The 72,089-nt window shown below is 42.7% G+C and overlaps 2 protein-coding genes across 2 annotated transcripts; both read left to right on the forward strand.

Annotated features, from left to right (window-relative positions):
- The first annotated feature begins 45,655 nt into the window (after window positions 1-45,655).
- LOC116642066 (cytochrome c oxidase subunit NDUFA4-like) lies at window positions 45,656-46,096 on the forward strand. The gene has a single exon (XM_032420169.1). It carries the CDS (start codon window positions 45,691-45,693, stop codon window positions 45,937-45,939), a length of 249 nt encoding a protein of 82 aa, XP_032276060.1. The 5' UTR covers window positions 45,656-45,690; the 3' UTR covers window positions 45,940-46,096.
- Window positions 46,097-63,023: 16,927 nt separating this feature from the next.
- Window positions 63,024-64,187, forward strand: LOC116641837 (replication factor C subunit 3-like). The gene is given in 2 exon segments (XM_032419794.1): window positions 63,024-63,166; window positions 63,168-64,187. Coding segments are annotated over 2 exon segments (1,065 nt in total). The 3' UTR covers window positions 64,090-64,187.
- Window positions 64,188-72,089: the final 7,902 nt, after the last annotated feature.

Consider the following 72,089-nt stretch of genomic DNA (forward strand, 5'->3'; position numbering starts at 1 on the left):
AAACCAAAAGACGGAGGCAACCCAAATGTCCATTAACAGGTGAGTGGATGAACAAAATGTGGTGTATATATACAATGGAATATTATTCAACCTTAAAAAGAAATGATATTCTGACACCTGCTACATACATTTAAAAATGTTCAAGATGGTTAAGTGTTAATGTGCATTTTTACCACAATTTAAAAAAAGAGAGTCCAGGGCACAAGCCCTTTCAAGTCTCTGCTTGTGTCACATTTTCTAATACCTCTTTCACAGAGCACATTGCTTCGTCCAGATTCAAGAGGCAGCGAATACGTTCTGCCTCTTAATGCGAGGAGTCAGGTTGTGATGGGTTATACACCCCAGGCTGGGGAATTATGGGGGCTGTCTTTTCAAACCATCAACCACCCTGCTATGAATTCATGGAAGGGGTGGGGGTCAGGGCAGGGCAGTGAGGAATATGAGCTTTGCTTTGAAGAATGGTGGGCTTTCAACAGAGAGGGATGGGTTGGAGCAAAAGACAGCCAGGTGCACAGGCAGAGCTCAAGGAGCCACCTAGAAAAGAGATGGTCTCTAGACTGGAAAAGGAACAACTTCGGGCTTTCAACATCAGCACGAGGACATACAAACTCTCCGGAAAAGTAGCATTTCCCAAACTGCATGCCATCTGATTTTATGAAGTATTTAAAAAAGGGTTTTGTGATCAACCACCTTTGGGTATGTGTAGTGATTAAAGCGGTTTATTCACTGCAGGACTTTGCAAAGACTGTATTATTATAATGTGCTTCTGCATCTTTCCAAGGAAGGTGATGCAGTGGAAGGCATCTCCCAGACACATTGGCATGTGTTCCATTGAACACCATTGAGAGAATCCACAGCAGAATCTAGGCATCTGTGTGCCAGAGAATAAATGAGTGTTGTAATACGATACAAGTTTTTATAAGAGTTCCCTGAGGGCAGTCACTTCTCTGTGTCATCTACCACTGTAAGCCCAGGGCCTGCAATAGTGCCTAGTACATAGTAGGTGCTCATGAAAGAGGTCATAGAATGGTGATGAAAATCATCTCTAGGATTATGTCAATGTCAGTGCCTACTACATTCATCTTTCTCTCAAGTTCGAGAGCAGCTGAAGAACCATTCCAGCATAATGTTATCGTCCTGCCATGGAGATGTGTTTTCCGCCTTCTCAGGCTAGTATTTAAGTGACTGGTGTCAGAGTAGCTTGCAGACTTATTGCTGAGCAGGACCTGAAGTGCAAATTTCCTGCTTGGGTCCCTCTGATTAGACTACCTTGAAATGGCATTACAATGTCTAGGGCCAGGGGAGCAATTCTCATTTTGGAGATTAGGAAACTTGATAAGGAACAGTATGAACAGCAGGGAAATATTGATAATTATTACCAAAGTGATACTTTGTACAGGCCAAGGCATCAAAAATGAAATTTCAAACTCCTGAATCAGAAAGAGTTTGTTTTCAGCTAAAACCTGAGCCTGACAAGGACTTGAGCCGGCGGTCTGGTGCTTTTGACCTCATTCACCCTGGGGGCACTGCTGCCTAGAAATCTCTCCTCTCACTCCCCAAGTGGCCGAGGACCAAGGGAGGATAATGCCAGTGTCTAGGATTTCCAGAAGCTTTCAGGAAGAATGCGATTCCTCAAGGTCATACTTCCTGCAAACTCCAGCATCAAGCTCAAGGGACAATTTCCTTTAGAAGAGAGGTTTCTAAACTCACTGGGCCAGAGACCTTTTTGAAAATCTGATGGGAGTGGTGGATACTCCTTTTAGAAAAATCAACATATACATGACATGCTGCATTCTATTTTAGGGGATTTTTGGACCTCGCTCATAACCCATCCCCAACTAGGACAAGACCTCTGGTTTAGGTATCAAATTGCTGTCACCTTCGACTTGGTTTGTAGGTGATAGAGAGTAGGTGGCTTTCTCTTGACTGCTGGTAGCCAGCTGATTTCTTCCACCCTTTTGGTTTAGTTTTTTTTTTTTTTTTTTTAAGATTTTATTTATTTATTTGACAGGGAGAGACAAGCCACAGCGAGAGAGGGAAAGCAAGCAGGGGGAATGGGAGAGGGAGAAGCAGGCTTCCTGCGGAGCAGGGAGCCTGATGCAGGGCTCTGGCCCAGAACCCTGGGATCATGACCTAAGCCGAAGGCAGACGCCTAAAGACTGAGCCACACAGGCGCCCCTTGATTTAGTTTTATTTACTCAATATGTAAAACATTAACATGATCTCAAAAATCACAACTATATAAAAAAGTGTTCTCAGAGAAGTATCCTTCCCTCTAGTTGGGTGAGACTTGGCAGATGATGTCATTGCCACCCCAAATCAAGATATAGACTATGTTCATGACTCTAGCAGGTCCCTTCATGTTCCTCTCCAGCTGGCCTTCTTCCTCACACAGCCAGGGCAACTTCTGATCCGACCTCTGTCGTGATAGGCTGGTTTTGCCTGAATTCCATAGAAGTGCCCTTCACCACAGTGTGAAGTTGACTGCCACCCATACTGATCTTTCTGTCCTGCCCCTGGGGAGCAGTCCTCCCAGTGGAACCTCTGAGTGTCTTCTGTCATTTGGTATATTCATACTATCTAACCAAGACAAAACCCACTGACAACAGGTACCGTATATTCTCCATCAACTAACACATCTACACAGCTGATTGACTGAGCAAGTGCCTACTTATTGATCACTCGGTGGATGAAAGTGTGTGCTGGAGCCAGGCCTCCCAGGGGCCACCATAGGCTCCCCAACCAGCCTACCAAGAGCTGAGCTATGTTACTTATTTGTTCCTATAGGGCACCAGGACTCAGAGTGGAGTTAGGAATGCAGGCCAGTGAGAGGGGACTTCATGTTGGAAGAGTGGTCCCCAGCTATGCAATAGATTCAGGGCTGCAGCCTGAGCATAACCAGGAAGGGGCCTGGAGGGGCAGGGCTCTGCTTCAGAAAAGTCTGGAGAGCTGCAGGACTGGGGGCAGCCATGCGGAGGGAGTGCAGGGACCACCAGGCACATAGATTCAGCGTCTGGAGAAACGAAAGCTAGAGCATCTCTCATTGCATACACAGGCACAGCAGAAGGCAGAGTGGGGCCCAGGGCTCTTTGGTGTGAGCCTGGGCAAAAATAGCACTCCTTGGAGCATGGTGCTAGACGCCAGCACCCCATCCCTTCCTGCATCTTCCAGAGCAAAGGTGACCCGCATGTGTCCTACCCTTCACCCACTGTTGACAAGACTTTGGAGAATTCTTCTCTTGGGCTGCTGAGCGTCCCCTTGAGAAAATTCTCATCGTCTTGACATCTATGGGGTGGAGTCCTCCAGTGAAAAACCTGAGTCACTTTTTAGTAAGTACCAACTCAGAGCCAACTTGCTTCTCTATAAGCTTACCATCTGAACATTTCATCCTGTAAATGTTCGTGTCCTGCTGAAAGATAAATCCCCTTTAAAAATGTGTATATAACCATAATACTATTACCATACATAAAAATGTAGAACAAAAATGTCAATATCAACAAATATCCAGTTACTGTTCAAATTTCCAGTTGCCATATACATGTCATAATCTTTCTTTCTTTCTTTCTTTTTTTTGTGCAGTTTCTTTGAATTAGGAATGAAAATGTATCTGCATGTTGCAATGGGTTAATATGCATCCAAAGTCTCTAATCTATAGGTTTTGCTCTGTCTGTCTGTTTCTCCCTCCTTTGCAATGCAAAGGTCCTATTTCCTTCAGGACGTCTACCTTTCTAGACTCTGAGTAGGTAAAAAGTGGGCCCAGCTCTTCTGCCCCCACTTTAACTGGTGCCTTTCAGGGCATTTCTTCTTGGAGGGTGAAGTAGAGGAGGGGAAATCCCACTAAATAAAGTCTTGACAGCTTGCCCATGCGGGATGGTGATTATACCAGCAGGACAGAGTGGATGAGCTTTGCACTTAGATATAATGAGGCGGGATGTGATGGCGATCTGGCTGCGACATCTGTCACCCCATTGATCGCCAGGGTTGATTCGGCTGATCTGGCTGGCTAGGCGGGTGTCCCCTTCCTCCTCACTGTTCCATGTGCGTCCCTCCCAAAGCTGCACACTCGGTCGAAGAGGACGACCTTCCCCGATAGAGAAGGACCGTTCTTCTGTCAAAGGTATACGAATAGCTGCGCTCGCCTGCTAGAACCTCCAAACAAGCTCTCAAGATATAATGAGGCGATCCACCCCGGCTTTCTCAAAGGTCCAAGTGCACAGAGTCTGTGGGCCAGGGGATGCCACTTAGAGGACAGTCTTACATGTCAATTTATTTAGTAATTCTTTTTTTAATTTAAATTCAAGTTAGTTAACATATAGTATATTATTAGGTTCAGGGTAGAGTTTAGTGATTCATCAGCTGCATACAACACCCAGCGCTCATTACATCAAGTGCCCTCCTTCATGCCTATCACCCAGTTACCCCATCCCCCCACCCACCTCCCCTCCAGCAACCCTCAGTTTGTTCCCTAGAGTTAAGAGTCTCTTATGGTTTGCCTCTCCCTCTATTTTTATCTTATTTTATTTTTCCTTCCCTTCCTTTATGTTCATGTTTTGTTTCTTAAATTCCACATATGAGTGAAATCATATGGTATTTGTCTTTCTCTGACTGACTTATTTTGCTTAGCATAATACACTCCAGTTCCATCCACATCATTGCAAATGGCAAGATTTCATTCTTTTTGATGGCCAAGTAATATTCCTGTGTGTGTGTGTGTGTGTGTGTGTGTGTGTGTGTGTGTAGATCTCTAATTATATATATATACCACATCTTCTTTATCTAGCCATCAATGGACATCTGGGCTCTTTCCATAGTTTGGCAATTGTGGACATTGCTGTTATAAGCATTGGGGTGCATGTGTCCCTTCGAATCACTACTTTTGTATCTTTTGGATAAATACCTAGTGGTGCAATTGCTGGGTCATAAGGTAGCTCTATTTTTAACTTTTTGAGGAAATTTCATACTGTTTTCCAGAGTGGCTGCACTAGTTTGCATTCCCAACAGTGCAAGAAAGTTTTCCTCTCCCCACATCCTCACCAACATCTGTTGTTATCTGAGTTCTTAATCTTAGCCATTCTGACAGGTGTGAGGTGGTATCTCATTGAGGTTTTGATTTGTATTCCCTGATGATGAGTGATGTTGAGCATTTTTTCATGTGTCTGTTGGGCATTTGTATGTCTTCTTTGGAGAAATGTCTGTTCATGTTTTCTTGACTGTGTTTTTTTGTTGTTTTGTTTTGTTTTGTTTTTGTTTTGTTTTTTGTTTCTTTGTTTTTGTTTGGGTGTTGAGTTTGATAAGTTCTTTATAGGTTTTGGATACTAGCCTTTTATCTGATAAGACATTTGCAAATATCTTCTCCCATTCCATAGGTTGCCTTTTAGTTTTGTTGATTATTTCCTTTGCTGTGCAAAAGCTTTTTATCCTGATGAAGTCCTAGTAGTTCATTTTTGCTTTTATTTCCTTTGCCTCTGGACACGTGTCCAGCAAAAAGTTGTGGCAGCCAAGGTCAAAGAGGTTGCTGCCTTTGTTCTCCTCCAGGATTTTGATGGAGTCCTGTCTCACATTGAGGTCTTTCATCCACTTTGAATTTATTTTTATGTATGGTGTAAAAAAATGGTCCAGTCCCATTCTTTTGCATGTAGTTGTCCAGTTTTCCCAATACCCTTTATTGAAGAGATTGTCTTTTTTCCATTGGATATTCTTTCCTGCTTTGTCAAATATTAGTTGACCATATATTTAGTAATTCTTAACAGCGTTACATAGGAAATGAAAAGACAAAGCAAAATAAAGGCATGTTATACATATTAAGTAATAGAAGAGTCTACCTCTCCTCTGCTGACTCTCCACAGCCTGCAGCATCCCTCATCTTCCCACTCCCCTCTTTCATGGTCTATTTGTGAATCACGGGAGAATTCATTAGGAGGATGGCAGGACATTCTACCTGGTGAGTGCTCACACACACAGGGACTGCCTTGTCCAGCCTGTCTTGAAGGGTTTTTATGTCAGATTTAAGTAAGTTTGAAATAAGTGCCAGGCCAGGAGACTTGGATCGGCTCTGCAGAATGAGCCAGTCTTCTTACAGATTTGGGGGCAGGTAAGGATAAATCCACCAAGAGACAGGAACAGACAGCACACACACAGGAGGAATATAAATAGTCACCACTTACAGGGAAGAGTGACCCTTCCAGTTCTCGAGAAATACAAATAAAATCATGAGGAAATACTCTACACAGAATTTAGTTCCTGTAATCGGTGGCTGGGTCAAAGATGTTCATAGTTGTATTGTTTTATCATAGAACAAAAATCATATACAATCAAACATCTTAAGTTCAGTTAAATTATGGAAACTATTAAGTAAATTATGGCATTTTTTACTCTGTAGAATATTACCCAACTATGATAAATAATAAATAAGAACACTTTAACACAAGGCAATGTGTTAAATGTATTTCAAAATAGTGTTAAGGAGGGAGAACAGAAGTTTATGTAAACAAAATGTCATAGATGACATACATGGATACCTGAAGCTAGGATAAAACTAGAAATACAAGTCTGGATGTTGGGTCAATGGGAATATGAGCAAATATCTTCTACTTTCAAGGGTAGTGAAGAAGCAAAAGAAAATTTCTTGAGCACTTTCTATTTGTCAATTTACCAGTAAGCCCCATTTAATCCTCCCAAAACTATGGGTTAGGATTTTATAATGTTTCCTTTCATCTTATAATTATATATTATTAATAATAATCATGACACTAATTATTATGGATTGAATTATGTCCCACCCAAATGTGTATGTTGAAATTGTAACTCACAAAACCTCAAAATGTGACCTTATTTGGCAATAGGATCATTGCAGATGTAATTAGTTAACTTAAGGTCATATTAGAGTGAGGTGGTCCCCTAATCCAATATGACTGTTTTCCTTATAAAAAGGGGAAATTCAGACACAGGCATGCGCACAGGAAGAAGACACTCCTTACAGTGCCATCCTTGCAGAAAGCCTGGGAGGGGCACTCTCAACCCTGCTAGGGATAAGGAGCCTGAGGCATGCAGCTGATTGGCGGTAGAGGTATGATTTGAATGTGGCTCCAGAAACTGTGTAGGGATTTAAATGTTTCTGAATCTTGAAAGATGATAAGCTTATAATGTCTGATTATGGTTTTAGAAGCAACCCCTTCAGCGAGCTCTATCCTTCCTCCTGATTGGGTTTCTTAGAAAGGGATGACCCGGGAGGACTGAGGGCTGCCTCCATGGAGCAGGGGGTGTGGTAAGTCCAGGGCTTTCTTGGATCCTGGCACTGCCTGTAATTCTCTCTCATCTTCATATCACTGAAACTCCCAGGCCTGTCTGTCCCACTGAGAATGGCCTGACATAGACAGACAGGTCAGTGTAGGGAAGTTTGTGTCTGTCAAGACCCTGGTGAGTCATGACCCCTTCGGATTTCTTCTATTTTTTCTGCTCACCTTACCCCAGTGTCCTAGAAGCCCTTCTTCAGAGGACAGCTCTTAGGTCACTGGAGCTGCAATCACCACAGGATAGTTTGTGGATCATGTATTCAGTGCATCTCTGTTATGCTAGTCTAGACCACAGTCCCAGGCCAAGACAGTGTTCTGAACAATGGATTTGCCACAGAAGGAGAGGGGACCCAGAACACCGCCTCTCTGTGTCCTCCGTATTTATAAATGGTAAAATCAGGTAAAAAACAATGATGAAGGCCACCCTGGAGAGGGTGAAAGAGGGGAGATCCACCACAAGGCAGCATCAGCCAGTGGCAAGGGAAGAGGGTGTGAGAAGCAGTGGTGCCTGTCAGCCCACCCTGTCCCCTCTGTTGCCTCCATCTAAAAGAGCTGCTGTCTGATCACCTCCCCAAAAACCTTGCTTGGATATGCCAACCTCCTGAGAGCCTCCAATGGTTACCTCTGTAAAATGGCAATGCCTGGATTTTTTATTTTTATCATCAAAATCCTCTGTGGCCTCCACTTAGTTCAGCATTCTCTTCCATGGTTCTTTCTTACACACTGAGTTGTCCCACTGTTTCCAATGTCCATGTGACATATCCTCCACCATGCTTTTGCTCATCTACTTCCTCTGCTCAGGAAATTAACAAGAATAGGGTATCAGTTAGCTATTGTTGCTGAACAAAATGTCCTAAACTCAGTGGCTCAACACAGCAATCACATACTATTACTCATAGGTCTCTTCCATGTGTCTACCGTTCAGCTAGCTAATCCAGGCTGGGGTTTGCCAGCCATTCTGCTCCAGATTGGCTTGGCGAAGGTGTTGCTTCTTGGTGCAGGTATGTGGGCTGCCAAGTGTAGCCCTGTCCCATGTGTGTTCACTCTGGCTGAAGGGGCAGCAGCAACTCAGGGGAACTCCTCTCAAGTCAGTGGCAGAAACACGAGAGGGAAAGTAGAAATGCAGAAGGAATCTTCGTCCTAGGCTCCAGACTGGAAAACTATCCCTTCTTTCAGGTTCTTGGTCAAACCAAGTTTCATGCTCAAGCACAAAGTCAAGTGGCAAATGTTTCCCATCCCCCTCACCTAGGCAAGGGTGTGGATATGGAGTGGGGGGAGATTTAGGGCAAACAATGCAATCTGCCACAAGTGGTAAGATGGTAATAATAGCAGCAAAACAGTAGGACTGCAGGCAGTAAGATGTTTATAAGTACTTACCACATATCGGCCCCTGGAATCACTGGGTTATGTAAATTGTTAATCCTCACTGCTGTCCTACAAGAGAGGAATTCCTGTTTCCATAGAACAGTAGACTAGGCAACAGGTTGCCTCATGGTTCCTAAACTCTCTGAAAGACACATAGTTATTAAATGACAAGGTCTGGATCTGAACCCAAGATTTGGCAAGTCCAGCCTGCCTGTGGCAAAATCTTACTTCCCTTCAAAAATCTCTCTCAAATGTTGACTTCTCCATGAGCCATTTCTTAATCCAGCATTGTGTTATGCCTGCACACTACATTACATGATATTGCAGGTATAGATTTTCATCTTAAACTGTGCTCTCTCCCTGTGGGGTGTTTTAATGGAACTTAGTCTAATAGAATTTCCCGATAGGCAGATGGGTGATACGCCAAACTCTACACACAAAAACACAATACTGAAAGTCCAAGAGAGATTTAGTTGCTTTTCACATTGGATGTTCTTTGTCCAATGAAGAAATCCTTTTGCATGATTAGAACACATCCACCATTTTCATTATCCCGATGTTAAAGGGCTGGGGATTGCTAAGTATGAAGTGCTTATCTAAGGTCACTGAGCAATCATCACAAGTACCAAACAATGCTGATGTTCAGCCAAGGGGGCTCTCCTGGACTCCTGGCCACCCAAAATAGAAAATACTTTCTCACAAGCGGGAGTACTGCCGCCTGTTGTTTAAGTGAGTTCTAAGTCACACCTTTGGGAGAGGACTAGCACAGCCAAAATGTATTAGGCCCACCTAGTGATCCTGAACATTCTATTTGGACAAGTTGCATACTTTTTGAACTTACGCTCTTGAAAAATTCTTTTAGAAATGTCAAGGTGACTGGTGTATTAAAAAAATGAACCAGAGCAAACAAGGATGACATTCTTTTAATTCTTTTCCTGCTAGGTCATTTTCTCCTTAACATCTAGCTCTGTGTGCCATCATCTTCCATAATAGACCGTCAGCCTACTCAGAGGTCCGCACTTGAGGGAAATTGTAAAGCGGGTGCGGTTTTTTAATCACTTGACCCAGATGCCCCTTCACCTTTTCTCACCGAGCCTCCAGCTGATGCTCAGACTTAAAGACTTAGAAAATCATGCTGGCAGCTTACCTGTGCTGCACCTGCTAAAGAACACAAATCACTAATGGTGGCCTCCTACACTGGCCACTGGGGTGGCGTCGTTGAGCTCCTCTTCATTACATCTCACCAACAACTGCCAGTTTGGCCTCACTCCGTGTCCGTGTGTTGCCAGATTTGCAGTGTGTTTGCTAACTAAGAAATGCCACTTTGAGGAATCTGGTTTGGGTGAATTTTTTTTCAGGGAAAGTGTCTATGCATCACATCGATGAAGCTGGTGATCTGAGTGTTTTGTCATTAGGTTGAATCATGTACACTTGCCACTGTTCGACTGTTTTTGGTCTACAGAAATAATTACTCTGTATGGTTTAACTTAAAGGATTGCTTGCTTCCATGACTCAGAGATAAAAGGGGAGAGAGAGAGAGAGAGAGAGAGAGAGAGAGAGAGATAGGCATAGCTGACTTTTGAGAAAATATGTTTTCTGGAACAGTTCCTAAATCCAATTTCTGTCTTTTGAATGCCATTTCCCTCTCATGCATAGCAAGATCAGTCATTTCTTCAGAAAACTATTTGCTCCCTAGCTATTATAAAATCATAGTTAAGAAAGAAATTAAAATAAAAGAAGACTGATAAAAAATCAGAATGCAAACTAGTCATCATTTCTCAAACCCTGAACATGAAGTAGAATTTTTAGAAGTGGCAATATAGATGTCTAAGGAGAAACAATTATTGTTTAATTAAGAAAACCTGTTGCATGGAAATTCCACCTTCCTACATATTTATAGGACAAATTGAAGTCTGGGGTGTATTCTTGGGTGCCTTCAAATTCAAATGAGAATTTAAAAATTTTCCATTTTCATTTTCCTGATAACACAGAACACACAAGCTGGCTTTTCTCCACAACCTCAGAGCCTCACCAGTCATTAGGTCTCTATCACCGAGTATGGCCGGGAGCCAGGCTGTGTGGGGGACAGGCTTTTACGGAGTCAGTGGGAGAGAAATGGCTAGATCTCAACCATACTGGCTCATCAATCCCAAAGGGCTGACAGTAGCCGAGACATATTTGTGGCATGTTTGTGTTTGTTGTTGTTGTTGTTTTAGCTGGTAGCTTTCTCAGACTATGGCTTTGTATGTGTCAACTGGCCACAGATCCCAAGTAATAAGTAATATACAGACTATGAGCAAAAAACTGTCATTATATGGTATTTTTTGCTTTTGAGTACTGCATTCTTCAGTATATTGTTAGAATTGATTGATCCATCGAAATAAATTAAATAAATTAAATTCCTAAAAGAAAAATAAAGTTGAAAGTGGCAATGATGATGTAACAAAAGGTGATCCATTGTTCTTAACTGCAAATGAGAAAGGAAAGCAAATAGCAAATACATCTTTCTACTCTTAAATTCAACATGGACAACTCATTTCACCCAAAACACCATCTATCGTGGTAAATTCATGTGGGTAATTTGAATGTATTCCTCTTAAAGTTTTGTTCATAATAAATGTATAAATTTGGCTGTCATCCATTGTTTAGAAGCTATATTCCTTATATGTTTATTCCTGTCTTATTCTTGTGCAAGTGTATGTAGTATAATAAAACAAATTCCATGAAATTTTTTTCTTTACAAAGGGTTAGTGCTTTTTCCAGGTTTGGTAAGCACTATTGCAGAATTACAGCCCTGAACTTAGCTCTGGTTTTCCCGGCTGGGTCCTAACACTGAGGAAAGAGCCAGATGGGGGCAATTGGTCCGTGTCACAGAGGAGGACAAGGCCAGGATCCCTCCCCCAGCAGTAACAAACAGGAGCCCATGTGGGGACACAGGAAGCAGCAAAAAAGGAACGCAGGCAGACTCTCTGGTCTCTGCACGGGCAGAGGAACAGGTTCACGGCCAGCACTGCCTTCGCTGATGGGCACCAGCATGTGCAGTTGGGGCTCCTGCAGGTTGGGTTTCTGCAAGCTCAGGAAGTGTATTCATGAGTTTCAGGCTTCCAAAATTGGGCAGTTAGGCGCTGTCCCCTGTATGGGCCACCTGCTACCTGTCTGGGATGGTCTACAGAAATAAATGCTCCATCTGGATTATCCGGGAGAGGTCAGAGGCCTTACTTTCTGGATGGCCCCTCAGCGCCAACCTATTCTGACCTATAGCACTTAGAAACATCTTCTTTGAAAAACGGAGCAGCTTTTGTCCTTGACTGTGCAGGGAGTCCACGTTGGAGCCATGGTCCACATTTAGTGGGCCATGCTTTTGGCCTGACACAGCCAGGGATGGAACCTTTTTTGCAGGAAAATATAAATTGCAGAATTTCTTGGTGGGTCAGACCAAACCCTCAAGTACAAGTTCTGGATAAAGTAATGTGTCACATCAGGGGTTGGCAAACTGTGACCCGCGGGCCAATTCTAGCCCACTGCCTGTTTTTGTAAAAAAGAAGTTTTATTGGTACATAGCCACAGCCATTTGTCTTCATTTTATCTGTGCCTACCTTCCTGCTATCATCACAATTGATTAGTTGCTACAGAGATCTATGGCCTGCTTAGCCTAAACTATTTTCTTTCCAACCCTTTACAGAAAATGTTTGCTGGCCCTTGCATTACAGGAATGAAAGGAAAATAACCCCTTTCCAGGAGACCCTGGGAGGGTCCCCACACAATCGCAGTACAGGGTGCATTCCATTCCTGCCCTGGCTCTCAGAGTCAAAAGCTCTTTGAACTCTCCTTGCAAAATAACTTCAGACGTCGCAAAAGGAATGAGAGCAACCAAGTGGCTGCTTTTTCCTAGAGGTTATGAGGTGGTCAGCTATGTGGGCTATGGGGCTGGTAGGCCAAGCTCAAATGCCTCCTGCATCCGTCACCGGCTGAGTGAACCCAGGCAGTTAGTTTCTTGACCCTCCTGTTCTGTGCCTTGGTTTCCTTCTGTGTAGGATGAGGACAAGAAAAATGCCTATCTCATTGGGCTTTCACAGAGAGGAAATAAGAAGTTCAGAGTAAAGTGCTTAGAACCTGGCCTGACACATATTAAGTGTTCAGTAGACATGAGGATTCCTGAGTTGGAGGGACCTCGGAGGGGGCACTGTCATTATCGTCTATTGGAAGAGGAAGTCGAGATCCAGAGATAAGGTGACCCTATCCATCTGTGAGATAGGAACTTTCTTATTCCCATTTTACAGATGGGGAAAACAGACAGATGAAACAACTGGGGTGTTCTGGAACTCCAGTTTGTCCAGCACCTTGTCCAGCCCATGGAAGGCCCCAGTGCACACCCCTCACTGCCACTCCACACAGCTCCACGTATGGATCCACTTGGGAGAAATGCAGCACTTTGGGGTCCTAGGACAGAGGAGTTCTGGAGGAATTCACCTGGAAAATGCCTCTGGAACAAATTCTCCAACTGAATTAACTAGTATAATAAGCCAGAGCTTCTCTGGCTGCCCTTCTTCTCTTGGGTCTGTATTGCAATGGGTCCATCTAGCGGTCAAAGGCAAGAATTTCCAACCATCAAGCTTCTGGAAAGCAGCACAGCTAGAGAGCCTTCTAGTCTGTGTCCAGTCTTGCTGACCGCCATCTCACCAGGTCAAGAGACAGACAAACTTGCCAGACACTGGCCTTGGGGCTACCTGGGGGTGGACGTGTTTGAGAATGTACTAAGGAAGAAGGACCTTTGCAGTGCAGGACCAGTGCTCCCTCCTCAGATAGGTACTCATACTTTCAGAGCCTCTGTATCCCTGTTCAACCAGAGGCAATTTTGCCCCCAAGGAGACATTTGACCATGTCTGGAGATGTCTTTGGCTGTCATGATCGGGAGATGCTAGGGGCATCCTGTGGGTAGAGGCCAGGGATGATGCTTACACCTGCAGTGCTCAGGACAGCCCCCACTACAAAGAACAATCCAACCCTAGATGCCAATAGTATCATCTGCTGTTAAGAAACCCAACTGGGCCCTCCTCATAAATGGGACTGGCATGTGGGTAGGCAGGAGGATTGAGTGAGGCTGTGTGTGCTCAGAGTCTTTGCATGTGCTATTCCTTCTGCCCAGATGCTCTTCCATCTTCCCTACTCTCTTATCTTATATTCTCCCTTCAAATCTCAGCTCAAGGGCACATGTGCAGGGAGGTTCATCTGGTCACCTCTGCCTCTTTGTTTCTTTTTGGTCTCCCCACAAGCAGACCCGAGACAAGGATTTAGGGGAAGATGTTTATTGAAGAGGTGATCCTGGGACACACCTGGCGGGGATAGGGAAGAGACAGCAGTGGTGGGGTGGGGGGCAGTGAAGGGCAAATTAAGGAGCAGTTACTACCTGAGCAGCTGAGGCTTTATCTCTGGGGAGGGGAGTACAGGCTCCTATCAAGTGAGCCTCAGAACTGTCCCCTCCAGGAGGAGGAAGCTGGGGTATTGGTCCTCCACCTTCCATCTCTCATGGGGGCAGGGCTGATTCTGTGCTCTGCCCCACACTGTAGCCCCCTGTCTGTGTGCTGACGAGGAGTGACAGATGCAGACTAGGCCTTGCCTGGTCTATAGGCAGTCAAGCTTGCACATTCTCACCCTGGTCCTCAAAAGCTGATGGTTCACTTCTCTCAGCTGAAGCTCTAGAGACCAGCAACCTGTGTCCTGGCACAGTTGAGCACACAACAGGGTTTGGGAGCTGTGACATCCCCATGGAGGCAATTCTAACTCCTTGCTCTCTGTGGCCACATTGTTAGGACTCTGGAAATCTAAAATTGTTACATCACATCGCCAGCTAGACTGGCCTTAGTTTGCTTAGTAAGAAAAGCAATATTTTTTGTTGAATTTCACATTTTCTACCAAGTAATGAATTAACCTTTTTGAAATCACAAAGGGGATCACAGTAGAAAAATGAAGCCATAGCCTGTCCGAGCTAGTTACAGCACACAAGCCATCAGAGAGGCGGAGGGGGAAACCGGGTAAAGAAATGGAACATAGAATATATAAGCATTCAGTACTGATTGCAAACACGGGAGAACCAGCTAGTCATAAAATGGGTCAGCTCACCATCTCAGTGTGGGCAGATTCTGTTGTGCATGGAATTAGTTCTGACTTAACAAGCTGGATTCTAGGAGACTTGAGTCTACCCTCGTCCTGTTGCTATGGGGGACACCTTCCAACTTTTAGCCACAGAGGGCTAACTGAATACCATCTGTACACAAGTGGCTGAGACAAGGCGAGAGGCTTACAGCTCTCTATTTTCGGTGACACAAACACACTTCGGATTAATTAGGTAAACAGAGTAAATGACGAGGTAGGTTGGTTGAGGGTGCAGAAAACACACTGATGTCAGGTGGGATGACTAATGTCTCTGAGATCATTTGTTCAGGTTTTCCCCATTTTGTGAAAAGTGGACAACCCGATAAATAATAATTAAGCGGCTACTGCGGCCATGCCCCCAGGGCTGAACGTCTTGACTTCAGCAGGAGGGACGGACATCTGGCACATGGGCTACACCGCCCTTGCCCACCTCTCCTCTCCTCTGCACCATGGGAAAGTGCATTTTCTAGGATCCCTTGCCTTGAGCACACTGGCAGAGACTGGCTGATGGAGAAGGCAAGTCTCCCTGTCTCTTCCTGCATCGTGTCGCATCTCCAGCAGTGACCCTCTCAGCCATGGCTTCTGCTCCTACGAAAGGCAGTCCCTCTCTCTGTGCTCCCTGCTGTGCCCAGCCAACAACATGGGCCCCGATAGCACTACATTCTCCCTCTGCCGCTCCTGCAAGGGATGGTATCAGCTTCTTGGTGTTGTTAATATCTGGTATTTTTTTTTTTTTTTTTTGGATTTGTCACTGTTTATTGCTTGACTCCTCAGCTCTCCCATCCCTGTGTAACAAATTCCCCATATTAAATTCTCTCTGCTTGAAATAGCCAGTGTGGTCTCTGTTTTCTTAGAGATCTTGCCTTCCCTTCTAAATGTGTTTCATATCTTGTCTGTCTCTCACTAGGTTTCAGACTCTCCAGAATCCATGATGGTCCAAGATACCCATTTCCTTCTTACCCCAGGGTCTTTGCAGTTACTTTCCCTCTGCATTGTGTTCTTGCTCTGGATCTCAGTGGCTGACACCTTCTCATTCTTCAAATTTCAGCTAAAATGCTACCTTCTCAGAGGCCTTGACTGACAACCTTGTCTGAAATGGTCCCCTCACCAAACCCCCCTTCAAGTTACTCAACTTTCTCTCAAGTTGCCCTTCCCGTTTATTTCTTTCAAATCATGTATCACCATCTGTAATGATTTTATTTACTCGCTTGTACAGTTATTTACTATCTATCCTCTGTACTGGAACATAAGCTCCCTGTTTCCAACATTTAGCCCTGTGCCTGACACAGAGTAGACATTGAAAAATAAAAGGTGAATGAATGAATGGCTAAATGACTGTTTTGAGACAGTTTGAACCCAGGACAAAATCAAAAGTGAACACATTTCAAAAGTGATGTATTTCTTTATCATTTTTGGAAGTAAGTCCAGGGCAAAGGGGCATAAGTGTTAGAGTTTGTGAATTCACCTGCATGGAGTGGGAAGGATCCTCACCAACACTCTTTCTCTTGAATTGGGCCAGGCCCTTGTTTAAACAGGGAGGGCAATGTCTTCCTGCCTTTTAGAGCAGGGTTTTCTCTGGGCTAGAACCCAGGATAGCCACTGTCTGGATGGCAGTAGCCCTCCTCCTGTCCATGCTTCAGGGGTTAAAAGCATCTCACGGCAAAGCAAGGACATGCTTCTTGTCGCTCGGTGGGTTGATCAAATCTGTATCCTATCAGCCTGCCTGAGTTCACCTTCATCCAGGAAATACACCTCTGGCCCACCTTCCCACCTCCAGCCCCTGCTCTCCTGTTCTTCTCTGCCTGGGGCCTTCCTTTGCCACAGGCGCTTGCATCATTGCCAAGGGTTTGCATGGGGGCTGCGAGGTGGAGTGGGGTAGGACTGGGTGACAAAATGATGTGGCTCCAAACTCTCCAGTGGGATGATTCACAGGTGTGGTCGCCATGTTTTCTCAAACATGATTAGGCCCGCAGCACCCAGAGCGGTCACCTGCTCACTAATGCCTGGTCATGCTCTTCCCCTCCTGTCCCATCTCACTTCCCTTCTCCCCCATTTGTACTTCCTGGACCACATCTCAGATCACCTCCCCGCACCCAATTCCTTGCCTCCAAAGTGAGCGGAGAATCCAATTCCCATTTTCTTAGAGGCTCTTCCTCTTTATTCCCTGTAAGGGTTCGCTTCTGTGGAAAAGGTGGGTGGACAGTGAGTGCTTAGCTTTCCCAGCTCCCCCCAGCTCACTACCTTCCTGACCAGGAGGAAGAATCGGCCCCGGGAGAGTCGGTCCGTGTCTGGACTCTAACATCGTGGCTCTGCAAGCGTGTGCGGGACCCGCAGCAACAGCTGTGATACCCAGGAGCCGCTGAGAGATGCAGCGCTTGGGCCCCACCCGGAGCTGAGCATCAGAAACTCGGGGGGCGTGCTAGCACGGGGTGCTGACCGGCCCCCAGGGGCTCCCATGGCTCACTGCAGGCTGGAAAGCAGTGCTCTAAAGCCCACTAATCAGAGCTGGATGTACAGTACACAGGCAGCTCGTTCTGCTTCTAGCTACGGGGGAGGGCTCGGGTCACTGATTAGTATGTGTAGATGATGATTCTTATCAGTTATAACAGATGCCCTTGTGCACACTGGTTTCTTCATATTAGATAGCCAAAGTGATTCTCGATGTCTCAAAGCGGATGCTGGGAAGAACAGGGGCTTGGGAGCCAGAAACACCTGTGTGACACCCAGCCACGATGGAGTGAGGGGCAGCCCCGTCCATGCTCTGTGTATCCTTAGGATACTTCACCATTCTGTGCACCCTGTGCCCAGGTGCTTCCCCTCCCAATGCCAGCACCTCTGTCTCCTTTGCTTGTCTTGCTTGCATCGGGAGCTGGGACAGCCCTTACACAGTGACAGATCAGTGCGAGGATTAATGAGTCTCTAGAAGGACAGATCAGTGCGAGGATTAATGAGTTTCTAGTAACTATATTCATAGTTACATTTTGTTACAGTGCAATGATACAGATTACAATCAGCACCCAAGTGAGTGCAGGGGTGCAGGAGAGCTCCAGGTGTCTGTCTCAGTGGCACTGCACGAACAGTGCTTATTCTCCCAGCCATGACGTGTGCAGTATTTGCTGACTAGGGAGACTCACCTGAGCCTTAGGGTCTAGGGTTTTTAGTGGGGGTGGGTCACACAGACATAGGTGGTTGCCCACACGGCTGACCTTAATCTCCAGCCTCCAGAGGTCAAGCTGATACTGTGTGGCCCAAGGCCCCCACCATAAATCACATTGTTAGCACAGACTGTCTGGCGTGGCCCAAGGCCCCAGGCAAACAAAGGCACTCTTACCAGGCAGGACATTCCAGGACTGAAAGCTTACTTTTTAGTTGCTGAGCAAAGGCCAAGTCTTTCTTCAGGCAAGCTCAAGCCTCTACTGCTCATCAGGCATAAATACTCCAGGTCCTGCAGAGGGGGTGTCTGGAGGCGTGACAGGCATGACCCTGTCTCCAGAGTTTCCTGCAGGCCTGAGCCAACAGTACCCTCAGGCACCCAAGTCAGCACTGCTGCTGGTTCAGCTCCTTCCCTGCCTGGTCTCTTCTCCCCTTGCCCTCCCCCTTTCTGAACTCTGGGAACATTTCCTAACAAGTCTCCCCACACACAAATCCACTTCTGGGGACCCCCAAATAAGATTCTGTAAGAATCTGCCAAGTTCTAAACTTCCCTAATTTTCTGTATTTCATGAACCTTCTTGTGTGACACCATGGCTTTGAAAGCTGCAGGTGCACTTTCTCCACACCTCACCCCTGCAGGTAGAACTCAGTCATGTTGACAGTGATGACACTTTTTGCTGGCCCTCAGACCTGCCCTGCTCACACAAGCCACTGCTTCCTGTGGTCTCTCCACACTGGCATCTTTCCAGTAGTCCCCAGGGGCAGCTCGGTCCCACATGGACACCAGCGTCCTCTGCATCAGGCTATTTCTGCTGGGTGCCAATCCCATCTTTCTGCTCTGCTGCCCTTGGCCTACAGCCTCCCCCGGAGCTGTGGCCCCCATGCCAGTGTCCCCCACGATTGAAGCTGAGCCAGCTATGGAGTATTGAAGGCTGCTTCTTTCCTCTCTGATGTGTGTCACCCTATTACGGGCAACTCCAGTTCCAAGGTCTTGCCCAGCTTGTGAACCGGCTCTTTCAGGTCATCCTTGAGTCAGGTCTTCTCCCCAAAGCCAGTCATGCCTGCCATTCACACTCTGATGGTGGGCCCCTCTCTTTCTCACCCTCCTGCCAGTAACTTCTTCAAAGGCCCAGGGTGCACTGGGTCTCGTCTGGAACTGAGATCTTCACAACATATAGTGGGCACAACTCTCTGCCCTCCTCCTTGTGTCATGTTTCTCTCTCCCTGTCCCTCTGACCCATCTGCCTATGTTAGGTGGTGTGCACCTGCCCTCTGCCCTCCCAGCAGTGAGGTCTTCCTCGTGCAGCTTCTGCTCACAGAAGGATCACTTCTTGTCTTCTTTTAAAATTACAACACTACCTCGCATGTGTGCTGCTTCATAGTCAAACTCTTTTCAACCCTGAGAAATGCATAGGGCAGGACAATCCCTGACTTAATAAGAAGGAAACCGGGGATGGGCAAGTGAGTGCCCTGCTGTAGGAGCTTCCTAGGACTATCACAACAAGTACCACAAATAGGGTGGCTTAAAACAGCAGAAACGTATTGGTTCATCCTTCTGGAGCCCAGAGTTCAAATTCAAGGTGTTGGGTCATGCTACCTCTGAAACTTGTAGGGGAGACTCCATCCTTGCCTCTTCCTAGCTCTTGGTGGTTGCCATCAATCTTCGGCATCGCTTGGCTTCTAGATGCACGGTTCCAGTCTCTCTGCCTTCATCCTCACATGCTGTTCTTCCTGTGTCTCGGTCCTCACATGGCCCTCTTCTTTTAATAAAGACACCAGTCGTATTGGATAGGGGCCCACTCTACTCCAGTACGAGCGTATCTTAACTAATTACATCTGTGATCGCTTCCCTTCCAAATAAAGTCACATTCTGGGGTTCTGTTGATTGGAACTTTGACATACCTTTTTTAGGGAGACATAATTCAACCTGCACCACTTGCCTAAGGTCATAAAGCTGGTGAGGGGTAGTTGAACTGCAGGGATGAGAACTTGACTCTCTGAGTCCAAAAGCGTGCATCGTCCGGTGCTGGGATGGTTGGGGGTCAGTGGTGTCTAGGTATCCAAATACTGAGGAGAAACCCTTCTTGATGTCCAAAAATGTACGCCATAATCATATGTTGCCTCAATAAAGTTCAGTCAGGAAAACAGCTCACACCAGGAGGTCACAGCAGGGAACTAGTTACAACGTGTTGGAAGGGCCAGCGGGTCAGTCGGCGTCCCAGAAATCAGTGGCTCATCAGACTAGAGCTGGAGGAGCCATGGCACACGGTGGTGTTAGCAGAACCAGGGCCAGGGTCTCCCAGCAGCGACTGGACCAAGACGGGGTGTCTCTATCCGAGGTCAGAGGTCAGGGGTTGAGACGAGGGGAGAAATGCTGGGGCCAGTTCCTTCCTCTCAGCTTATCTCTTGGCAGAGCTTTCCATTGGCCAAACCTAAATGGAAGCCTTTTGGCAAGATAAACTGAGAAATATGGTCCCCAGGCAAAAACTGTGGAATGGATCTGAGAACAAACATCTATATTTTGTAACCACTGATAGAAAAAAGGCAACTAAAAAAAAAAAAAAAAAAAACTAATATGAACTTAGTAGCACTTTGGATGTTTAAAAAAAAAAACACAGAGAGCTGTATACACTTACAAAGCATAGTGTAAATGTGGGGCATGTTATTTGTACAATTCGCTATCAAAAGCTTGGTAGCCGTTAGTTCTGGGTCCCTCTATCCCTCCTCAGGTGGGCAGCTGAGAGTTTAGTGCTTTCTTGACTGGGAGAGTAAACAGTCAGAACACCTCATCCTAACAGCTTAAGATGACACCTAGAACAGAAAGTGTAATCCCCGGGTTGCTTGCGTGGCTCAGTCGGTTAAGCATCTGCCTTCAGCTCAGGTCACGATCCCAGGTCCTGGGATCGAGTCCCACATCGGGCTCCCTGCTCAGCGGGAAGCCTGCTTCTCCCTCTGCCTGCCGCTCTCCCTGCTTGCGCAGTTCTCTCTGACAAATAAATAAATAAAATCTTTAAAAAAAGGAAAGTATAATCCCCTTATGCATACATGGGGTCCGTGCCTTTGAACACCTGATGAGCTCTTTTAATTACCACGGACTCTTTCAGCACTAAGGTGGTAAATAGCTAAGTCTAATTAATCTTCTCTGCATGTCTGGGAAATAGCACATTCCACTGTCTGCCCTTTGGCGACAGTGGTGGCAGGGCCGAGCACCATGTGAGTCCTGTTGCTGTCCCTAGCCTGCCAACTTTGTGCTGCCCCTTCTTTTGACTGTAACGTGTCACCACCTGGGAGGAAGGGGGTGCACTGGATTTTGTAACCCAGCACAGAGCACAGGTGAGGAGGGCGAGGACACCTCTCCTAGACTGTCCCTAGTGAGCTCTTTGGACGTAGGCATCGTTTTCTCTTTGAGGCTATAGTTAAACCACATACCTTCCAGGCTGTCAGGCAGCTCTGTGTTTCCACCAACCACCTGAAGAGCTGGTGAAATGTAAATGAAAGCCCCTCCCATTTTGTCTGGTTTGAATACTGTCTTATCCTCAGCACCGGGAGTGAAGCCCTGCACATAGTAGGATGGCAATTTGATCTTGGGGATGGGATGAACCTTGGTGTCTGGCCCAAACAGCTAGATAATTGGCTCATTCTCTCATGTAGGCACAGAATTTGCAGCCAGGTGCTGGGTCACTGTAGGCCTCCCGATGGCTCAGTGCGGATGGAGTAACAGAGAGAGCCCCTGCCTGAAAAAAGCTCCCAGACTTAAGTGCTTGTTATGCAACTGGCAGAGAGGATTACAAGCTCCCAACTTTGATTTCCTGGAGTCCTACATGAGCAGCCCAGAGACCCTGCACAGAGAGCTGGAAGGCTGCAGAGAGGACCTTTGTTCAGACCAGTGCTAAACCTGTTTTCTTACTCTACCATGCGACCTTCTATTGCGTAGACCAGACCTCGTGTCCCACACTTACTAACATGTCAGCAAGAGCTTCATAGAGCATGGTTAGCCAAAACGGCGGCTGCCATCCTTCTACCTGACATTGACCAGACAGGAGGTCATGGCCCAAGTCAAAAGTAAGCCTGCCTTTTGTTCTTCATTGGTCTGGAAACCCCAGTTTCTAGGGATCGTCACTGAGGTTTGCTTAATGCAAGGTATTGTCCTGTAGGTGATCTATGCCAATAAAGCAATGCCAGATGTACAGAAGCAGGTTGAAGATAAATCATGTTTAAGACGAAGGCTTTTGTAAGCTCCCTGCTGAACCGGCAGCCTGCACCAGCTGCAATTAAGCAGTGTGAGCAGCAGAGGGCAGCAGAGGATGCAGTTGTGTGGAGCAGCTAGGCCCCAACCCAGGCTTCCCACCTCACCAGGACAGAAAGCGCACAGAACTGGCTTGGGCCAGTTCCGCCAAGATGCAAGGCTTACCTCTCCAGCAGGTCCACGGGACATTTGGTGAACCACAGGTCAGGCCTCTAACTCTAAGGAACTAAGGGGAGACAACTTGCAGGTGTTCCCTTATCCCACCCACATGTCCAGGATGTGGAGCTGCCTGGGGACCCCAGCTGGGGTTATCTTGGTGGACAGCCTTCCCTGTCCCTCCTACAACTGCTGAGAGCTCAGGTAGCTGCTTGTTTTTTGAAGACAAAGAATCTCATCTTAGAATTCCCTGAATCTTTAAATTGCTCACCTAGAAACTCAGAGTCCTGCACGCACCTGCTCTCCAGGTGCCCTCTGTGATTCCGGATGGCTGGGTACAATCAGACTGACCTATTTTCTCCCTCACCCCCGTCATCAGCACTGAGATAAGCACTGTGAAAATGCCCCCAACATGGAGAAGAGAAAAAAGATGGAGCAGAGGTGCAAGCCCTTGGAAAGAAGAGGCGTACACAGCAGCCTAGGGAGAACGTGAGCCACATTTTGAACAGCCTTCATTGGGTTTTCCCCAGCTTTATTGAATTGTAATTGACAAATAAAATTGCATGTATTTAACATGTACAATGTGATAAAATGATATACACATACATTTTATGAAATGATTATCATAACCAAGTTAATTAGCACATCCATCACCTCACACAGTTATCTTTTTCTTTTTTTGTAGTGGGAATGCTTGAGATCTATTTTCTTAGCAAATTTCTACTCTCTTAGCAACTTTCAAGTACACAACCCAGTATTGTTAACTAAAATCACCAGCAGTTACTCATCTTACAACTGGAAGTCTGTACCCTTTGACTGACATTTTTCCAATCCCCCCAACTCCCAGTTCTTGGTAGCACCCATTCAATGCCATGTTTCTGTGGGATTGGCTCTTTAAAAATCAATTTTACATATGAGTGAGATCATACTGTATGTGTCATTCTCTGCCTGGCTTATTTCACTTAGCATAATGCCTCCGGTCATCCATGTTGTCACAAATGTCAGAATTTCATTCTTAGTTTATGGCTGAATAATATTCCATTATATATATGTTTATATATATGTATATATGCCCTATCTTCTTTATCCATTCATCCATTGATGGACACAAATGCTGTTTCCATATCTCAGCTCCTGTGAGTAAAGGCTTCATTGTTTTTTACTTACTTTTTTTTTATGTTTGTTTGTCTATTTGTAATGTCTATTTGTCTGTCTGTCTGTTTGTTTGTTTGTTTATCTCTACACCCAACATGGGGTTTGAATTCATGACCTGGAGATCAAGAGTCCCTTACTCTTCCAACTGAGCCAGCCAGGAGCCCCCATTATTTTTTTTATTTCTGAAGATGCTGCTGTCCTTGGCTTTGGGTATCGATGTTCCTAATGACCTACAAGGCACACAAGTATCAGTGGGACCCTGGTTCCTTAGGGAAACCCATGACTCACCCAACCTGTTTTCTTTTCTCTTCCACGCTTAATATTTTCCCATGCTGACACCCTTTCTGCAGCTTGCCCAGCCTTCCTATCTGCCTGAAAGGAGGGTCTGCCTGGTCCTCACTTCCATGACACTCTTTTGGTGGCTGAACTGCCATCCTGATGCTTTCCTGTTCTTCCCAGCCCTCCCCAGGCACTGTGCTGGGGCTGCATCAGGGCTGCGAAATGGTGAATCACAAGCTCATTGGCTTAGAGTAAGATGGGTCTTGATGTTGGTCTTGGTGCCCTGGAAGAGGCTTGCACAACCATTTCCAGGTGTTGGATGTCCTGTCCCACACCCCAACTCCTTCATCACCCTATTTTTGTCTGGGGTACCCACTCTTACTAGTTCCATTCTTCCCAGGTTATAGGTAATGCCCCTTGATACCTGGGCCCAGGATGTGTTTCTACTTCCCAAGGTGCTCCATTTACAGAACTAATGTGGGTGCTGGCTGAGAAGGAGGGACAGCTTCAATTCTCCTTTTGCGACTCCTACTTCCTGGGAACTCGCAGAATGTCTTGAGCCAGGGTCTCTGCAGCAGAGGCCGTTCCAGGGTGGGCCCCAGATCCAGGGAGAAGGACACCAGTGGAAGCCTTGAGTGGGAGGTGGGGATTCTGACGCTCCACACTGAACACCTCTGTCTGGCAGCAACAATGGTCTATACTTTCTTTGCAAAGTAATTCCAAAATCATCTCTAGGCCATCTATCTTCAGTCTTCAAGCAAAGATACTCTTGAGTTAAATTGTTCAGGTTAGTTTTCTATATTTGATCCCCTTATGTCACCTTTTGGACAGAAGCAATCCTGAGACATTACTCTGTAGGTTCTATGTCATCATAATGCCCACGGGGCAGCTTGAGGATTGTCTCAGCTCTTCCAGTCAATGCAGGAATTATTGAATGCTCACTCCCTCCTAAACAGTGGGGGATAGCAATGCTGGTTCAAGAGTGCACCGGAAATGCAGAGCAATTGAGATGCTTAGAGATATGAAAGCCAGGAAATATTCCATTAAAAATGGCACACTCTAAGGCGGCTCAAGCTCAAAATAAATGAAAAGTTCAGGCTGGGGTAATCCCACCAAGATATTTGAGAAGAGAGCTATTTCCAGATCGACGACACCTGACCTCCAGCTTTGCTTCTTGCTGCTTCAGGGACCAGCTAGGCAGAGGGAGGAAAGTGGGGGATCTGATGGCATTTAAGCACAAGTTCTTTGCCCACATTGTTCCCAAAGCAAGACCCCCACCCTCCTCCAGGTCACTTCCATTCGTTCTAGGCCAGTGCTGTGTAGCAGAGCTTTCTTCATTGGTAGAAACCATCCTGGTCTGCATTGTGCAGTATGGTAGCCATCTGCTACATGTGGCTATTTAGCACTTGAAATGTGGTTACTGCAACTAAGGAAGTGATTTTTAAACTTTATTTAATGGTAATTTATTTAAATTTAAAAATGGAAATGGAAATGACCATGCATGGCTAATGACTGTCATAATGGAGGGCTCTGTTCTAGGTCATTAAAGATCCTGACTCACTGTCATTATCTCCAATATTACATCTGCTTTAATCCTTGATGATTTCAAGGTGCTCATATGTGATCCTTTCCACAAGCTGGGCTTTCAGTTCTTCCCCCTCTCCAGCTTTATTAAGATATAACTGACATGTAACACTGTGTAAGTTCAAGGTATACAAAGTGTTGATCTGATTCATTTATACCGTGCAACATGATTACCACCCTAGCATTAGCTGACACCTCCGTCCTATGACAATTTCTTTCCTGTGTTAAGAACATTTAAGATCTGTGGGAATTCACAGGGTCCGGATAGACAAAATTTGACTCGTATATGCCTCCCTGGATGGGACTAATTGAAAAGCAAAGGAGGAGTGCCCCGAACACTGGGCCTCCCTTGGAGTTTCTTGGCTGAAAGCAGCCAGATTCTTACTGAGGCTCAAAGTTCTCATCTAGGGAGTAAATGTTTAAATTTTGAAGAAAAACAGGCACCTGTGGTGGTCACGTACTTCATGAACCCCTTGCCTCCTCGCCCTTATCACACGCTGCCCCATATATTATTGTCCTGACCATTAAAGTTACACTTTCTTCCTTGTTTTGTGCTTGTGCTTGATGTATGGATAAGACCCCAATGAAAGTGGAGACAAAGCTTGGCTCGAGGCCTTTCGCCACTAGAGCGTCTGGTCCCCAGGCCTCTCCTTCCTCCTACTAAGGTGTCTGGAGTGACCTTTTCATTCGCCGTCTCGGGGCGACAAAGATCTACTCTTTTAGCAACATTCAGGTATATGACACTTGAATGTTATAATCACTATACTGTAATCAGAATGCTCTACCCTACATCCCCAGAACCTATTAATCTTATAAATGGAAACTTTGGCCCACATGTCCCCATTTTTGCTCCCCCCCAGCACCTGGTAACCACCTCTATACTCTCTGTTTCTTTGAGTTTGACTCTTTTAGATTCCACATATAAGTGACATCATAAAATACTTGTCTTTCTGTGTCTGACTTATCTCACTTATCCCATCAAGATCCATCCAAGTTGTCACAAATGGCAGGATGTCATCATTTCTCATGGCTGAATAATATTCCATTCCAATATATATATTCCATTAATTAATTATATAATTATTATATAGTATATATAATATATTATATAATACAATTAATATATAATATTCCACAATATTACATTCCATTCATATATATACATATGTGTGTATATATATGATATATATGTGATATATATATCACATCTTCTTTATCCAGTCGTGCCTCAATGGGTACTTAATGTGTTCTCCATGTCCTGGCTATTGTGAATAATGCTGCAATGAACATGGGGGTGCACATATCTCTTTGAGAGTCTGATTTAATTTTCTTCAGAAATATATACAGGCTGGAATTGCTGGATCATATGGTAGTTCTATTTTTAATTTTTTGGGGAACTTCCACTGTTTTCCACAGTGGCTGCACCATTTACATTCCTACCAACAGTGCACAAGAGTTCCCTTTTCTCTGCACCCTTGCCAGCACTTGTTTCCTTGTGTCTTTTTGATGACCTTGGCCTTTCAGTTCTTGAACCCCTCTCCTGCATTGGCCTTGTCCTCCATTTACTTTCATAGGTTTGCTCAAGACATTTTTCATTAGCAATAACTACAGCTCTGCCATCGCCTTATTTCCAAACACCCCACTTTTGATGACCACATGCTATATTCCTAGCTTACTGTCTCTAGAATTCCAAGCCCCACAAACTTTCAGGACCACTGGGACATTATTTCCATTGATCCTACCGTCTTGTTGGTACTTTGTTTTACCTCGTCTGTGTTGAGTATTCTTCCAATTACTGTACTCTTCTTGAGCTTTGCTCTGGGATATAGGTAAGTTTAAGAGACAGCTTGATCCTTTAGGGTCTTGTTTTCAAGTGAGGAGGCCAAAGCAGCCTAATTTTATCCCATTATTGAGGCAACACCCTTCTGAGCCCTTGAGCAGTGCCTTGTGTGTTATGAGGCTTTCTACTCTGGGGTATTCTCTTCACACTCAAGTACGCTCAGCTGGAAACTTAAGGGAACCCTCTGTAGCTCTCTAGAGTTCTCTCTCTCAGCAGCTATCCTCTCTGGGTCTCTGCTCTACAGACCCTAGCTGCTGTGGCCTCCCCAGACCCCCCACACCATGTCCTCATCTCCGGGAAGTTGCCAGGTTCTGTCCAGGCCCTCCCTTCTTGCACTGCCTCCTGGACTCTCTCCAGGAAGTATGCTGGGCAATTATAAACTCCATCTGTTTGTTTCTCATGTCTCAGGGATTCCTGCCAGTGCTGCCTGTTCTCCAGTGTCTAAACACCATTGTTGGAGAGTGTATATATATATACACATACACACACACTCATACACTAGAAGGGAGGAGGTCCAGTGTTTTAGTTATTTAACATGGGAGAGTGAATCTTTACTTTTTTTTATTATGTTATGTTAATCACCATACATTACATCATTAGTTTTTGATGTAGTGTTCCATGATTCATTATTTGTGCATAACACCCAGTGCTCCATGCAGAACGTGCCCTCTTTAATACCCATCACCAGGCTAACCCATCCTCCCACCCCCCTCCCCGCTAGAACCCTCACTTTGTTTCTCAGAGCTGTAGTCTGTCATGGTTCATCTCCCCCTCTGATTTCCCCCCCTTCATTCATCCCCTCCTGCTATCTTCTTCTTCTTCTTCTTCTTTTTTTTTTAACATATAATGTATTATTTGCTTCAGAGGTACAGATCTGTGATTCAACAATCTTGCACACTTCACAGTGCTCACCATGGCACATACACTCCCCAATGTCTATCACCCAGCCGCCCCATCCCTCCCACCCCCCACCACTCCAGCAACACTCAGTTTGTTTCCTGAGATTAAGAATTCCTCATATCAGTGAGGTCATATGGTGCATGTCTTTCTCTGATTGACTTATTTCGCTCAGCATAATACCCTCCAGTTCTAACCACGTCGTTGCAAATGGCAAGATTTCATTCTTTTTGATGGCTGCATAATATTCCATTGTATATATATACCACCTCTTCTTTATCCATTCATCTGTCGATGGACATCTTGGGTCTTGCCACAGTTTGGCTATTGTGGACATCGCTGCTATAAACATCGGGGTGCACCTACCCCTTTGGATCCCTACCTTTATATCTTTGGGGTAAATACCCAGTAGTGCAATTGCTAGACCATATGGTAGTTCTATTTTCAACTTTTTGAAGAACCTCCATACTGTTTTCCAGAGTGGCTGCACCAGCTTGCATTCCCACCAACAGTGTAGGAGGGTTCCCCTTTCTCCACATCCCCGCCAACATCTGTCATTTCCTGACTTGTTAATTTTAGCCATTCTGACTGGTGTGAGGTGATATCTCATTGAGATTTGGATTTGGATTTCCCTGATGCCGAGCAACGTTGAGCACTTTTTCATGTGTCTGTTGGCCATTTGGATGTCTTCTTTGGAAAAATGTCTGTTCATGTCTTCTGCCCATTTCTTGATTGGATCATTTGTTCTTTGGGTGTTGAGTTTGATAAGTTCTTTATAGATTTTGGATACTAGCCCTTTATCTGATATGTCATTTGCAAATATCTTCTCCCACTCTGTCGGTTGTCTTTTGGTTTTGTTGACTGTTTCTTTTGCTGTGCAAAAGCTTTTTATCTTGATGAAGTCCCAATAGTTCATTTTTGCCCTTATTTCCCTTGCCTTTGGTGATGTTTCTAGGAAGAATTTGCTGCGGCTGAGGTTGAAGAGGTTGCTGCCTGTGTTCTCCTTTAGGATTTGGATGGACTCCTGTCTCATATTTAGGTCTTTCAACCATTTTGAGTCTATTTTTGTGTGTGGTGTAAGGAAATGGTCCAGTTTCATTCTTCTGCATGTGGCTGTCCAATTTTCCCAACACCATTTGTTGAAGAGACTGTCTTTTTTTCCATTGGACATTTTTACCTGCTTTGTCGAAGATTAGTTGACCGTAGAATTGACAGTCCATTCCTGGGCTCTCTATTCTGTTCCATTGATCTATGTGTCTGTTTTTGTGCCAATACCATACTGTCTTGATGATGACAGTTTTGTAATACAGCTTGAAGCCCAGAATTGTGATGCTGCCAGCTTTGCTTTTCTTTTTCAACATTCCTCTGGCTATTCGAGGTCTTTTCTGGTTCCATACAAATTTTAGGATTATTTGTTCCATTTCTTTGAAAAAAGTGGATGGTATTTTGATAGGGATTGCATTGAATGTGTAGATTGCTCTAGGTAGCATTGACATCTTCACAATATTTGTTCTTCCAATTCATGAGCATGGAACGTTTTTCCATTTTTTGTGTCTTCCTCAATTTCTTTCATGAGTATTTTATAGTTTTCTGAGTATAGATCCTTTGCCTCTTTGGTTAGATTTATTCCTAGGTATCTTATGGTTTGGGGTGCAAATGTAAATGGGATTGACTCCTTAATTTTTCCTTCTTCTGACTTGTTGTTGGTGTATAGGAATGCCACTGATTTCTGTGCATTGATTTTATATCTTGCCACTTTACTGAATTCCTGTATGAGTTCTAGCAGTTTTGGAGTGGAGTCTCTTGGGTTTTCCACATAAAGTATCATATCATCTGCAAAGAGTGAGAGTTTGACTTCTTCTTTGCCGATTTGGATGCCTTTGATTTCTTTTTGTTGTCTGATTGCTGTGGCTAGGACTTCTAGTACTATGTCGAATAGCAGTGGTGATAGTAGACATCCCTGCCATGTTCCTGACCTTAGAGGGAAAGCTCTCAGTTTTTCACCATTGAGAATGATATTCGCTGTGGGGTTTTCATAGATATCTTTTATGATATTGAGGTTTGTACCCTCTATCCCTATACTCTGAAGAGTTTTGATCAAGAAAGGATGCTGCACTTTGTCAAATGCTTTTTCTGCATCTATTGAGAGGATCATATGGTTCTTGTTCTTTCTTTTATTAATGTATTGTATCACATTGATTGATTTGCAGATGTTGAACCAACCTTGCAGCCCAGGGATAAATCCCACTTGGTCGTGGTGAATAATCCTTTGAATGTACTGTTGGATCCTATTGGCTAGTATTTTGGTGAGAATTTTTGCATCCATGTTCATCAGGGATATTGGTCTGTAATTCTCCTTTTTGATGGGGTATTTGTCTGGTTTTGGGATCAACATAATGGTGGCCTCATAAAACGAGTTTAGAAGTTTTCCTTCCATTTCTATTTTTTGGAACAGTTTCAGAAGAATAGGTATTAATTCTTCTTGAAATATTTGGTAGAATTCCCCTGGGAAGCCATCTGGCCCTGGGCTTTTGTTTGTTGGGAGAGTTTTGATGACTGCTTCAATTTCCTTAGTGGTTATAGGTCTGTTCAGGTTTTCTATTTCTTCCTGGTTCAGTTTTGGTAGTTGATACATCTCTAGGTATGCATCCATTTCTTCCAGATTATCTAATTTGCTGGCATAGAGTTTCTCATAATATGTTTTTATAATTGTTTGTATTTCTTTGGTGTTGGTTGTGATCTCTCCTCTTTCATTCATGATTTTGTTGATTTGGGTCATTTCTCTTTTCTTTTTTATAAGTCTAGCCAGGGGTGTATCAATCTTGTTAATTCTTTCAAAGAACCAGCTCCTAGTTTCATTGATCTGTTCTACTGATCTTTTGGTTTCTATTTCATTGATTTCTGCTCTGATCTTTATTATTTCTCTTCTCCTGCTGGGTTTAGGCTTTATTTGCTGTTCTTTCTCCAGCTCCTTTAGGTGTATGGTTAGGTTGTGTATTTGAGACCTCTCTTGTTTCTTGAGAAAGGCTTGTATTGCTATATACTTTCCTCTTAGGACTGCCTTTGCTGTATCCCAAAGATTTTGAACAGTTGTGTTTTCATTTTCATTTGTTTCCATGAACTTTTTAAATTCTTCTTTAATTTCCTGATTGATCCATTCATTCTTTAGTAGGATGCTCTTTAGCCTCCATGTATTTGAGTTCTTTCTGACTTTCCTCTTGTGATTGAGTTCTAGTTTCAAAGCATTGTGGTCTGAAAATAGGCAGGGAATGTTCCCAATCTTTTGGTACTGGTTGAGACCTGACTTGTGACCTAGGATGTGATCTATTCTGGAGAATGTTCCATGGGCACTAGAGAAGAATGTGTATTCTGTTCCTTTGGGATGGAATGTTCTGAATATACCTGTGAAGTCCATTTGGTCCAGTGTGTCATTTAAAGTCTTTATTTCCTTGTTGATCTTTTGCTTAGATGATCTGTCCATTTCAGTGAGGGGGGTGTTAAAGTCCCCCAGTATTATTGTATTGTTGTGGATGTGTTTCTTTGCTTTTGTTATTAATTGCCTTATATAATTGGCTGCTCCCATGTTAGGGGCATAGATATTTACAATTGTTAGATCTTCTTGTTGGATAGACCCTTTAAGTAGGATATGGTGTCCTTCCTCATATCTTATTACAGTCTTTGGTTTAAAATCTAATTTGTCTGATATGAGGATTGCCACCCCAGCTTTCTTTTGGTGTCCATTAGCATGGTAAATGGTTTTCCACCCCTTCACTTTCAATCTGGGGGTGTCTTTGAGTCTAAAATGAGTCTCTTGCAGATAGCATATCAATGGGTCTTGTTTTTTAATCCAATCTGATAGCCTGTGTCTTTTGATTGGGGCATTTAGCCCATTTGCATTCAGGGTAACTATTGAAAGATATGAATTTAGTGCCACTGTATTGCCTGTAAGGTGACTGTAACTGTATATCGTCTGTGTTCCTTTCTGGTCTATGTTGCTTTTAGGCTCTTTGCTTAGAGGACCCCTTTCAAGATTTCTGTTAGGGCTGGTTTCGTGTTTGCAAATTCCTTTAGTTTTTGTTTGTCCTGGAAGCTTTTTCTCTCTCCTTCTATTTTCAATGACAGCCTGGCTGGATATAGTATTCTTGGCTGCATATTTTTCTCATTTAGTGCTCTGAATATATCATGCCAGTCCTTTCTGGCCTGCCAGGTCTCTGTGGATAGGTCTGTGGCCAATCTAATGTTTCTACCATTGTAGGGTACATATCTCTTCTCCCGAGCTGCTTTCAGGATTTTCTCTTTGTCTCTGAGACTTGTAAGTTTTACTATTAGATGTCGGGGTGTTGACTTATTTTTATTAATTTTGAGAGGGGTTCTCTATGCCTCCTGGATTTTGATGCCTGTTTCCTTCCCCAAATTAGGGAAGTTCTCTGCTATAATTTGCTCCAATATACCTGATGCCCCTCTCTCTCTTTCTTCTTCTTTTGGGATCCCAATTATTCTAATGTTGTTTCGTCTTATGGTATCGCTTATCTCTCGAATTCTGCCCTCGTGGTCCAGTAGTTGTTTATCTCTCTTTTTCTCAGCTTCTTTATTTTCCATCATTTGGTCTTCTATATTACTGATTCTCTCTTCTGCCTCATTTATCCTAGCAGTTAGAGCCCCCATTTTTTATTGCACCTCATTAATAGCCTTTTTGATTTCGACTTGGTTAGATTTTAGTTCTTTTATTTCTCTAGAAAGGGTTTCTCTAATAACTTCCATGTTTTTTTCAAGTCCAGCTAGTATCTTTAAAATCATCATTCTGAACTCTAGTTCTGACATCGTACTAATGTCCGTATTGAATAGATCCCTGGCAGTCGGTACTGCCTCTTATTCTTTTTGTTGAGGTGATTTTTTCTGTCTTGTCATTTAGTCCAGAGGAGAATAGATTAATGAGAGAACAAAATGCTAACAGGGTAACAATGTCTCCAGAAAATACACTCTCAGAAAAGACCTGAAACTGGGGGAAAAGAAAGGGAAAGAAAGAAAAAAGAAAAAGAAAAAAAAAAGAAAAAGATAAAAACAAACAAAAACAGAACAAAACAAAAAAACCAGAATATGATCAAATATGATCAGGCTGGTGCATAGATCAGTGCCACACACTAGATTTTGGGTGTATTTTGGTCTGTTAGAAGAAAGTGCCTTCCAAAATTTTAAAGAAAGAAAAACTTATATATGTACAAAAATAAGGGTTAATATGATGAAGGGATGGAATATGACTGTTAAGATGAAAATTATAAAAGATTTTATAAAAGGAATTGATAAGAAGTTGTTTGAAAAAAGAAAGAAGAGGATTTAAAAAAAAAAAGAAAAAAAAAGGGAGAGAATGTGATCAGGCAGGAGACTAGAACAAAGCCATACAGTAGAGATTTAGGGTATATTTTGATCTGTTAGAAGAAACTATCTCAAAATTTTAAAGAGAGAACAACTTATATATATATGCCAAAAAAAGGGTAACTACTATGAAGGGATAGAATATGACTCTAAAAATGAAAAATAAAAATGTTTTTTAAAAAAGGGATTGATAAGATGTTGGTTGAAAAAAGGAAAAAGAAAAATTCAAAAAAAAAAAAAGACAGTTAAAAAAAATTAACTTTGAAAGACTGAAGAATCATGGTAAAAAAAAAAACCATGAATTCTATGTGCAGTATTCCCCTAGCGCTGGAGTTCTGCCATTCTCATTGATCGGTAAACTTGGTCTTGGCTGGCTGTTCTTGCAGATCTTCTGGGGGAGGGGCCTGTTGCCGTGGTTCCCAAATGTCTTTGCTGGAGGCAGAATTGCCCCGCCCTTGCCCAGTCCGGGCTAAGTAATCTGCTCAGGTTTGCTCTCGGGAGCTTTTGTTCCCCTACAGCTTTGGAGGCCGAGAGTGAAAATGGCAGCCTCCCAATCTCCGCCCCGGAGGAGCCGAGAACTTGGGGCCCCGCTCCTCAGTGCGCCCCCAGAGAAAAGCAGTCAATCACTCCCGTCTCCCTGGTCTCTGGCCACACTCCGTGCTCATCCGGCCTGTGACCGAGCATTTCTATCTCTGGCTCACGACCCAGTGTGGAGTCTCCAAACCCAGCAGATCCCTGCAGTGCACTCCCGCGCTGCTCCTCCTGGAGGGAGGAAGGGGAGTCTCCCCGGATCTGCCGCTTGTTTGGTCCCTACTGGAGGAGCAGTGGCCCGACTGTGCCGGGGATCACGGTTTATGGCAACCCCGAGCTGAGAGCCCAATCCTCGGCTCCGTCTCTGCAGCCAGCTTCCCTGCTCCGATACCTGGGAGCTCTGCCACACTCAGGCACCCCTGGTCTTTCTGTGACCCTGAGGGTCCTGAGACCACAGTGTCCCGCGAGGGTTCCACACCCCGCTTAGCCACTGGAGCGACGTCCCTCAGCAGAGCCAACTTCTAAAAGTTCCAATTTTGTGCTGCGCAGCTCTATCACTTGCCAGAAGCGGCCAACGGAGGCCCCCTCCCCCGCCATCTATCCTCCCGAATATCGCCTCGGATTCACTTCTCCGCACGTCCTACCTTCCAGAAAGTGGTCGCTTTTCTGTTCAGGGAGTTCTTGCTATTCTTTTCTTTGATCTCCTGTTGAGTTCGTAGGTGTTCAGAATGGTTTGATCCCTATCCAGCTGAATTCCTGGAACCAGACAAAATCCAGGTCTCCTACTCCTCCGCCATCTTGCTCCACCCCCTTGGGAGGGTGAATCTTGACCATCAGGTAGAAATCCTCATTTTCCCTCTTCTTCACACCCATCCTTACTCAGCTCAGACCTCATGCTCAGTCACTGTAGACATCACCTTGCTCTTTTCTTCTAGCTCAACAAACCACAGCCCTGGTTAAATCCAGATCTCTGCCAATCCCTTGTCTGCCTCTGCAGATGAGCATGCCTACATAGAAACACCCACATGGCAGCAGCTTTGTCTTTACATTTATGGCCATGGACCATTCATGCTGCCTGACAAACACATTGTCTGTCTCCAATCCAATCTCTAAATGGCCATGCCAAACTTTCTCCTTAAGCCCCAAATTTTTCCACCACCATCCTCTCTCTCTCAGTTTCCAACTTTATTGGAAAATTTAAGCCACCAGAGACTTTCAAAGACAGTCCCCGCCAGCTTCACTAACCCACCCTCCCCTGAACTCAACCGCCTTTTGGCCTATTCCAGAGATGACCATACTCCCTTCATTAACCTATCTCTTCCTCTGTGATTGAGGCCTCAGGCTTCTCATTTAAAAAGACTTTGCTCCAGAGATTCTCCCTTCTCTCTCCCACATCATCAGGCATTTGAATTCCATTGGATGATTCCCATTACTCAGTGTTCCTCTCATCTTAAAGGAACTCATGACCCTGCTTCCTCCTCATTTCTGTATCACTTCTTTGCTACCCATTTGAAGCAATACTCAGTGAAAAACCTCACTCACTATCATTAATCCATCTCTACCCACTTTCTCTTGATTCCATTCTTATCAGGCTTTAGCTGCCATTATGCACCTAAAAGTGCTCTCATCAAGGTTGCTGTGACCTCCATGTTGCTAAAGCCAGAGGTCAATTCTCAGTTCTCATGCTTGTGACCCATCAGCAGCATTGACTTAATAAATACTCTCTTCTCTTTGAGACATTTTCTGCTTTGGCCTCTAAGACACCATATGTATCTGCCTTTTTTCTCAGTCACCTGCTGGTTTCTCCTCTTGCCCATGACCTTGTCATGTGGAATGCCTCAGATTCAATCCATTATCCTCTTTATCAATACCCTCCCTTTTGATGATCTTATCCTGTCTGGTGGCCTTATGCACCATCCATATGCTGTGACACCACTTCCCCAACTGCATCTTTAACCCAGACTATTCTTCTAAACTCAAGACTCATACACCTAACTGCTTACCCAACAACTCCACTTGGGTGCCTAAGGGACATCTCCAGCTCATCATGGATGAACTAGAACTCTTTCCCACTCATCCAGTGTCTTCCTAATTGGTTTCCTTGCCTCTATCCCTCTATCCCTTTCCCCCATAATCTATTCTCAACATAGCAGCTGGAATAAGCAATCCTTTTAAAATTAAGTCACCAGCATCCCTCCTTTGCCAACAACTTTGGTGCCTCCATTTTATTCAGATTGAAAGACAAAGTCCTTGCCATGGCCTGCAGCCTGCTTATCTGGGTCCTGTGACTTCTTGACTGTGTCCCCTATGCCTTTCTTTTGCTCATTTTGTTGTGGTTGCACTGGCCTCTGTGTTCTCTGAAACATACAGCTGTGCTCCCTGCCTAAGGCCTTTGCATGAGCTAGTCTCTGCCCAGAACATTTTCCCCTTATTTATCAGCCTGGCTCACTCCTTCATCTCCTTCAAGTCTTTGCTCAAATGCTACCTTCTCAATGAGGTGATCTGATGGTTCCACTTAACTCCATAACTAGTCTTCCCTTCTGCTCTGACCCAGCTCCACTCTCCACTCTGGTCCTTGCCATTTTCCTCCTCCCTCCTTTCCTTCCTTTCTCTTTCCTTCCTTTCTTTTTTTCTGTAAGTGCTTCTTGCCATTTTCAGATAATTCACTTGCTCATTATGTCTCTTACAGCTAAGAAATAAGCTCAATGAGGCTCCACAACCTGGTTTCATTCACTGATGTCTCCATGTGCATAGAACACTGTCAGCGCACACAAATACTTGATATATATTTGTGTTAAAAAGATGTTGGTTGAAATTCCTAATTCCTTTTGTCTGAGTGTGTGTGTGTTTCTCTATTGTTTATAGTTTCCTGCTGTTCATTTTAATCTGATTTGACCACCTGAATTGCTTCTCAGCCTTTTGACTAAGATCAAGTGTGATTTGACCACCCGGACAAAAGTATTGAGGTGAAGAGAAAGAGAAAAGCCATTTCAATGATTTGGGACCATGAACCTGAAAGATTTTCATCTTGAAAATCATCATGCCAAAGAGTCTGGGTTTAAGACCAGTGATGACAATATCTTACCTTCCCTGAACCCAAATATCACTAATGCCACCTTGCATTAGGTTGGCAAGAGTTGGTTGTGAGATCCAGCCGGGCTCTGCATTCAGTGCAGTCTGCTTGGTTCTTTCTCTCCCTCTCCCTCCTCTCCCCCTCCCCTTGCTTGCACTCTCATACTCTCTTTTGCTCTCTCAAATAAATAAATAAAGTATTAATTAATTAATTAATTAATTAATCTTTTCTTTTTTAAAGGATGGCAAGAGTGTAGTGCTCTTCCCATAAATGTGATCAGTGAGCACTGATTGTCTATCCCCTCTCTGCCCTTTGGACCATGGAATGGTCAGTGTCTTTCCCAATATGACCACTGCACAGTCACATCATTTGAACCCATCTGATTACCTCTCAGCTTTTGATTTATAAGCTCAGTCTCCTATCTCTCTGGTCAGCTTCCACTTGACAGTTAATGGAAATGAGTTGCGTTTCCTGGTCTGGACTATACATTATGTTTTGAGTGTTTCCCACCTTTATTTGCTTAACAAAGGTGGAACATTAAATGGTTCAACTCTGTGTTTCACACATGAGACATGTGCATCTAAAGGCATTACCTCTTCTGCTTTACTCCAGTTACCAGATATGCAGCTATGTGTGTGCACATGTACCTGCCCCACAAGGCCGTGAGCAACCTTGGGACAAGATTCTTTGAGGCAAGTTTGTAGCAACTGGACCAGCACATACCTGGTCCAGCGCAAGTGAGAAACTATCACATAATGAACTGGACAATTTAGCAGCAATACTAGGGTCAATGCTTTAATATAAACTATACACAGTTAGGAAAACAACTCCCCATGATTGCATTAACATCTTTGCCACAATGATTTCTCTGCTTATTCTCCTTGCTAGATTTCCCTCTTTCCATCATATGAATTAGAGAATTCAGTTTGTTCTCCCCTTGCCAGAAGGAATTCAGAGCCCTTCTAAACTTAAATAGCCATGTAATTTACCCATGGGCTGTTCTTCTTCCAGAGTGTTTTAAGTTTTAATTCCAATATAGTTAACATGCAATGTTATATTAGTTTCAGGTGTACAATATAGCAATTCAATACTTCCATACATCACCTGATGCTTATCACAGCAAGTGCACTCCTTGATCCTCATCACCTATTTCACCCACTCCTCACACACCTCCCCTCTGGTAACCATCTGTTTGTCTCTTTCTTTGTTTCTCTCTCTCTCTCTTTCTTCTTTGCCCATATGGTATTGTCTTTCTCTGATTGATTTGTATCACTTAGCATTATACTCACTAGCTCCATGCAATGCATGTCATTGCAAATGACAAGATTTCATTCTTTTTTAGGGCTGAATAATATTCCATTGTAGACATATACCACATCTTTATCCATTCATCAGTTGATGGACACTTGGGCTGCTTCCATAATTTGGCTATTGTAAATAGTGCTACAATAAACATAGGGGTGTTTATAGGGGTGTATGTATACCTTTGAATTAGAGTTCTTGTATTTTTTGGATAAATACCCAATAGTGGGATTCCTGGATTAGAGGGTAGTTCTATTTTTAATTTTTGAGGAACCTCCATCCTGTTTTCCACACTGGCTGCACCAGTTTGCATTCAGCAACAGTGCATAAGGTTTCCTTTTTCTCCACATCCTCACCAACACCTGTTGTTTCTATGTTGTTGACTTTAGCCATTCTGACAGGTGTGAGGTGACATTACATTGTAGTTTTAATTTGCATTTCCTTAAAGATGAGTGATGTTGAGCATCTTTTCACGTGGATGTCTTCTTTGGAGAAATGTTGGTTCATGTCTTCTGCCCATTTTTAAATTGGATTATTTGGTTTGGGGGTATTCAGTTGTATTATTTATTTGTATATTTTGTCTTCCAAAGCTTTAAGGTCAGTAATCTAAATATTTTCTTTCTGTGGTGAAGATTGGACCCCAAGGTGTCCAGACAAGGACAGAGAAGGAGCAGCTGGAGGAGGATGGGATCTGTCTCTGTGAGGTTACAGTGGGAAAAGTAGGACCTCTGTTCCATGCAGGCTGTCTTTGATAGGCACATTAGAGTATGCATGTGTGTTTGTGTTCAGATATTTGAAAAGAGCAAAAGTGTAATTACATTTGAGGAACTAGGCAGGGCCCCCTTGCTTCTGGGGAGAGACTATCACTTGAGACCGAGTATGTAAGGGTAGGGGTGGGGAAAGCTAGCACCAGCAGCTGCTTTTAATAATGCCACTCACCTCTGCTGATTAATATGCTTGTCAAAATAAAAGGGAAATGGAAATGCCCCCCAGCACTGGGAGTGGGATTGGTTGAGCCGTCCAGCCTCAGATTAATTATTAGTGCTCTCATCTCCTCTCTTGGGCTCCAGATACAATAGAACAATAATGGAGGAGACATGCACACAGATCTGTCTTGCCCCTTGTATATCCAGCTGGGCCCAGAGCCAGCTGTGCTCTGCTGGCATTCAGTTCCCAAGGGGGTTGGAGCCCAGCTTGTTCCCAGCCAAAACTCCCCAAAGGCATCAGCAGTTTACAGAAAAGTTGGCAAGCTCTGCGAGCTCCATCAAGAAGGGCACCAGAGACCAAAGCAGTTTTCCACCTTCAAACAAAAGCAAGTGGAACCTGGGACAGATTTGGGTTTGCTCTAGACAGAAGGTAGGTGACCAAGTTGGCTCAGGGAAGAGATTGCCCACAGCAGGGTGAATGGATGGGGCCCTGGGGGTGGGGCACACTGAAGTGGTTTGGATGCTTTGGTCTGCATAGATGAGTGTTGAATTGCACTAAATTGTACATAATATAGATAAAGGAAATAGCTCTTCTTATTACACCCCAGAACAATAGAACCAGGAATTACCCCAGGAAGTTTCAAAAGAACTCTTTTCTTTCGGTTCTAACAATAGTTTTTGAATTTTGGGGCAGAGGCTATTCAAAGCAATGTTTTCACCAAAAAAAAAAAAAAAAGCTTCCTTTTTCTCCTAGGTATATGGAGAGATGTTATTTCCACCTCTCCTGTGGTTGAGGTTACATGATGAGTGGGAGGGGGATGTGGGTGCAAGCAATGTAACTTGATCCCCAAACTTCCTGTGAGGACTCTGTGTTCTCTCTCCTATTACTGCAGACAGTCTTGTGGAGCTGCTTCAGTAGGGTAGAGATGCAAGGTGGAAGGACTCGGGGTCTTTAAATGACTTTGTGGAGCAGACCTACCCCTCCCCTGCCAAGTACTCCATTGACCCAGACTGGGTGGCAGACAAGACTGTTTCCTAGTGCATGAAGCCTAGGGCAGCCATAACAAGGTACCACAAACTGGGTTTGCTTAAAAAACAGAAATAATTGTTTCACATTTCTGGAAACTGATCTGGGTCATGTTGTTGTCTGTGAAGGCTCTAGAGGAGGATGCTTCTTTGCCCCTTCCTGGCTTCTGATGGTTGTGGCATCCTTGGCATTCCTTGGTTTGTAGCTGGCCACTGCAACCTCTGTCTGTCCATCACATGAGGCTCTCCTTGTGGGTCTTTCTAGGAGTCCAAATTTCCATCTTACAGACACCAGTCATGGATTAGAACCCACCTTAGTCCAGTATGACTTCATCTTAACTTGATTTGTATCTGCAAGGAACTTGTCCCACATTGTCCTAAATTTCCCATATTATTGCATTTATCATGCTGAGCAATGATGTCATATTTACTTAGATAAGCAAGCTTTTTGTCTCCTCCTCTGCTACACTGTTCACGTCCTAGAGGGAGGACTTTCTTGTTCTTTATTGTATCTCCTGTGTGTGGTGCATAATATATTCCTTAATAAATTCTTTTCAGGTAAACAAATGGATGATGCAGGGAGGGCTGGATGCTCTGGCACAAGCAGCATTAGGCTAACTTTCTGCCTTTAGGATTGTTGCAATCCTTGATGGCTTCCTTGTTGCCAAATCTACAGGCTTATTCTCCCTTCCCTTGTCTTTCTTGTTTCATGTACCACAGCTGATGCCCTTGAATATCCCCACATATTAATGATGCTTCAAGAATCTGGCTTCCTTGTGTTCCTGGCTCTCAGCTTACCATCAGTTCCTTCTTAAAAACTGCTTGTTTCTCATTTCTATTTGGACCCCTTGCTTATTACCTCAAACCCCACACCTCTAACAGAAATTGTTTCTTTCACTCACTCTATGGGTAGACATGGTTGGTTGAACTGAGTTGAATTTCTTCTTAATCCATCCCCCAGTCCAGAACCTGCTTCAGAGTGGCCACTCATCACAACTGAGTCTCCCCACATGGGCTTGAGACCTACCTGCTCCTCCCCATCTTTTCCAAGAATGACATCTCAGAATGTAGTTAGGAGGTGTTCCCTACAGACCATCAGGGGCCCTCAGGGATGGCAGGACCCTAAAGGTGACCTTGTCCACTAAGCCCTGCTTATTTTTAAAAAAACAACTTAAAAAAATAGGCTTTATTTTTTAGAGCAGTTTTAGGTTCACAGCAAAATTGAACTGAAAGTATAGAGAGTTCCCACATACCCTCTGCCTTCACACATGTACAGCCTCCCCCACTGTTATGGATTGAATGGTTGTGTCTCCCCAGAATTCTTATGTTGAAACCCTATCTTCTAATTTGATAGTATAGGAGGTGGTACCTTTGGAAGTAATTAGGATTTCATGAGGTCATGAAGGTGGACCCTCACAAATGGGAGTACTTTTATAAGCAGTCACTAGAGAAAATGCTTCCTCTCTCTGCTCTATGCCAAGTGAGGATATAATAAGAAGTCAGCATTCTACAACCCGGAAGAGAACCTTCATCAGAAATCAGCCATACTGGCTAAAATTAACAAGTCAGGAAATGACAGATGTTGGCGGGGATGCGGAGAAAGGGGAACCCTCCTACACTGTTGGTGGGAATGCAAGCTGGTACAGCCACTCTGGAAAACAGTATGGAGGTTCCTCAAAAAGTTGAAAATAGAGCTACCATATGATCCAGCAATTGCACTACTGGGTATTTACCCCAAAGATACAAAAGTAGGGACCCGAAAGGCTACGTGCACCCCGATGTTTATAGCAGCAATGTCCACAATAGCCAAACTGTGGAAAGAGCCAAGATGTCCATCAACAGATGAATGGATAAAGAAGATGTGGTGTATATATACAATGGAATATTATGCAGCCATCAAAAGGAATGAGATCTTGCCATTTGCAACGACGTGGATGGAACTGGAGGGTATTATGCTGAGCGAAATAAGTCAAACAGAGAAAGACATGTATCATATGACCTCACTGATATGAGGAATTCTTAATCTCAGGAAACAAACTGAGGGTTGCTGGAGTGGGGGGTGGGGTGGGAGGGATGGGGTGACTGGGTGATGGACACTGGGGAGGGTATGTGTTCTGGTAAGCGCTGTGAATTGTGCAAGACTGTTGAATCTCAGATCTGTACCTCTGAAACAAATAATGCAATATATGTTAAGAAAGAAAAAAAGAAGAAGAAGAATGTAGCAGGAGGGGAAGAACGAAGGGGGGGAAATCGGAGGGGGAGAAGAACCATGAGAGACAATGGACTCTGAAAAACAAACTGAGGGTTCTAGAGGGGAGGGGGTTGGGAGGATGGGTTAGCCTGGTGATGGGTATTGAGGAGGGCATGTTCTGCATGGAGCACTGGGTGTTATGCACAAACAATGAATCATGGAACACTATATCTAAAACTAATGATGTAATGTATGGGGATTAACATAACAATAAAAAAATTAAAAAAAAAAAAGAAGTAGAAAAAAAAAAAAAAAAAAGAAATCAGCCATACTGACACCTTGATCTTGGACTTCTAGCCTCCAGAACTGTAAGAAATAAATTTCTGTTGTTTATAAGCCACTAGTCTATGATATTTCTTTGTTAAGGAAATCTAAATGGACTAAGACACCCACGATCAATCCCCCATTAAGCGTGGTCCATTTGTGAGAATGAACTTGCATTGATACATCATCGTCACCCAAAATTCATAGTTTACATTACATAGTTGATATTACATTACATTCTACAGGTTATGACAAATGTGTAGTTACATTTAGCCACCATTATAGTATCATGTAGAATGGTTTCCCTGCCCTAAAAATCCTTTGCACTCTGCCTATTTCTCCCTCCCTCCCCTTTAACTCCTGGAAACCACTAAAATTTTTACCTCCTTCATAGTTGTGTCTTCCAGAATGTCATATAGTTGGAGTTGTATAGTATGTAGCCTTTTAGGATTGGCTTCTTTCACTTAATAATGTAAATTTAGGCTCTCCCATGTCTTGTCATGGCTTGGTGGTTAATTTTTTTTTCTAGCACTGAGTACTATTCCCTTGTCTGGATGTACCACAGTTTATTTATCCATTCACCTACCAAAAGACATCTTGATTGCTTAAAGATTGACAATTATGAATAAAGTTTTCATTTTTTAAATTTTATTTATAGAGGGAAAGAGAGAGGGAGAGAGAGAGAGAGAGAGAATCTTAAACAGGCTCCATGCCTAGTGCATGAGCACAATGTGGGGCTCAATATCACAACCCTGAGATCATAACCTGAGCTGAAATCAAAAGTCAGACAGCTAGCTGACTGACTAACATAGTGGTTTGACAATTCTATTATATTACTCATTGCTCATCGTGGTAAGTGTAGTCACCATCTATCACCATACAATGGTGATATTATTATAATATTATTGAGTATATTCCTTATGCTATATTTTTCATTTCTGTGACTTATTTATTTTATAACTGGTTAGTACCTCTTAATCCCCTTCATGTATTTCACCCATTCCCCCAACCCCCTTCCCCTTTGGCAACTGTCAGTTTGTTCCCTGTATTTAAAAGCCTGTTTTTTGTTTGTTTTGTTCTGGTTTGTTTTGTTTAGATTCCACATATAAGTGAAATCATATATGAAAAGTAGCATGAAGTTTCCTCAAAAAATTAAAAATAGAAATACCATATGATCCAGTAATTCCATTATGGGGTATTTACCCAAAGAAAATGAAAACACTAATTTGAAAGGATACATACACCCCTATGTTTATTGCAGCATTATTTATAATAGCCAAGATATGGAGGCAAACCCAAGTTTCCATCAATAGATGCATAGGTATAAAAGATGTGGTAAAATGGTAATTACCCAGCCATAGAAAAGAATGAAACCTGACCATCTGCAACAAGACAGATGGACCTAGAAGGCATTATGCTAAGTGAAATAAGTCAGACAAAGTCAAATACTACATGATTTCATTCAATATCTTTAATAGATAGAGATCTATTAATATTTTCCATTTCTTCTTGTGTGAGTTTGGCAGATTGTGTTGTTAAAGGAACTGGTCCTGGTTATAAATGTGAGCTTAGAGCTGCTTATAGTATTCCTTTACTATCCTTTTTTTTTTTTTTTAACTATTTTTTTTTGTCGGGGGGGTTGGAGAGGGAGAAGGGGGGAAGGACAGAGGGAGAAAAAGAATCTTAAGCAGGCTCCAGGCCTAACATGGAGCCAGATGCAAGGCTCAATCTCATCACTCCAAGGTGACCTGAGTTGAAATCAAGTTGGGTGCTCAACCAACTGAGCCACCCAGGTGGCCCTACTATTACTGATCTTCATATCCATTTTTTTTCTTTTTTTGAGAGGGAGAGAAACACAGGCCGAGGGGGTTGGGGAGAGCAGAGGGAGAGGGAGAGAGAGAATCTTAAGCATGTTTCACACCCAGCACAGAGCCCGACATGGGGCTTGAGCTCAAAATCCTGAGACCATGATCTGAGCTGAAATCAAGAGTTGAACACTTAACCAATTGAGCCACCCAGGCACCCCTATTTTTCTTTTTTGTAATATAGCTCTCAATGTTGTAAATTCCCCTTCCAGCACTGTTTTTGCTACATCCCACAGATATTGATAAGTTGTATTTAATTTTCATTTAGGTCAAAATATTTCTAAGTTTCTCTTGAGATGTCTTCTTTGACCCATGTGCGATTTACAAGTTGTTTAACCTCCATGTATTTTGGAATTTTCCAGTTATCTGTCTGTTAATGATTTCTAGTTTAAGGCCTTGTGCATGGTATTTGGGGTAATGTAGTAGGGGATAAATGTAGTTGGTAAGAAATGAAGCCCATTGACCCTAACCACAGCTTCTTTGAATGATACTAGGAAATAACTTCTAAATATGGTAACTCTATTAGGTATCTATTGTTGCATAACCAATTACTCCAAAGTTCAGCTGATTAAAACAACAAATATTTGTTATTTCTGTGGGCCAGGTATTCAGGTATGGCTCAGCTGGGTGCCTCTGACTCAGAGTCTGTCATAAAGCTGCAATCAAATTGTGGGCCAGGGCTGTGTCTCATCTGAAGGTGCAATGAAGTGGGTGTGGGTTGTTGGCAGTCTTGGCACCTTGCTACATGAGTCTCCCAACAGGGCTGCCTTAATATACATAGCTGGCTCACCCAGGTGAACAATCCAGGAGAGATGGTCTGAGAGCACCCAAGAAGGAAGTCACAGTCTTTTTACATCTTACCTTTGAAAGTGATACCCCACCACTCTTGCTGTTTTCTATTCATTAGAAGTAAGTCACCGGTTTTTTCTTCTCCTGGACAGGAGGCCTCTGCCGCAACCATGTTACGCCAGATCATCAGTCAGGCCAAGAAGCATCCGAGCTTGATCCCCCTCTTCGTATTTATTGGGGCAGGAGGTACTGGAGCAGCGCTGTATGTCTTGTGCCTGGCATTGTTCAATCCGTATGTCAGTTGGGATAGGAAGAATAACCCAGAATGCTGGAACAAACTGGGTCCCAATGATCAGTACAAATTATACTCACTGAATGTAGATTACAGCAAACTGAAGAAAGAAGGTCCAGACTTCTAAATGAAATGTTTCACTATAAAGCTGCTTACAATGAAGTTCTTCCAGAAGCCATCCACACAATTTTCCATTTATCCAGGAAATATTTCCCTTCTAAATGCATGAAATCATGTTCGTGTACTGTGTTGGGGTTTACACTGAATAATAAATATCTGAAACTTGAAAAAAAATAAAAAGAAGTAAGTCACCAAGTCCAGGTATACTCATAAGAAGGTATTGCACAGGGATGAGAATGTCAAAGAAAGCCATTTTAGAGGTTGCCAGCCACAAAGACCATGTGTCTACTTGCACAGACACTCTCAGTCTATATCTTTATATATCTGTCCTGGTTTGGCTCCTCCTTTTCCTCTTTTGCTTTCCTTCCATTCCCTCTAGTGTTTGTTCAATGCAATCCAAAAGCCATCTGTTGGGGCCAAACAAGTCTGATAAAAAGTTGATGAGATACATGCTATTTACATGGTCAAAAATGTTCCCCTCATTATACACACATATTACAAAGGGGAAAAAAGTAATTTTACAGTGGAGAAGTCTGGCAGACAGCACCTCAATTAGTTGAATAAAGTTAACAGTGCCAGGAATAGGACAAGTTAAAATCACATTCCATTTGATAGGATGCAATGAGAACACGGCATCACTTATGTGATGTTCCTGCCAAAGATGGGTACCCTGCATTTAATTATGAGAGAACATTAGACTTATATACAAATTGGTAAATATTCTATAGTCTGTGCTAAATGTAAGAGTCATAAAAATCAAAGAAAGACCAAGGAACTTGTCCAGATTGCAGGCAACTAAAAAAAGACATAATGACTAAATGCAACATATGATTCTGGTCTGGATCCTGTTTCTATAAAAACCATTATGGGGACAATTGGTGAAGCCTGAATGGAGGTTAATGACTAGATAGGGCAAAGTACCAATGTTAATAGCCTGATTTTGATGGTTCTACTGTGGCTAGTTAGGAGAACGTCTTTGTTTATAGGAGAGCCGCATTAACATATTCAGGAGTGATGGGGCATCACATCAGCAACTTACTCTTAAACTCTTCCAAAAAAGAGTCCTTTGTACAGTACTTGTAACCTTTCTGTAAGTTTGAAATTTCTTTACAATGTAATGTTTGAATGCCCCAATTAGGATGGAAAATTACATGATTACCCCACTTATGGATATAGGAGTTCCTCTAAAAGCTTCTTCCCCATACCTGTTATTCCCATAAACACTTAATTCATCCTTTTGGTCATGTATTTTCCTCTGGAGAAAAACCTTCTCCAAAGCAACACTGAGGACACAGCCCCAGGATTGAGCTTGGAAATGTCAAATCTAATTAAATTATCCTAAGCACAGGAATTAGGGGAGCAAAAATAAATCTTACATTTGAAAACTGAATGTATATCAAGGAGAAGGTGGAAGAGATTGCATTGCCCACCAAATCCTTAAGATTTCGGTTCAGTTTAAAAGTAGAAATCCTGGCACGCCTGGCTGGATCAGTTGGTAGAATGTATGACTCTTGATCTCAGGGTCCTGAGTTTGAGCCCCACGTTGGGCATAGAGATTACCTAAAAACAAACAAACAAAAAATTAAATAAATAAAGTAAAAATAGAAATCCTGATCCTTTGTGAGACTTTACAAATTAAATTGCCCTCATGGGGATGTCTGGACAGCTCAGTTCAGTTGAGCGTGTACCTCCGGCTCTGGTCATGATCCCAGGATCCTGGGATCAGTCCCGCGTCAGGCTCCTTGCTCAGCAGGGAGCCTGTTTCTCCCTCTACCTGCAGCTCTCCCTGCTTGTTCTCTCTTTCTCTCTGACAAATGGATAAAATCTTTAAAATAAATAAAAATAAATAAATAAATAAATTGCCCTCATGTACTTCCATATTTAGACTATGAAATGGAAACAAAAAGCTTTTGTACATACTACCAAACAACCTGCCAACTATCATCACCAAAACCTTTTATTGATGTAGGTTCTTAGAAGATCATAGGGACAAAAGTAGATGTTATATTCAGTGAAGATTCAAGGGGAAAACAGGGAGACGATCTAAACAATCATGGACCTTGAAATAAGGATTTCCTAGAACAACAGAAATACTGAAACCCAGGTACATGGAAATGGACCGAAGAATGGAAGGAATATAAAGAAATGAATAAAAATTTGCATTTCTGTGAAACTACTATAAAAACTATCCAATATTTCCATAAATTGACTAGTTTGGGAAAATAATTATAAAGAATATAACAATTTTGGGGGTGTGGGGAAGTGAAGTTTATGACCACTAGAGTCTCTTGGGTTTAAGGCCACAAGGTGCTTCAGGACTTCAGGGAGGGTGGTGGGGTGTCATGCTTCCACTCCTCTATGTGGCCAGGACTTCTGGATCTCTGCCTGTCTTACTGGATCTGGCACTCTCCCTTCCCACTGACTTCCACATATCCAAATAGACCATTTTTAGAGTTCATGAGTAAGAAGCATGAAGGTCAGATGCAACATTCCCCCATTTGATATAATCAAACACATACCCTCCTCAAATCTAAAGTATTTGACCTACTCTACAGCCTAGGCTCTGTTGATTCTGGAAACTACACCAAACACAGTGTTAAGACATGAAATATTTCTTTCTTCTCTATCTAGGGTCACTCTTTGTTCTTTTCATATTTTCCCCTGAAGCTGTTGGACTTATTTCTAAGCTCTGTAACCTTGTCTGGGATGATTCATATCCTAAGTAATTTTTTCCTTTTTCATACATTCCTTAAGTTATATTTTCAAGGAATTTGTCTATATCCACTAAGTTGTGAAATTTATCAACACAACATTAACCATCATATTGCCTGCTGATTCTTTTGGTGTCTGCAAGATCTATATGTCTGCGATTTTCTCTTTCATTCCTGATGTTAGGAATTAGAGTTGTCTCCTTTTTTCTTGATCAGTCTAGCTATGGACTCATCCTATAGCAATTTAAGTTCATGTTTAACTCAGACCATTTCTGTCCTTTTGCTTCTCTTGAAATGCAAGTTGGTTAGGAGCTGGTAAATTCACAGGACCAGCTGAAGTCAGAGTTAGAGGAGGTATGGGTACATGCAAAGTCAGAGGCAGGATCTATGGAAGGTGGAGAGGCTGATAAGGAGGGAGTTCAAATGACTCAGAAGCTGGGTGGGTGCAGAACAGCAGCGCAAAATAGCCAAGGCTATCCACCCTTCCGCAGTTATTACAGGGATACTTCCTGGTAATGTATTGTCAAGGACCATTTCCCAGCAAATTCTACTGAGACCTGAGGAATTGATCACTTGTGCTCTCCAGCTGTACATTAAACTCATAGGAGCGTCCAGAACGTGGAACTATATATAGAGAGTGTATGTTTCTCTCTAATATGGGAAGGAAGAGACATACAACAAGACTTCAGAGAGGGCGAAAAGGCTACATTTACTGACCTCCTTTTATGTAAACCAAAGTTCCCTCTGACATGTTTGCATGATGGGTGATTCCTGGTTTCTAATTCCCCACAGCAGCATGTATTATTCATTATTTAATAAGAAAAACACATATTTTATTACTATGTATGCTACAGTTCGGTAAACTAGAAAGTGGTAAACAGTAAAGAAAAATGCCAATAAAATGAGTTGTTGATAATAAAATAAATTAAATAATAAAAAATTAAGACCAAGCTGAAAACCAATGAAAAGCAAAATATGAAAGCCTAACCTTTTTTTTTTTTATAAGATACTAAGCACTTCCCTTTGGCCTCGGATCAGACCCAGAATAGAACCTTGTCTGTACTCTTTTGAGTACAAGCAGGGAGTTTTAAGACTTAGCTCTGTTTTTCCAATGATCACATCCTTACTTGGATTATACAGTTGATAACCACATCAATAAAATTTGGAGTTTTTAGCAGACCTTCAATGGAGATACATGGTGGAACACAGCATGTTTGTTTAAAAATGAGAATCCTGAATAGATAAAAGAACCAAGTGGAATGTTTACCCAGTGTGATTCACAAAAGACTCAAGCTCCTCCAGCTTAGCAATATGGGTACAAAGGAAGGACCACCCTCTCCACTCCCCCTGGTATTCTTGATTTGGCCACTTGCGTTTCAAGAATCCTTTGTTCCTGGTTTTAAAATGGGAGCCTAGACTGTCTCATTTTTGTAAGAAAAGATCTTCAAGTGATAGACCATCTTGTATTGAGGTATGATGTTACACATTCAAATTTAACACTGTCACTTGGGAAATTTCACTGAGTGCAGTGGTTTTCCTCCTTTTCAGGGCTCTGGGCCCCTTTGTGAACTAATGATGGCAGGGACCCTTGCTTCATAAGAAGGCACAACCAAACATACAAAATGTGACTTCAGGTTGCTCGCCAATCCACCGAACCCGGGTGTGGATCCTACTTCAGAATATCTGTTCCAAGGGGCACGCTTCTGGGCAGTGTTCCCAAAATGGGAACCCTAGAGAGGATTTGAGAGATGCTCCAAGGCACTCCGTCATTAATTGCTCTGTGCTCATCTGTGTTCACAGGTAAAGCTATTTGTTTTACTACATTTTATTCTAGATCTTCTCAGAGCCTTCCATATGTTAATATTCATGTAGAATCTTGTCTTTTTTTTTATTTCCCACACATCTTTCCTCTACTCAGGGAAGTGTGGTCTATGCCACACCTCCCATGAGAACCCACAGCTTCCTGGCTTATAGCAGAAGCCATGCAAATGTCTCCATCTGGAAAAAGTCTAGAGCAGAGATGCCCAGGGGAGTGGGGAGGTATAGGGATGGTGAACTAATAATATCCTGCCGTGTCTTGTTCAAGGATAAGGGAAGCCAGGGTGGAGACTATGATAAGCCAAGGTGAATATGTAACAATCCCAGGGCGGTCCCTTGGAGGAAGACTTTGCTCCTGGGGCCCCAGGGAGAGTTGCTTCCTGCCAGCCTTGGAGAGCATGCTGCCGAGAGGGGAGGCAGTCTCTGCTGGCTTCTGGCCCTGTAGATGATCAGATGTGCTGGGAGGGTTGGGCAGGCTGGGGAGGCAGTGTGGTTACATGATTTCACATATCCAGTCACATCATTTCACATACCTACTGTGCACCTCACAGCTCAATGGGGCAAAACTAGATTTTGTTTTAAAATCAAATTTAATTTAATTTTTTGTTTGTTGTTTTAACTCGTTTGGATCTTTCCTAAAACCAGATTAAAAACAAGCCAACAAACTTTTTTTTTTTTTAATAAAAGAAAAATTTCCCAACAAACACTGAATTGAAAGGAACAGTGCAATGAACACTTGTACCCATTGTCAGTGTGGTCCCAACCTGTGTCCTCTATACCAGCCATGCCCCTACTCCCAGACTCCATTGGGTTATTTTGAAGCAAAGCCCAAAATATCATACCATTTCAGCCTTCAAGATGAATTCCAACAGATGAAGGCATAAACAACACATCCTGAATGCCGTTTACATATATAAAACATAATAATTAATTAACATTACATAGTATTAAGTCAATGTTGTCATTTCCTGATTGTTTCATGAATGCCTTTTTATAGCAATTTTGTTCAAAACAGTATCCAAACAAATTCTGCATATTATATTCAACTGATATATCTCCTCCTTTTTAAACCGAGGCTTAAAATACATGCAGTCAAGTACACTGATTTTAATTCCATGGTTTAATGAATGTCTTATATACATGTCTAGAGCCACAGGACCACTGCTCAGATCAAGTCGAAGGGCATTCCCAGCTCCCCAGTCCCTCCCTCTCCTTCCTGTCAGCCCAGAAGGAACCTATAGTCTAGGTTCTTTTAATACAGGTTTGTTTTCAGGGTCTTCAAGTTCATATAAACAGAATCATACACACAGTATGTGCTCTTTTGTGTCTGGCTACTTTTGCTCAATGTCATGATTATGAGAGTCATCTATGGTGTTTTTTGTTTGGTTTTGTTTTGTGTGCCTGTACTCTTCCATGGGCGAGGGCTCAATTTGCATTTATATTGTTTTGGGTTATTTCTACACCTTGGCTACTTTAATAATGCTGCTGTGAATATCTTTGTCCATGTTTTTTTGTGACATAAGCACACCTCTGTGTGATATCTGGATAGTAGGGTGGGTGTGGTTTAGTTTTTGGAAATACTTCCAAACAATTTTCCAAAGTGTGTGAATTCCAGGTGGCCCATGTCCATACAAACACTTGGTAATTATTAACTTTTAACCTATTCGGATGTGTAGCAGCATATCCCTTGGGCTTTAATTTATATTTTCCTGGTGTCTAATGATTTTGAGCATCTTTACATTTTCCTGAAGACTAATGATGTTCAGCATCATTATTAGCTATTTGAATATATTATTTTATGAAATACTTATTCAGGTACTTTTGCCCATTTTTTAAAAAATTGAGTTATTTGTTTCTGAGGAATTTGTATGCAGTTTTTCTCCCAAAATATTGTGAGAACAATTCACCTACAGTAGACTAGAATGGAATGAATGGGAGAGGAGTGGACAGTTGAAGAGAGGAAGAATAGACATTAAACACAGTGAAACTGCTAACAATGCTAACAATCTCTAATTCCCTTTATCACACTTAGAAAAGATGGTTAAGCAATGGGTCTGTTGTTATCCAAAGGAAACCCATTTTGGGGAAAAAGATGAACATAAAAATAATAAAACAAAATGACTCAGTGACTTATAAGAGTAATGGAAAGTCTGATGATTATTGGAAAGATACTATACCAATGGATGATAATGGACATTAAAGGGGTGCCTGACTGGCTCAGTCAGAAGAGTGGGCAACTCCTGATCTCAAGGTCATGAATTTGAGCCCCATGTTGGGTGTAGAGATTACTTAACTAAATAAAATAAAAATAAAAATAAAAATAAATAATGGACATTAAATTTTTTTAAACAGTTAAAATTTGGAGAGGGCTATCATGGCTATGTATAACTGTTCTTAGAAAAATAGAAAAAAGAAACATGTTCTACTCTTTCTGTGCTATAATAGGGCTCACAGCAATACAGGATATAAAATAGTCCTATCTTACCCAGGCTTTTAAAAATATTTAGAGAAATCCTCATGAATCTCTTCACAATGACCTTTTTGTGTATGAATTGTAAGTGATCGTTTCCTTAAGTTTGCTGTCTTATCCTCCTGACTCGGCCTGCTCCTGAATATCCCTTAATCTGCCCCACCTCCTCTGTAGCTGACTTTGTAGCCTAGCAGAGGGCTGGGACCCAAGGGTGTGGAACTTCCTGCCCCGGGGGCCTTGCCTTTCCTGAAGGAGAAGTGAGGCCCTCAGGAGGGGAAGCAAGAGGCTCTTGCAGCTAGTGGAATTGCCCACTGCTAAGGACAGCTATGTAGGGGGACCCCGGCTAAGGAGGCTTCCTGGAAGGTGCCTGATGGGTCCGTCCACTGTGGCATTGCAGACGCAGCCATCCCAGGGCAGTGACAGCCTCAGCTCAGTCCCTCTGGCAGCACATTCAGGCCTGGCTGAGTAGGGTGTCCACTGGCAGCTCAGGCTGCCTAGGAGCTTGGCTATGGAGCCTGGAGGACACCTGCCTGGTGTGCTTGTTCCAGCCCCACTCATTGCCTGGGGTTGGTGCTGGGGAGTGTCTTGCAGAGTGTGGAGGAAAAAAAAGTGGGTTCAGACAGGAGAAAAGGCTCAGAATGTGAAAAGGAAGTCACCAGAACAGGAGAGAGTGTACAGGGGTGAGTCACAAGCAACAGTCCTTGGACATAGGGGCAACAGTCTTGCCTGTGAGGTGACAGGTGGGGTGCTGGGTCCAGGGCTGCCTTGCAGAGAGTTGCTGGAACAGAACACGAAGGGGCCAGGCAGCACGTGGACTCTGGGATCAAATGGCCCTTTCCTGGGCCCCCTGACTCTCGGCAAGATATTGAACCTCTCTGCAGCTCAGCTTCCATGGGTGATATGATTCATAAACTGAATCACTACTGGGTGAATCTCAGCAACACATACACAAATGTCTGGCTTGGAGAAGGTGCTGGGTAAGCAGGAGACCCTGTTTATCACTCAATGGATCAGGCAGCTGGTAAGAAATGACTGTAGTGCTTCCTGATGGCGGGTTTTATTTTTTAGGGAAACCTCCCTCACTGACCTGACACCCCCTGGACTCCTTCAGGTGCAGCTTCAAGAGCACACTTGCCCATACCTGAAGTCATTTGGCCAGATGCACTAGGGTGAGGGCAGGCGAGATCTGGAGCTCCAGCGGGCCCATTGAAAGCACTGGCATGAAATGAGCGCTGCCTGGGGCTTCATATCAACAAAAACAAACTGAGGGTTGCTGGAGTGGAGGGGGTGGGAGGGATGGGGTGGCTGCGTGATGGACGCTGGAGAGGGTATGTGCTATGGTGAGCGCTGTGAATTGTGTAAGACGGATGAATCACAGACCTGTACCCCTGAAACAAATAATACATTATATGTTAATTTTAAAAATTTAAAAAAATTTAAAAAAAGAAGAGTCTTTGACTCAAAGAAAAAAAAAAAGCAAGTGGATAAACAATTTTGGCTGAAACCAATGAGTCACTTTATCTTTTTTACAAATTGCTTTTTAAAATACCCAATCAATTACAAAAGTAGGGACCCGAAAGGCTACGTGCACCCCAATGTTTATAGCAGCAATGTCCACAATAGCCAAACTGTGGAAAGAGCCAAGATGTCCATCAACAGATGAATGGCTAAAGAAGATGTGGTATATATATACAATGGAATATTATGCAGCCATCAAAAGGAATAAGATCTTGCCATTTGCAACGACGTGGATGGAACTGGAGGGTATTATGCTGAGCGAAATAAGTCAAACAGAGAAAGACATGTATCATATGACCTCACTGATATGAGGAATACTTAATCTCAGGAAACAAACTGAGGGTTGCTGGAGTGGGGGGTGGGGTGGGAGGGATGGGGTGACTGGGTGATGGACACTGGGGAGGGTATGTGTTCTGGTAAGCGCTGTGAATTGTGCAAGACTGTTGAATCTCAGATCTGTACCTCTGAAACAAATAATGCAATATATGTTAAGAAAGGAAAAAAGAAGAAGAAGAAGGTAGCAGGAGGGGAAGAATGAAGGGGAGGAAATCGGGGGGGGAGAAGAACCATGAGAGACGATGGACTCTGAAAAACAAACTGAGGGTTCTAGAGGGGAGGGGGTTGGGAGGATGGGTTAGCCTGGTGATGGGTATTGAGGAGGGCACGTTCTGCATGGAGCACTGGGTGTTATGCACAAACAATGAATCATGGAACACTATATCTAAAACTAATGATGTAATGTATGGGGATTAACATAACAATAAAAAAAATTAAAAAAAAAAATAAAATAAAATACCCAATCACTTAATTCATTAGGCAATCCAATTGCCATGGTTGATTTGGTAATTTAAACATTTATTTTTTATTTTTAATTTTTGGGTAATTTTTTTAAAAATGTTGTTTCTTTAGAGCTATACTCAAGGGTTTACTTTCACTTGATTATTTTCCTTCTCCAAGGAATATGTAAGAAAACAATGTTCACTGTTCATCTTTGAAAATCCTGTATAGGCATCATTTGCCCTGGGAGGCTTTCCCTGATCACCCTTCACTATCCTTAGAGAGAATTCTGCTCTCCTACTTCAACTTCCGTATACACTTACAGTATCACGTACGCCATAGTACATTGCAATGGCTTTTTTACATTGCTAAGTTTTCTGAGGACAAGCCATCATCATCATCATTTCCAAATCTCTGGTTTCTAGCACAGAGCTAGAAAGTAACAAGCACTTGGAAACATGTTTGAGAGCCTGAAATGACCAATCATCCACTAGATCAAACTTTAGGTAAATCCAGTTCCATTGAACCGGTCCTATGCTTTAGCTGCTCCCCACCACCGTTTTGTCCTTTCTTTCACAGCAGTTGGTAGAAAGAAAAGTGACTCCGTTATCTACTGAACGACTAATCTACAAATGCTATTTATTAGTTAACTATGAAATTTTTTCATAGGGAAAATAAAGTACTCCCATATAGAGGGGTGGTTGTGGGGAGCCTTTATATAATAAAGAAATAGAAGTTTTCCTTCAAAAAAGAAAAAAGAAAGGAAAAGAAAAGAAAGGAAAAGAAGAGAAAAAAATGAAAGAAAATAAAAGAAAAAAGAAAACAATGTTCAGAACCTTCCATTGCTTGTCTGAATATGTGCAACAACCATTCATCATTTACCATTGTTTTACGTCACAAACCCTCACTGAGGAGCCCCACGGACCAGGTATTGGGCTTGTCACAGTGGACTCAGGACATGCAGGTCTGAAGGTAAGGAGCCTGTGGTCTTGTGAGGGGGAATATTGCCAAAGAAATCATCACATGAGAATGGGATGTAATTGAAGGGTTCCCTGAAAAACTGGAAACATGCAATGCTCAGAAGTAGAAGAGCTGAATCAATTGTGGGATAGTCTTACCATGCACTACTAGGAAGGAGTTAAAATGAATGTTGGGGGGGCACCTGGGTGGCTCAGTTGGTTAAGCGTCTGCCTTTGGCTCAGGTCATGATCTTGGGGTCCCACGTCAGGCTCTCTGCTCAGCGGGGAGCCTGCTTCTCCCTTTCCCTCTGCTGCTCCCCCTGCTTGTGCTCTCTCTCTGTCAAAATCTTTAAAATAAAAGAAAATAAAATGAGTGTTGGGGACTTAGATATAGTCACAGAAAAAGACCTCTGAGACACATGGTGTAATACATACATACATACCCCTGAGACATATAGTGTAATACATACATGGTGTAATACATACATATAGTGTAATACATAAATACGTACTAGTGTAGTACATTACATATGTAATACATATAGTGTAATACATACATATATATATAAAATATGTGTATGGGCATCTTGTAAAGATACCTTTTTTTATAGTGTATATGTTATTCTGAAACAACTGTTTCAGCTTGTCTAATTCCTATGTAGACATAGACACAGGTGCTGGTGTAGGTACAGATACAGATACAGGTAGAGGCACAGTTAGAGTTACAGGTAAACAGAAAAATCTGGACAGGAATATTCACTCTGGTTTAGGAAAGGAGAATTGAGATTAGGTTTGTTTCAAAGGGGAATTTGGTGTTGTCAAATATTTAAATGTTTATAGGGTGAACGTATTGTTGTATTATTTGTGTAACTAAAACCAATTTTATTTATATATTTCCATTTTGGGAAAAATACAGGATTAAAAAGATGGTCTATTTTAAGAAGACTATGGTGCAAATTGAGTAAGAGAATTTTACAATTTTTGAAGATTTTCTGCGACTTCTTGGTTGGTGTGTAACTTCCCATTCATTCACTCATTCAGATTACCAACTTCACCTACTTCTGCAAATTATTTGAAGTTGCTTACAAACTTTTCTGCATACAGCCCTTATAATTCAACAACAAAATAAAACTAAGACTATTTTATGCATGTATGTGTGTGTGCATGTATATGTGAGATATCTGTCTATCTGCCATAAATATGAATATATGACAGGTGTCAAAGGTGGCAGAAGGCACTGACTCAGTCCTGAGTTTAAGTGTCCTGGTAGTTGAAAGACAAACTTCTTTTATGATATCACACAAAGTTTCATTTGAAGAGTAACCTTTTTCCCCGTACACTGAATTCAGTGAGGAGTTTATTTAAAGGACCCTGATATCAACCTTACTGGATAGAAAAATGAGCAGTATCTTCATGGTTTTCAAGGCTCTTTAATAATATTAAATGGATGGCTCATTTAGGATGGTGGCTCTCAACCCCATAAGTTGCTATACTTTCTGTTTATAACAAATATTTTATGGCACCTCTTATACTATCAAGAAACAAAATTAATTGATAATATATAACATGCTGACATTCATAACTGCTCCAAGTGTAATATTAGGGGAAGTAAAGACTGGTGTGTAAATAAAAGATGAGTTCCATGTGTATGTGCTACAACATTAATACACAAGAAGATGAGAAACAAGTCAGTCTGTGCACTAAGCTTAGGAACCCATCTGACACCAGCACCACCAGTGTGTTGTGTCAGTTTCCTGGACAAGGCAAGGTGTATTTTGTTTTTGTGTGCTTTTTCCAAAACATTGAAAAACTCTTGGCCAAGCTCTGAAAGAAAACAAGGTCATCTCTCCATTCACACAAAGCTGGATATCCTGGAAAACTCAATGCATATTAAAACTGTGACAAATACCTTATTTTTCTTTGTAAGTCATATTTAGGTTTTTGGATAAAATTATTAAAAACCACTTTCTTACCTTCAGAAATATTCTGGGGGGACATATCCAAGTTGTGTTGGACCTGACACAGATGCTTATTGGCATGGGACCTTCTCATGTATTGAAAAGTATTTGACAATCATGGGGTCCTCTCACCAAAGCCAAGGATGTCCCCACTGCCAAAAACACTTCCAGAAATTTCCAAACCCCCCCGCCCCACCGGAGAGAAGTACTTTGCCCACTGAAAACCACTGAATAGAGCAGCTGATAGGTCTAACTGAAGATCTTAGATTGAAGTCCCCCAAAAGCCAGTGGAGCAAGTAGCTGCATGCAGGGTTTATGTGGTGCATGATTCCAGGGAGCAGGAGGGGGCATCACTGTGAGCCATGGACTTGATTCTGCTGGGACCTCCCAGAGGAGTACAGAGTGTCAAGAATCGTTGGCTGGCAGGACAGTAGGCAGAAGCATCTATCCACCAACCTCTGGTCCCAGTGGTCAAGGTGTTGCCTTGAGATGCTGAGGTTTACACACTTCCAGGCCAACCTGTGCATAGGCTGAGGGTGCTCAGCCCTGGAACACTGGGACACCATCATTTGAAAGTGAGTAAGCCCACACAGGACTGTGCACTCCTGTTGCAGGAGGTTGAAGGCATGTTGGTCATGGTGTGGAGGCATCTAATGTGCTTATCTAAGAGGACCTCAAGCTTTCTGTTCACCCAGCATGCAACAACTTCAGGGAGGCTTTGGATGGGCCATTAAGTTGAGCTAATGTGAAAACCTGGAACATTTCAGACCTGCATCAACACAAAGCCAAGACTACAGCCACTGGGATAAATCCTGGCCACACCTTTGAAGGCAGAAGGGTTGGTTCTTTTGATGAGTCAACTTTCTGATTCCCACCTTTGTGGTAAGCAGACCTTCATTCCTGTCCCCCCTTGTCCATCCTCAAATGCTAGAGATAAATTCATTCCCCAAATTGCTCCCAGGGGAACATGAACGCTTGCACCAGAATGTCACTTCTGACCTGCTAGTTAATGTGGGATTTGGCTGACTTATGGTTGAAAGTCAAGGCATGGCATCTTTTCTTTTAACTGAGTGTATTGGACTTCAAGATGCAAAAACTAGGGAGACTACATTTTAGTAGCCTGCAGGGCTAGCCTGGAGTTCTGGTCTTCAGAGCAGGTTCCTGACATTCCTGCCATAAAGCTGCTGAGATACTCCTGTGCCATGGGTGCCCACATCTCCCAGCCCAGAGTGAAATGTACTCACTGCAGATTTGGTCTTCTTCATCCATGCTCTGAAAAGACAAGGAAGGACTGGCTGTCCTTAGACAACCTAGGCTTTCTGGGTGGCAGTCTCCCTGTTTGACTTTGATGGTGCTCAGCAGATGCAGAAGCTGATGGCTGTCCACAGAATGACAACATATGTGTCCCTATAGCAGTGATGTGCTTCTTCTCCCAGACACCTTTGGAAGCTCTCAGTTAAACTCAGCAAATTTCCATTGGGTACCATCTAAGCTCAGGCCCCTTTATAGTAGACCCTGAGTGATCCAGGGTCTGGGGGGAGGACTGCAAAGAAGAGAAGGGAGGGAATGCCATCCTATGAAGCCCATTACACTGTGGGCAACTGGGCTCAGACCCCAGGGACATACCAAGAACCAAGTCAGCCCTTCCACCAGAGACACAGATAATGAGAATATTCATTCACAGGCTCCTGTCCCTATGGAGTCATGGGTTGCCTGTCCCCATGGGTTGCCTGTCCCCATAGGTCATGAGTTGCCTCGAGGGGCATTGGTCCCCTCACACAGAAGTTGCCAGCATGGCAAGTGGCTCCACAGTCATGCAACTAGTTTTTAGCAGAACTAGTGTCAGACAGAATTCTCTTGCCTAACTATGGCATTATGTACTTGCTCTTTATTGAGTGCATGCCATGTGTACTAGGCTTATAGAATGTGATTCTCACAACGTCATTTTTACAGAAGCAGAGATGCATGCAGTGTGTCTTTTCAGGTCTGCCATCTCCTGCTTCCAAAGCCCCAGCAACCTTGGACAGGAAATCTTGAAGTCCAGTGTGCAGCCAGTGGGGACCTTCAGCAGCTCAGCCACTGCTTCTCCCAGGGATGTCCCTGCCTTTTGATGCCACTCACCTTAACTCTGAGTCAGGTAGGGGCCTCCTTGGCTCCAAGCATACCTCTGACCAGAATGGTGTTCCAGACTGTTCTCCCTGCCATCCCCACACACCCAAATTTAACCTGTCCTGTCAGCCATTCCATCTTTTCTTTGTGAGAGATGCAGCCTCAGAGTAGGTCAGAATAGAAGAGCATGGCCTGGTGTGACACTGTGTTAGCAAAGTTCTGGACTGGAAGCAGATGTAATTGAGGCAAGGCTAATTAAAACGTATTAAAGAATTGTGGGCATGGTGCAGGGAAGTCTACCATGGACCTGCAGGAATCCTGGGGTCAGGGGGATGCTGCTATCATGCCAAATGGGAAGGGACAGGGGAGGCAGGAGGTACCCAGACCCCAAGGTGGACACTTGTGCTGGGAAAGGGACCTCCTGGTGGGGCTACAAGCTTCCAAGGGGGAACAGAGTCAGTTGTTCCAGAGGGCAGAGCACCTGGAAAATTGTTTCTGGTTGCACAATTTTCACTTCTGTTTCTTTGTCCCTTCCAGGGGTTCCTTAAGCCCTGCCTTACCCTTTCATAAATCCCCATCTGTTACCACTGGCCAGAGTGGATTTCTGTTGTCTGCCACTAAGAATCCTGATGGATACATTGTGTTTACATGTTTACATACATTATCCAATATAACTCATGCAAGAAACCCATGAAGTGATAACTCCCTACACACAAACACATAATATGCCAAAGAAAATGGGAAGACATAGAGGCTCTGAAGAAAGTTAGTGTAAGCACTATCAGCGGCCTGCCAGTCTTTCTTCTATTCTCAGGCTTATGTGCCAAAAGCTGCTTCTGAGAACACCTCTGCTTGCAGGATGATCAGGACCTGGGGTAGAGGGCAGGCAGGAGTGCTGGAAACTCAATGCCCCAGGAAGCAGCCTCAACCAATGCCAGGTGGGAGCTGGTAGATAAATACCCGAGTTTCCTGCCACTGGGAAGAGGATCACTCTGAAGCATGTTCTACATCCTCTGTCAGTGTGCCTCTGTGGGACTGATTGTTCACAGTGGTAACCTGCTAAATGATACATCTTTCTACCCTACCCTGTATCACTCCCCCTCTCCCCCACTGAGGACTCTTGGGATCTCCTCTCAAAGAAACTATTATACTTAATTCTTGTTCCAGGGTGGTAAATCAACCTGAGACAGGAAGTAAATTATCCAACATCACCTAGCTAGTGCCGGAGTCCTGAGAGCTCCATCCTATTCTATAATGCAACTCATGCTACTGAGTAAGTGTTGGTAATGCATGGTGCATTGGCAGGAATCCATGGCCCCAGTGTACTGGTCTTCACATGAGAATATGGTTTGCTAAGTATTTGTCAAATTTTACACCTCAGAACTCTAGTGGAGGAACTGTAGATTCTCATAGCAGCAAAGGACCAAGGGAAGTTGAAGAGAATGATGAACAAGAGGAAAATAATGAGGGTGGGATCATGGCAGAAGATGGTAGCCACACTGGGAAGAGGTTGATAGCTACTCCCTTTCAGAGACTAGGGTATCCAGAAAGTGAATGTCCAGTGCTCTGGGAATTGGATGAATGGTAAAAACAAAAACAAAAAACAATCCCCACCCCCCCAAAAAATAAAAAAGCCTATATGCTTCTTGGTAATATTATCCATGATTGTTTATGGACACATTATGGATGCCTCTGAATGAGTGGAAGCATTAGGTATAAATGATAATTTCTCAATAGCAGCTACCAAAGAGGGAAAAAGAAGAGAAAAGAGAACAGGTGTTTGGAATGACTGTGTGGAAAGGACCTGAGTTAATTACCACTTTGCCACTGTTTTGTTGTGGTCTTAAAGCTTATGCCTTTTAGTTACTGAACCTTGTTTAGAAACTATTTGGATTTTAGAGTTTCTGTCAATTATTTTGGTAACAGGTGGATTCTGTAAAAAGCAAAAGCAAAAACAAAACAAAACAACCCCCTCACACACACACAATCTTGTTTTATCAGTGTTTTGGTGTGAGGGCTCTAAATCCATTAGCAACAAAATAACTTACTAATCACCTTTTTTATTATGACAAAATATGCATAACATAAAACTTACCACCTTAACCATTTTTAAGTGTACAGTTCTGTGGCATTAAGTATATTCGCATTACTGTGTAAACATCACCACCACCCAACTCCAGAACTTTTATCATCTTCCAGAACCGAAACTCTGTACCCATTAAAAAATACCTCCCCATACCCTACTACCTTCAGTCCCTGGCAACCACCATTCCATTTTCTGTTTCTGTGAATTTGGTTACTCTAAGTCTCATATAAGTGAAATCATATGGCATTTGTCCTTGCCAATTACTTTTGGCTGATGTAGAATTTCAGAATTTTTAGTTTTATTCCTAAAATATCAAATAGTCTCCTACTTATATGTATTCATAACATGTTGATATTGAAATGAACCTTAAAAATTAGTGGTTAAGAAATAAAAGGTGTAGAGATTGGGAGGGAAGTAATAAAACTATTTTTATTGCAAATGAAATATCAATGCAGCAAATCCAAAAACCCACCACCACTACCACCACAACAACATTTCCTGGAATTAATAAGTGATTACAACAAGTTTGCAGCATACAAAGTCAATATACAAAGTCAATAATTTTCCTATATATCAGCAATGAACAAATAGAACTTGAAGTTAAGAACACATTACTGGCGTCCAGACGGGGAGAGTGCCCCCACGCGGGACTTTCAAGCGTCTGACCCCGGGAATTCGAGCTGGCATGAGCCTCTGGGTGGACAAATACCGGCCCTGCTCCTTGGGATGGCTGGACTATCACAAGGAGCAAGCGGCCCAGCTGTGCAACCTGGTGCAGTGTGGTGATTTTCCTCATATCTTAGTGTATGGACCATCAGGGGCTGGAAAAAAGAATTATGTGTATTTTACATGAACTTTATGGTGTTGGAGTGGAAAAATTAAGAATTGAACATCAGACCATCACAACTCCATCTAAAAAGAAAATTGAAATTAGCACTATTGCAAGCAATTATCACCTTGAAGTTAATCCCAGTGATGCTGGAAATAGTGACCGGGTAGTAATTCAGGAGATGTTGAAAACAGTGGCACAATCACAGCAACTTGAAACAAACTCTCAAAGAGATTTTAAAGTGGTATTATTGACAGAGGTTGACAAACTCACCAAAGATGCTCAACATGCCTTGTGTAGAACCATGGAAAAGTATATGTCCACTTGCAGACTGATCTTGTGTTGCAATTCTACATCTAAAGTGATACCACCTATTCGTAGTAGGTGCCTGGCAGTTCGTGTGCCTGCTCCCAGCATTGAAGATATTTGTCATGTGTTATCTACTGTGTGCAAGAAGGAAGGTCTGAATCTTCCTTCACATCTGGCTCATCGACTTGCAGAAAAGTCATGCAGGAATCTCTGAAAAGCCCTTCCTATGTGTGAAGCCTGCAGAGTGCAACAATATCCTTTTACTGCAGATCAAGAAATCCCTGAAACAGATTGGGAGGTGTATCTCCGGGAGACCACCAATGCTATTGTCAGTCAGCAGACTCCACAAAGACTCCTTGAAGTTCGTGGAAGACTTTATGAGCTTCTAACTCATTGTATTCTTCCTGAAATAATAATGAAGGGCCTTCTCTCAGAACTTTTACATAATTGTGATGGACAACTGAAAGGGGAAGTGGCCCAGATGGCTGCTTACTATGAACATCGTCTACAGCTCGGTAGCAAAGCCATTTATCACTTGGAAGCATTTGTGGCCAAATTTATGGCACTTTATAAGAAGTTCATGGAGGATGGATTGGAAGGCATGATGTTTTGACATCTTGACATCTATCCTTAATTCTTCCTAATATTTCTCAGTTTCAGCATTTACATTCAGTTTATATTGGAAGAGCTGCAGGTAAAATAAACTAACTTTACTTAAAAAAAAAAAAAGAACACATTACCATTTACATTAGCACTCAAAAAATGAAATACTTAGGTATAAATCTAGTAAAAGATACACTATATCTATATGAAGAAAACTATAAAGCTGATGAAAAGAATCAAAGAAGAACTAAACAACTGGAGAGATATTCCATATTCATGAATAGGAAGAGTCAATATTATTGAAATGTCAGTTCCTCCCAACTTGATCTATAGATTCAATGCAACCCCAGTCAAAATCCAAGTTAGTTATTTTGTGGTTGTTGATTCAAAAGTTTATATAGAGAGGCAAAAGACTCAGAATATCCAATTCAATATTGAAGATTAACAAAGTTGGAGGACTGACACTACCTGACTTCAATTAAGACTTACTATAAAGCTACAGTAATCAAAACAGTGTGGTTTTGGTGAAAGAACAGACAAATAGATCCATAGAACAGAAGAGAGACCAGAAATAGACCTGCATAAATAGAGTCAACCAATCTTTGATAAAGGAGGAAAAGCAACACAATGGAGCAAAGATAGTCTTTTCCACAAATGATTCCGAAACAATTGGACATCCACATACAAAAAAATCTAATCAAGACACAGACCTTACATCTTTCAAAAAAATTAACTCCAAAATCATAGATCTAAATGTAAAACACAAAACTATAAAATTCCTAGAAATAACAGGAGAAAATCTAGGTGATCTTGGGAATGGTGATGACTTTTTAGATACAACACTAAAGGCAACATCAAAGAAATCATTGATAAGCTGGACTTCATTAAAATCAAAGACTTCTTTTTGAAAGGCACTGTTAATAAAATGCGAAGACAAGACACAGACTGGGAGAAAATATTTTGCAAAACACTGACAATACCAAATGCTGGTGGGGTTATGGAGAAACAGAAACTTATCCATTGTTGATGGGAATTCAGAATTTCAAGCCAACTTGAAAAAACATTTGTCAGTTCTTATAAAAACTAAACCTAGTATTATCATATGATATACCAATTGCACTTCTTGGTATATACATAAATGAACTGAAAGCTTATGTCAACACATAAACCCACACATGTATGTTTATGGCAGCTTTAGTCATAATCACCAAAACTTGAAAGAAACCAAGATGTCTTTTGGTAGGTGAAAGGATAAATGGTGGTATATCCAGACAATGGAATAATATTTAGCACTAAAAAGAAATAAGCTATCAAGTTAATGTAGGTTTATCAATTGTTGATAGAAGGGAAGGTTTGCATGTGTAGTTGCAGATGATATGTGGGAACTCTCTGTACTTCCCTATCAATTCTGTTGTGAACCTAAAACTGCTCTAAGTGACAACATTCTGACCTATGCTTCAAATCATCTACATGCACAGTCTTCAAAACCCATATCTGCCCTCTGACCTAGATCATATACTTTACTAACCATGTATGTCTATGGAGAAAATGTCTACAGTGCCCCAAACAAAACTCCAGAAATGTTCCCCAAACCTACCTAGTCTTGTTCATCTCTGCCAACAATATCTCAGCTTTATTCACTTGGCTCAAGACAAAAATTCTAGCAACCTTTTTGAATTCTCTACTTCAGTCATACCAGTAAGTCTTCCTTAGTCTACAGCTACAGATATCCTGAATCTGTCAATTCTGTGAATTCTCAGTACTCTTGTTCAAGCTTTTAGAATGTCCTGCCCTGGGCAAGGCTACAGCCTCCTAACTGGTCTCCTGCTTTTGGTGTCTTGACCTGGACATTTCATTCTCCACATAGAGCTAAGGTTGTTTTTTAAAAGCATAGACCATGATATTTTTTCCTACTTTAGACTTTCCAGCAACATCCCATACTTCTTAGGATATAGTCCAAGCATCCAAGTACCTTATCAAGGCTTACTCACTCTACTTGATCTAGCTCTTGCCCATCCTTCTGATCTAGCCCTTGCCCACTTTCCTGTTGCCCGATCACCATGTTTCATGGTGATGAAGCCTAAGCAGCTTCCAACACAAAGCCATGCATACTTTTAAGCCTGATACTAGTTATTTCTTTGCTAAGGGCTGTCCTTGCCCGCAACTTTTGCAGAGCAGTCTCCTTCACATGATTCAGATCTTAGCATAAATATAAAGTCATCAGACAGGCTGTTTAAAGTCATTACCCAAACATAGCTGCTTGGCTCTCTTTAAAATTTCTGGATATTTTTTTTCATTCATTCATTCATTCATTCTCTCTCTCTCTCTCTCTCTCTCTCATACACGCATGCATGCGTGCACCACACATATGCACATTTTTTCCATTTTCATTTCATTGTCTGTCTTGTTCACTTTTGTATCTTTGGCCAAGAATGCTGTCTGGCACACAATGAACCCTCAATAAATATTTCTGAATGAATAAGTGAATGACACAGTGGAGTCACAGAATAAGGAGAGTCTAGACCCCTTCATTTTTTGCACCAACACTATTCCCCAAGTAGGAAGAATATTAATGCCATAACCTCTAAAATGCAGTGACAAGTCCAGATTCAAGCAGAGAGATGTGGGTTTTCGTGCTCAAGGAAGGTGTAGGTGCTATATACACATAGCAGGATGTTATCACTGGCAGATGGCCAAGAGTTCAGGTGATTTCTACACTTTAGAAATCAATTGTATCTTGGATATAGACCTGTTTATTCACAGAAAAACGTTAGTTTTTTGGCACACCTCTAAACAAAACAAAGACAACTTATTATTTTATTCAGTAACTGATTTTTCAGCATTGCCAAGTAAGCAGACTGAAGAGATGCTCACAATTCTCAGATTGTGTGAACATGGGAAGCAGAGCTGCCATTACTTAGCATTCTAAACACTTCTCAGCTTCAGGTTGATCACCTTCTATTCCCTAGAAAGGCATTTGAGTTTCTGGACAGATACAACCATGTGATAAGTATGGCTTGCTCTTTGTTTTTCTCTTATTTGAGGCAGGAATTCATTTCCAGGCTGGATGCCATAGGTTACTCATTCTGTGCATTACATTGAACTTCACATGGAATAGAAATGACACTTTTATGAAAGTTTCAAGAATATGAATGCTAAAAGCCCCATTTAAATCTCATAGGTGCCAGACAACCTGCAATGATGCCAGTGGTGGAGTGCTCACTAAAACGGATAGGTTTTCATGGCATCACTGGCCATCTGCAATGGGAACTCTATGAAAGGAAAGCTTCTGGAGACAACCATAATCAGGATCAGTTACCCTGGATTTGTTTTGTTTTGTTCTTCTCATGATTTTTTTTCCTCAAATTTTTATTTAAATTCTCGTTAGTTAACATACAGTGCAATATTGGTTTCAGGAATAAGATTCAGTGATTCATCATTTACATACAATACCCAGTGCTCATCACAACAAGTACCCTCTTTAATACCCATCACCCATCTAGCACATCCCCCATCTACCTCCCTCCATCAATCCCCAGTTTGTTCTCTATTAAGAGTCTCTTATGGTTTGTTTCCCTCTCTCTCTTTTTTCCCCTCCCATATGCTCATCTGTTTTGTTTCTTAAATTCCATGTATGAGTGATGTCATATGGTATTTGTCTTTCTCTGAATGACTTACTTCCCTTAGCATAATACACTCTAGCTCCAACCATGTCATTGTAAATGGGAAGATTTCATTATTTTTGATGGCTGAGTAATATTTGATCATATATATGTATATATATGTATATGTATACATATACATATGTATATTTTATATATATATATCTCACATCTTCTCTGTCTATTCATCAGTCAATGGACATTTGGGCTCTTTCCATAGTTTGGCTATTATTGATATTGATGCTATAAACATCATGGTGCATGTACCCCTTTGAATCTGTATTTTTATATCCTTTAGGTAAATACCTAGTAATGCAATTGCTGGACCCTTCTATTTTTAACTTTTTGAGGAACCTCCATACTGTTCTCCAGAGTGGCTGCACAGTTTGCATTCCCACCAATAGTGCAAGAGGGTTCCCCTTTCTCCACCTCCTCATCAACACCTGTTGTTTCTTGTGTTGTTAATTTTAGTCACTCTGACACGTGTGAGGTCGTACTTCATCATGGTTTTGATTTGTATTTCCCTGAAGATGAGTGATGTTGAGCATCTTTTCTTGTGTCTGTTGGCCATCTGGATGTCTTTTTTGGAAAAATGTTTATTCATGTCTTCTGCCCATTTCTTGACTGGATTATTTTTTTGGAAGGTGTTGAGTTTGATAAGTTCTTTATAGATTTTGGATACTAACCCTTTATCAGATATGTCATTTGCAAATATCTTCTATTTTGTAGGCTGCTTTTTAGTTTTGTTGATTGTTTCCTTTATGAAGCAGAAGCTTTTCATCTTGATGAAATCCCAATTGTTCATTTTTGTTTTTGTTTCCCTTGCCTCTGGCAACGTGTCTTGTAGGAAGTTGCTATGGCTGAGGTCAAAGAGGTTGCTGTCTGTGTTCTCCTCTAGGAGTTTGGTGGTTTCTCTCTCACATTCAGGTCTTTCATCCATTTTGAATTTATTTTTGTGTATGGTGTAAGAAAGTGGTCCAGTTTCATTCTTCTGCATGTCTTGGATTTGTTTGTTATTGTTTTTTTCCCTTTTATAAATTGTTCAATGCCTCTTATCTGGTGATGATTAGCTAAAGGACTTATCATTATTTTCTCTCCCTGAATAATTGTGGGAGTTAAAAGAGAAAAAAAAGAAAATGCTCTTTGAAACTTCCCCTACATCACTAATATCCACAGTGCATCAGGTTTTCTGAATATCCATAAGCACAAACAACAACCCTAAATGGCATCTGATAGTTATTCAATGGGTTTTCTTTTTTTCAGGTAGTGTATATTTGGAAAAACTTTGGTGGCTTTTGGGTGATGAAGTTAAGGATAATTTCCATATTTTATTTTTTTTAAATGTCTTGAACTTTGAGGATTTAAGGAATAATAATAATAATAATGAGAATGGTGATATATCACCTCAGCCTCATGTCCTTTGATTTTCAAGCTGAATATGATTTTCAAGCTGAGTATATATGCTATTCTAGAGAGGAAAATAAGGATAAGAACATGATTTGCACCTGGTCAGTAGCATAGAAAAGGACAGGTGTAGGACTCACATTTAGATTCTCTGACTTCCAGTTGGAAGTGCTCTGCTTTCATGGATTTAATAGTTCAACCTGCATGTAATGGGTCAGGATGGACCCCCCCCCACACACACACACATCTCACTTTATCTATTTTTAATAGATTTGACCAATGTGTTTGGGCGAAGCACTCAGGGTCTAAGTCCCTGGTGACCTTCCTCACAATCTTACGCAATTGCTTACTGACTTGATTTCCAATTGAGAAATTTCTTTTTTTGATTTATATTTTAGTTCCTTTTTTATAATGAAAATGTTCTGGGGAAAGGTCATACATAGTCTTATCAGTCATCTACATTACAGTATAAAGTAATTCATTGGATTTCTTCCTGAGAGGAGGCTGAAGGAGGGAGAGAACAGAAGGACCCTGACGGCTTTGTGTGTATGTGTGTGTGTGTGTGTGTGTGTGTAGATAGAAAGAGAGAGTCACAGGTGGCTGGTATCAAGAAAAAGATCAAGTTTTGTCAACAACCAGTATGCAATTGGTCACTTCCTCTCTCCTAGGAATACAACTTGGAGCTGCTTGATTAAACTTTAAATTTTTCCTTTCATGGTTTGACCATGCCAGACGGATATATCTTAGTATAATTTGACTAGTTAATGTCAGATACATCTAGAATGTGAAGAATGAAATACTAAGAAGTGTCATTTCAGATGGGGATTTGCTTTGTTTGCTTTCCTCTTGACTCACTTTGGTTTATTATCAATCTGCCCAGACCCCCTAACCCTACGAGCATTCAGGCAGGCTGCACAGATTGAAGGACAGACATCAGGAGTGAACAAAGGCAGCAGAAATATTGCTAGTTTGTATTTGAGATATGGATTGCTGCTTTGTCAAGCTCCAATCCTGTCTGAGGGTTAGCACCATTAAGACTAAATTCTAAGCATTGATTTTAGACCATTTCTTACTTACCCCTCATGTGGAATCCATCACTTACAGAATCCTTCAGATTCTTCCTCCAAAAGAACTCTTCATGACTCTTATCTCTAATAACACTTTGGAAAAGTAATATACTCATTATTCATGACTTTTCTCCTGGATAACTCCCAGACTTTTCCCACAAGTCAGATGCTCCTGCTGGGAGGTTTTTTTTTTCCCCAAAGTACATGCCTCCAGGAAGAGAAGACCCATCAGCCAACAAGTTCATTATGAGTTAGAGACAAAATCAGAAGTAGTTGACTGCAACTAAGTATAGGAATGCGATCTTGAACAGATTCGTGGTAGAGAAAACTAGACTGTCTGGAGGGACGGGAAAATGCACATTTATGGGAGCAGTGAGCAATGAAAAAAGAAAATGGTAATTCATCTACCAGTTTACCAAAGCCAATAAAAAATGCCAACATAATCTGCTTAGGAATTTAGGGAAATGATCTTATTTTTTTTCTAGGTTTAAATGGCTGGCTTATCATCCAGGAACCTACTCTCATCACCGCTTCTCAACTACTCTGGATACTTGGGGCAGACTTTCCAAATCAGAGCATGAGATTAACATTTGCATGACAAGAAAACCAGCATGTTTCTCTGTGAAGCTCAAACAAGTTTCATAGCTGAGCTTCAGTTTCTCCTTCAGAGGCAGGCACTGACTGCCATCTACATCAACTTGAACTTTTCTCGAAACTACACAATGCAAAGATTCTTATGAAAACCTACCTGAGATTCAATCGTTACAATATAAAGGCAGCCAACGCTCAACTAAAAGCTTTCAATAATTCCAAATAGAAGGAAATATCCAGGTCTTGCTTTGATTGTGAACTTCATCTTAGTGTTTAAAAATCTATATTGGTGGGGGATGGGAGCAAGATGGTGGAGGAGTAGACCTGGATTTCATCTCCTCTCAGGAATTCAGCTGGATAGGGATCAAACCATTCTGAACACCTACAAACTCAACAGGAGATCAAAGAAAAGAATAGCAACAACTCTCTGAACAGAAAAGCGACCACTTTCTGGAAGGTAGGACATGCGGAGAAGTGAATCCGAGGTGATATTCGGGAGGATAGATGGCGGGGGAGGGGCCTCCGTTGGCCGCTTCTGGCAAGTGACAGAGCCGCGGAGCACAAAATCGGAACTTTTAGAAGTCTGCTCCGCTGAGGGACGTCACTCCGGTGGCTAAGTGGAGGGTGGAACCCTCGCGGGACAGTGTGGTCTCAGGACCCTTGGGGTCACAGAAAGACCGGGGGTGCCTGAGTGCAGCAGAGCTCCCATGTATCAGAACGGGGAAGCCGGCTGCAGAGACAGAGCCCAGGCGCGGGCTCTCAGCTGGGGGTTGCCATAAACCATGATCCGCGGCACAGTCGGGCCACTGCTCCTCCAGCAGGGACCCAACAAGCGGCAGATCTGGGGAGACTCCCCTTCCTCCCCTGGGAGGAGAGGTGCGGGAGCGCACCGCAGGGATCTGCCGGGTTTAGAGACTCCACATGGGGTCGGGTGCCAGAGATAGAAACACTTGGTCACAGGCCGGGTGAGCACGGAGTGCAGCCAGAGACCGGGGACGGGAGTGACTGACGGCTTTTTTCTGGGGGCTCACTGAGGAGCGGGGCCACGAGTTCTCTACTCCTCCGGGGCAGAGATTGGGAGGCTGCCATTTTCACTCTCTGCCTCCAAAGCTGTACGGAAAGCTTGCAGGGAACAAAAGCTCCTGAGAGCAAACCCGAGCAGATTACTTAGCCCGGACTGGGCAAGGGCGGGGCAATTCCGCCTCCAGCAAAGACATTGGGAAACCACGGCAACAGGCCCCTCCCCCAGAAGATCAGCGAGAACAGCCAGCCAAGAGCAAGTTTAC

Source organism: Phoca vitulina, unplaced genomic scaffold (assembly GCF_004348235.1).
Source record: "Phoca vitulina isolate PV1807 unplaced genomic scaffold, GSC_HSeal_1.0 scaffold22, whole genome shotgun sequence".
Classification (NCBI taxonomy): domain Eukaryota; kingdom Metazoa; phylum Chordata; class Mammalia; order Carnivora; family Phocidae; genus Phoca; species Phoca vitulina.

Excerpts from the sequence above, each read along its gene's own strand:
- LOC116642066 (XM_032420169.1), top strand. The coding sequence starts at position 45,691 with ATGTTACGCCAGATCATCAGTCAGGCCAAGAAGCATCCGAGCTTGATC.